This window comes from Ranitomeya variabilis, chromosome 4 (assembly GCF_051348905.1).
Source record: "Ranitomeya variabilis isolate aRanVar5 chromosome 4, aRanVar5.hap1, whole genome shotgun sequence".
NCBI classification, from domain to species: domain Eukaryota; kingdom Metazoa; phylum Chordata; class Amphibia; order Anura; family Dendrobatidae; genus Ranitomeya; species Ranitomeya variabilis.
Genome location: NC_135235.1, coordinates 673,097,082 through 673,169,170, shown reverse-complemented (window position 1 = coordinate 673,169,170; position 72,089 = coordinate 673,097,082). Strand labels below are relative to the sequence as shown.

General features: G+C 47.3%; 1 protein-coding gene across 1 annotated transcript; it reads right to left on the bottom strand.

Annotated features, from left to right (window-relative positions):
• Window positions 1-21,144: 21,144 nt before the first annotated feature.
• LOC143768204 (formyl peptide receptor 2-like) lies at window positions 21,145-22,991 on the bottom strand. The gene has a single exon (XM_077256895.1). It carries the CDS (start codon window positions 22,989-22,991, stop codon window positions 21,948-21,950), a length of 1,044 nt encoding a protein of 347 aa, XP_077113010.1. The 3' UTR covers window positions 21,145-21,947.
• Between the last annotated feature and the right edge of the window lie 49,098 nt (window positions 22,992-72,089).

Here is a 72,089-nt window from a genome sequence, read left to right as displayed (position 1 = left end):
CGGGTTCTAAGAATGTTAAGGCGGATGCCCTTTCTAGGAGTTTTGAGCCTGACTCCCCTGGTAATTCTGAACCTACAGGTATCCTTAAGGATGGAGTGATATTGTCTGCCGTTTCTCCAGACCTGCGGCGGGCCTTGCAGGAGTTTCAGGCGGATAGACCTGATCGTTGCCCACCTGGTAGACTGTTTGTTCCTGATGATTGGACCAGTAAAGTCATTTCTGAGGTTCATTCTTCTGCGTTGGCAGGTCATCCTGGAATCTTTGGTACCAGGGATTTGGTGGCAAGGTCCTTCTGGTGGCCTTCCCTGTCTCGAGATGTGCGAGGCTTCGTGCAGTCTTGTGATGTTTGCGCTCGGGCCAAGCCTTGTTGTTCTCGGGCTAGTGGATTGTTGTTGCCCTTGCCTATCCCGAAGAGGCCCTGGACGCACATCTCGATGGATTTTATTTCGGATCTTCCTGTTTCTCAGAAGATGTCTGTCATCTGGGTGGTGTGTGATCGTTTCTCTAAGATGGTCCATTTGGTTCCCCTGCCTAAGTTGCCTTCTTCTTCCGAGTTGGTTCCTCTGTTTTTTCAAAATGTGGTCCGTTTGCATGGTATTCCGGAGAATATCGTTTCTGACAGAGGTACCCAATTCGTGTCTAGATTTTGGCGAGCATTCTGTGCTAGGATGGGCATAGATTTGTCTTTCTCGTCTGCTTTCCATCCTCAGACTAATGGCCAGACCGAGCGGACGAATCAGACCTTGGAGACATATTTGAGGTGTTTTGTGTCTGCAGATCAGGATGATTGGGTTGCTTTTTTGCCTTTAGCGGAGTTTGCCCTCAATAATCGGGCCAGCTCTGCCACCTTGGTGTCTCCCTTTTTCTGTAATTCGGGGTTTCATCCTCGATTTTCTTCTGGTCAGGTGGAATCTTCGGATTGTCCTGGAGTGGATGCTGTGGTGGAGAGGTTGCATCAGATTTGGGGGCAGGTAGTGGACAATTTGAAGTTGTCCCAGGAGAAGACTCAGCTTTTTGCCAACCGCCGGCGTCGGGTTGGTCCTCGGCTTTGTGTTGGGGACTTGGTGTGGTTGTCTTCTCGTTTTGTCCCTATGAGGGTTTCTTCTCCCAAGTTTAAGCCTCGGTTCATCGGCCCGTACAAGATATTGGAGATTCTTAACCCTGTGTCCTTCCGTTTGGACCTCCCTGCATCTTTTTCTATTCATAATGTTTTTCATCGGTCATTATTGCGCAGGTATGAGGTACCGGTTGTGCCTTCCGTTGAGCCTCCTGCTCCGGTGTTGGTTGAGGGCGAGTTGGAGTACGTTGTGGAAAAAATCTTGGACTCCCGTGTTTCCAGACGGAAACTCCAGTATCTGGTCAAATGGAAGGGATACGGTCAGGAGGATAATTCTTGGGTGACTGCCTCTGATGTTCATGCCTCCGATTTGGTCCGTGCCTTTCATAGGGCTCATCCTGATCGCCCTGGTGGTTCTGGTGAGGGTTCGGTGCCCCCTCCTTGAGGGGGGGTACTGTTGTGAAATTGGATTTTGGGCTCCCCCTGTGGCCACTGGTGGAATTGAACTGGTGTGCATCATCCTCTCTGTTCACCTGTTTCCATCAGGATGTGGGAGTCGCTATTTAGCCTTGCTCCTCTGTCACTTCCATGCCGGTCAACATTGTAATCAGAAGCCTTTCTGTGCATGTTCCTGCTGCTAGACAACTCCCAGCTAAGTTGGACTTTAGTCCTTGTTTGTTTTTGCATTTTGTTCCAGTTCACAGCTGTAGTTTCGTTTCTGTGTCTGGAAAGCTCTTGTGATCTGAAATTGCCACTCTGATGTTATGAGTTAATACTAGAGTCTTAAAGTAATTTCAGGATGGGTTTTGATAGGGTTTTCAGCTGACCATGAAAGTGCCCTTTCTGTCTTCCTGCTATCTAGTAAGCGGACCTCAATTTTGCTAAACCTATTTTCATACTACGTTTGTCATTTCATCTAAAATCACCGCCAATATTTGTGGGGGCCTCTGTCTGCCTTTCGGGGAAATTTCTCTAGAGGTGAGCCAGGACTATATTTTCCTCTGCCAGGATTAGTTAGTCCTCCGGCCGGCGCTGGGCGTCTAGGGATAAAACGCAGGCAACGCTACCCGGCTACTGTTAGTTGTGCGGCAGGTTTAGTTCATGGTCAGTTTAAGTTTCCATCCTTCCAAGAGCTAGTTCTTATGTTTGCTGGGCTATGTTCTCTTGCCATTGAGAACCATAACACATATGATGGGTAGGCCTGGAGTTCTTCCGGGACCCTAGCGTCGCCCCTCTCCCACAATTGCCTCCTATGTCTGCTTAGGTGTTTTAGGTGAGACAGCCAACCTATAATCAACTGTCCTGCCGCTGTTTGAAGTAATGCTTGGAGCCCAATACTTCCTCGGCGTTCCGGCCACCGGCTACGTGCCTCAGTAGGATGTTGCCGATCTCGGGGCACGACTCCTACTGGTTTATCTCCTTATTGCTGCGATCTCATTTCTCACTTCTCCACAATATACTTTGCTTCGTATCCTTTCTTAAGATGCCACCGCATTCGAGTGCAGGCTCGGCTCCGTAACAATCTGTCCTGTTCACTAGGTCACTGTCAGGATCCCACCTGTTGTGAATTTGCTTTTTGCTCCCTCTAGTGGTTACTAGTTTTTTGACTCTGGTTTTTCTGTCATTCCTTTTATCCGCACCTGGGTCGTTAGTTAGGGGTGTTGCTATATAAGCTCCCTGGACCTTCAGTTCAATGCCTGGCAACGTAGTTATCAGAGCTAGTCTGCTGTGCTCTTGTCTACTGATCCTGGTTCCAGTTATATCAGCTAAGTCTGCCTTTTGCTTTTTGCTATTTGTTTTGGTTTTGTATTTTTGTCCAGCTTGTTCCAAATCTACATCCTGACCTTTGCTGGAAGCTCTAGGGGGCTGGTGTTCTCCCCCCGGACCGTTAGACGGTTCGGGGGTTCTTGAATTTCCAGTGTGGATTTTGATAGGGTTTTTGTTGACCATATAAGTTACCTTTCTTTATTCTGCTATCAGTAAGCGGGCCTCTCTGTGCTAAACCTGGTTCATTTCTGTGTTTGTCATTTCCTCTTACCTCACCGTCATTATTTGTGGGGGGCTTCTGTCCAGCTTTGGGGTCCCCTTCTCTGGAGGCAAGAAAGGTCTTTGTTTTCCTCTACTAGGGGTAGCTAGATTCTCCGGTTGGCGCGTGTCATCTAGAATCAACGTAGGAATGATCCCCGGCTACTTCTAGTGTTGGCGTTAGGAGTAGATATATGGTCAACCCAGTTACCACTGCCCTATGAGCTGGATTTTTGTATTCTGCAGACTTCCACGTTCCTCTGAGACCCTCGCCATTGGGGTCATAACAGTTTGCCAGGCCAGTATTAAATGTTTAATGCATTGCAGAAGAGGGATTATAAGAAAGAAGATTCTGAGTTTTTTTTTTTTTTTTTTTTTTCTTTCTTCTTCCCCTTTACCTCAGAGTGGCTATGCTTGCTGCAGACATGAATGTCCAGACCTTGATTACAAGTGTGGACCAGCTGGCTACTCGTGTGCAGGGCATACAAGACTATGTTATCAGAAATCCTATGTCAGAACCTAAAATACCGATTCCTGAACTGTTTTCCGGAGACAGGTTTAAGTTTAGGAATTTCGTGAATAATTGTAAATTGTTTTTGTCCCTGAGACCCTGTTCATCTGGAGATTCTGCTCAGCAAGTAAAAATTGTTATTTCGTTCTTACGGGGCGACCCTCAGGATTGGGCTTTTTCGCTGGCACCAGGAGATCCGGCATTGGCTGATCTTGATGCGTTTTTTCTGGCGCTCGGTTTACTTTATGAGGAACCCAATCTTGAGATTCAGGCAGAAAAGGCCTTGCTGGCTATGTCTCAGGGGCAGGACGAGGCGGAAGTGTATTGCCAAAAATTTCGGAAATGGTCCGTGCTGACACATTGGAACGAGTGTGCACTGGCCGCTAATTTTAGAAATGGCCTTTCTGAAGCCATTAAGAATGTTATGGTGAGTTTTCCCATTCCCACAGGTCTGAATGATACTATGGCACTGGCTATTCAAATTGACCGGCGGTTGCGGGAGCGCAAAACCGCAAATTCCCTCATGGTGTTGTCTGAACAGACACCTGATTTAATGCAATGTGATAGAATCCTGACTAGAAATGAGCGGAAAATTCATAGACGCCGGAATGGCTTGTGCTACTACTGTGGTGATTCTACACATGTTATCTCAGCATGCTCTAAACGTATAGCTAAGGTTGTTAGTCCTGTCACCGTTGGTAATTTGCAACCTAAATTTATTCTGTCTGTAACTTTGATTTGCTCACTGTCATCTTATCCTGTCATGGCGTTTGTAGATTCAGGTGCTGCCCTGAGTCTCATGGATCTCTTATTTGCTAAGCGCTGTGGTTTTACTCTTGAACCATTAGAAAATCCTATTCCTCTTAGGGGTATTGATGCTACACCATTGGCAGCAAATAAACCGCAGTATTGGACACAGGTTACCATGTGCATGACTCCTGAACACCGCGAGGTGATACGTTTCCTGGTTTTACATAAAATGCATGATTTGGTTGTTTTAGGGCTGCCATGGTTACAGACCCATAATCCAGTCCTTGACTGGAAGGCTATGTCAGTGTCTAGTTGGGGCTGTCGTGGTATTCATGAGGATTCCCTGCCTGTGTCTATTGCTTCTTCTACGCCTTCGGAAGTTCCGGAGTATTTGTCTGATTATCAGGATGTCTTCAGTGAGTCTGAGTCCAGTGCACTGCCTCCTCATAGGGACTGTGACTGTGCTATAGATTTGATCCCAGGCAGTAAATTTCCTAAGGGAAGACTGTTTAATCTGTCGGTACCTGAACATACCGCTATGCGTTCATATATCAAGGAGTCTCTGGAGAAAGGACATATTCGTCCGTCTTCTTCCCCTCTTGGTGCGGGATTCTTTTTTGTGGCAAAAAAGGACGGATCTTTGAGACCTTGTATTGATTATCGGCTTTTAAATAAGATCACTGTCAAATTTCAGTATCCTTTACCGCTGTTGTCTGACTTGTTTGCCCGGATTAAGGGTGCCAAGTGGTTCACCAAGATAGACCTTCGTGGTGCGTACAACCTTGTGCGTATTAAGCAAGGTGATGAATGGAAAACCGCATTCAATACGCCCGAAGGTCATTTTGAGTACTTGGTGATGCCTTTTGGGCTCTCCAATGCGCCTTCAGTTTTTCAGTCCTTTATGCATGACATTTTCCGGAAGTATCTGGATAAATTTTTGATTGTTTATCTGGATGATATTTTGGTTTTTTCTGATAATTGGGATTCGCATGTGGAGCAGGTCAGGTTGGTCTTTAAAATTTTGCGTGAAAATTCTTTGTTTGTCAAGGGCTCAAAGTGTCTCTTTGGTGTACAGAAGGTTCCCTTTTTGGGGTTCATTTTTTCCCCTTCTGCTGTGGAGATGGACCCAGTCAAGGTCCGAGCTATTCTTGATTGGACTCAGCCCTCGTCAGTTAAGAGTCTTCAGAAGTTCTTGGGCTTCGCTAACTTCTACCGTCGTTTTATCGCTAATTTTTCTAGCATTGTGAAACCTTTGACGGATATGACCAAGAAGGGCTCCGATGTAGCTAACTGGGCTCCTGCTGCCGTGGAGGCTTTCCAGGAGTTGAAACGCCGGTTTACTTCGGCGCCTGTTTTGTGCCAGCCTGACGTCTCACTTCCCTTTCAGGTTGAGGTGGATGCTTCGGAGATTGGGGCAGGGGCCGTTTTGTCACAGAGAGGCCCTGGTTGCTCTGTTATGAAACCTTGTGCCTTTTTCTCTAGGAAGTTTTCGCCTGCCGAGCGAAATTATGATGTGGGCAATCGGGAGTTGTTGGCCATGAAATGGGCATTTGAGGAGTGGCGTCATTGGCTCGAGGGTGCTAAGCATCGTGTGGTGGTCTTGACTGATCACAAAAATCTGATGTATCTCGAGTCTGCTAAACGCCTCAATCCGAGACAGGCCCGCTGGTCATTGTTTTTCTCCCGCTTTGATTTTGTTGTCTCGTATTTACCAGGTTCAAAGAATGTGAAGGCCGATGCTCTTTCTAGGAGCTTTGTGCCTGATGCTCCTGGAGTCGCTGATCCTGTTGGTATTCTTAAAGATGGAGTTATCTTGTCAGCTATTTCTCCGGATCTGCGACGTGTGTTGCAGAGATTTCAGGCTGATAGGCCTGAGTCTTGTCCACCTGACAGACTGTTTGTCCCGGATAAGTGGACCAGCAGAGTCATTTCCGAGGTTCATTCCTCGGTGTTGGCAGGTCACCCGGGAATTTTTGGCACCAGAGATCTGGTGGCCAGGTCCTTTTGGTGGCCTTCCTTGTCAAGGGATGTGCGGTCATTTGTGCAGTCCTGTGGGACTTGTGCTCGAGCTAAGCCTTGCTGTTCTCGTGCCAGCGGTTTGCTCTTGCCCTTGCCTGTCCCGAAGAGACCTTGGACACATATCTCCATGGATTTCATTTCTGATCTTCCGCTATCTCAGGGCATGTCCGTTATCTGGGTGATATGTGATCGCTTCTCCACGATGGTCCATTTGGTTCCTTTGCCTAAGCTGCCTTCCTCTTCCGATCTGGTTCCTGTGTTTTTCCAGAACATGGTTCGTTTGCACGGCATCCCTGAGAATATTGTGTCAGACAGAGGATCCCAGTTCGTTTCCAGGTTCTGGCGATCCTTTTGTAGTAGGATGGGCATTGATTTGTCGTTTTCGTCTGCTTTCCATCCTCAGACTAATGGACAGACGGAGCGAACCAATCAGACTTTGGAGGCTTATTTGAGGTGTTTTGTCTCTGCTGATCAGGACGATTGGGTGACATTCTTGCCGTTGGCTGAGTTTGCCCTTAATAATCGGGCTAGTTCCGCCACCTTGGTTTCGCCTTTTTTCTGCAACTCTGGTTTCCATCCTCGCTTTTCTTCGGGTCATGTGGAGCCTTCTGACTGTCCTGGGGTGGATTCTGTGGTGGATAGGTTGCAGCAGATCTGGAATCATGTGGTGGACAACTTGAAGTTGTCACAGGAGAAGGCTCAGCGCTTTGCCAACCGCCGCCGCGGTGTGGGTCCCCGACTACGCGTTGGGGATTTGGTATGGCTTTCTTCCCGCTTTGTTCCTATGAAGGTCTCCTCTCCCAAATTTAAACCTCGTTTTATTGGGCCTTACAAGATATTGGAAATCCTTAATCCTGTATCTTTTCGTCTGGATCTTCCTGTGTCGTTTGCTATTCACAATGTATTTCATAGGTCCTTGTTGCGGCGGTACATTGTGCCTGCAGTTCCTTCTGCTGAGCCTCCTGCTCCGGTGTTGGTTGAGGGCGAGTTGGAGTACGTGGTGGAGAAGATCTTGGATTCTCGCCTCTCCAGGCGGAGGCTTCAGTACCTGGTCAAGTGGAAGGGCTATGGTCAGGAGGATAATTCCTGGGTGGTCGCCTCTGATGTTCATGCGGCCGATTTAGTTCGTGCCTTTCATGCCGCTCATCCTGATCGCCCTTGTGGTCGTGGTGAGGGTTCGGTGACCCCTCACTAAGGGGGGGTACTGTTGTGAATTTGCTTTTTGCTCCCTCTAGTGGTTACTAGTTTTTTGACTCTGGTTTTTCTGTCATTCCTTTTATCCGCACCTGGGTCGTTAGTTAGGGGTGTTGCTATATAAGCTCCCTGGACCTTCAGTTCAATGCCTGGCAACATAGTTATCAGAGCTAGTCTGCTGTGCTCTTGTCTACTGATCCTGGTTCCAGTTATATCAGCTAAGTCTGCCTTTTGCTTTTTGCTATTTGTTTTGGTTTTGTATTTTTGTCCAGCTTGTTCCAAATCTACATCCTGACCTTTGCTGGAAGCTCTAGGGGGCTGGTGTTCTCCCCCCGGACCGTTAGACGGTTCGGGGGTTCTTGAATTTCCAGTGTGGATTTTGATAGGGTTTTTGTTGACCATATAAGTTACCTTTCTTTATTCTGCTATCAGTAAGCGGGCCTCTCTGTGCTAAACCTGGTTCATTTCTGTGTTTGTCATTTCCTCTTACCTCACCGTCATTATTTGTGGGGGGCTTCTATCCAGCTTTGGGGTCCCCTTCTCTGGAGGCAAGAAAGGTCTTTGTTTTCCTCTACTAGGGGTAGCTAGATTCTCCGGCTGGCGCGTGTCATCTAGAATCAACGTAGGAATGATCCCCGGCTACTTCTAGTGTTGGCGTTAGGAGTAGATATATGGTCAACCCAGTTACCACTGCCCTATGAGCTGGATTTTTGTATTCTGCAGACTTCCACGTTCCTCTGAGACCCTCGCCATTGGGGTCATAACACCCACCCCTGACAGAGACCCCCCTGAATCTTTCCCCACAACACCTTCTGCCACAGGATGCTGCCTGGATCCAACCCAGTCAGCTTCTAACTAACTTCCTATCCAGCCCCCAGTTTTACCCAAGTGTGAGGAGTGGCCTAATGCATAGAACCCTTTGCTCCCCCTGGTAGCTGGAGTGTGAAATGTAGTGTGTGACTGTGATACCTGGTCAGGTGAACTCTTTCCATGCAATCAGATGTAGCATCACTCCCCTTAGTGGCAGAGCGACATTACTGCAATGACCAGGTCTCTGGGGCGCTGCACATCCCCCAGCCCACCCGTGAGTGTTGTCTAGTGTAGTGGATTAATTATTTCTTGGTGTGGTTTGTTTTTAGGTCATTGGTTATTTTTAAGAGCAATTTAATAAAAATTATTTTTATGGTATTAGTTTTTTTTGGTGAGACGTTGTTTACACTAATCCTGCAATATAGTGAATATACTTTTTTTTGTTTATGCATTCAACAAGAATTCTTAAAGAAATCAAAGTCTCTTTTGGATTCTTCATAACATCTTCAAAACGATTCCTCCCACGGCTGTTAGCAGCACATCAGCTGATCAGATAAGCTGACATGTGCCATAAAAGGTGCAGGCTCATCGCTGGAGCCCGCACCAAACAGGGGGAGGGGTCCAATGACGGATAGATCCGTCATTGGTTGTTAAGGGGTTAAAACGGGAATTATAGAGAGCGTGAACAACTCATCTCCTGTAAACCTGTTTCTCCCTGCAGTGTCCAGGTAATTACCATATATACTTGAGTATAAGCCGAGATTTTCAGCCCATTTTTTTAGGCTGAACGTGCCCCTCTCGGCTTATACTCGAGTCATTGTCCCAGGGGGTCAGCGGGGGAGGGGCGAGTGGTGTCTGTCACATACTCACATGCAGCTCCGATGGTCTTCGGGCACCGGCAGCTTGTTCCTGTGTTCAGAATCAGCAGTCAAGTGGTACTGCTCATTAAAGTATTGAATATGGACACAACTCCACTCCCATAGGAGTGGAGCTCATATTCTTTGCTTTGATGAGCAGTACCAGTGACCGCTGAACATTGGAACAAGCTGCCGATGCCGAGACCATCTGTCAGTGAGAAGCAGGGACAGCGCCGGGAGAAGGTGAGTATAACGGGGGAGGGTGAGCATTGTGATATTCACCTGTCCCCGTTCCACCGCTGGGCGCCACTCCATCTTCCGCATCCTCTGGCTGTGGCGTTCAGGTAAGAGGGCATGATGACGTGATTAGTAATGTAAACAGTCACTGCAGAGACCCAGAAGATGGTGCGGCGCCCGGTGGTGGAACGGGAACAGGTGAATATCGCAAGTGTCGGGGGCCTGGGCGTCGAGAGGTGAGTATGCCATTTTTTTTTAACCGCATCAACAGCATATGGGGCATATTACTCTATGGAGCATCTTATGGGGCCATAATCAACCTTTATGCAGCATTGTATGGGGCAAATGTTTCTATGGAGCGAAGATAAAGAAAGAATGCGGCACTCACCCGACTTCTTCAACTATTAATCATCCTTTATTGAACGTGGCATAACATACCAGACTTGGCAAGATACAGGTTACGGCATGGAGAGGGAGCAGTGGGGGAGTGTACAGAGACAAGATGGACGACGGCCGTTTCACGCAAAGGCGCTTCTACGGGTCCATGTGAGTTGTGCTAATGATGTCATTTCCTTTTATAGGATTCGACACCACACATATAACAAATACAATCAGTTTAAAGTTAAAAGCAACAACATACTTCTGCCTCTACATTCTATACGGATCATATGAAGACTGCCATGTCTAATTTGTCATTAAGCCCCCAAGGTCCTTGTGCGTTAGTTCTCAGGATCCAACGAGCTTCACATTGTAGTAAAAGTTTATTGTGGTCACCGCCTTGCTGGGGGAATTTAACTATCTCCAACCCTCCAAAGGTTAGTGAGTTTGGATCACCGCCATGCACTTCTTGTATGTGCTTGACTAAACGCACTCGTCCCTTCCCTGTGAGAATGGAGTTAAAGTGCTCCCGAAAGCGTACCATTAGGGGTCTAATTGTCTTCCCGATATAAAATCGGTTACAAGGACAGAAAATTACATAAACTAAGAATTTACTTTTACATGTTACAAAATCTCTCACTATGTGATATATCTTACCGATTTTTAAAGGGTTATCAAGCAGAGCACGAAGAGTGATAAATAATCAGACTGCGTTCCACCATGCAGATGGTTGAAATGGAGGATTTGGCTAACGATGGAGAGGCTCCAAGTGGCTTAATGGCAGGCAGAGAGGGAGCAGGGGAGTTCTTTACGGATTGTAATCACAAGGATGAATTAGAACTGATTAGTACTAAAGCATTGGAATCCAAAATCCAGTTTGTTGCAGAAAAAGAAATACGTTTATATTGGACTATAAAATCTCTAAAATCTTACACAGCGTGTAATAGAGTACCGAGAGGATTAAGAGTGTTTAAGGAAATTTCACAGTTTAAAGATGACCCGAGTTTTCAATTGGCATGGAACAGATCCATCTGCAGTGCTCTAAAAATTTGTTGCAACTCGTCATCTCCCAGAATTAAAAGGATTATGGTCTGATTTGTGAACAGCTGGACAAATCAAAAAAGGAATTAAAATCCCGCATTAGTGATGATAATTACAAGGCTTTTGAGAAAAAACTAGAAAAGAAATTGGTGGTAGTACAAATGGACATGAAAGAAAAGAAAAAAGAAAAATTTCTCAGAGACAAACGTGACTTTGAATTGGGTCAAATCTTTACGTGGAATAAAAATAATCCTAACAAGTCTTATTCCAAAAATCGTTCTAAAAAATATGGCAAACATCAAAAAATTCCCCGTGATGGGTGGATTACGGACTCAGACTCAAGTGCAGCCGAGGAAACCACAGAAGACTCAGCTTCCACTTCTAACATAACTCCCTCGACCCCATCTCTTTCAGCAGCCCAAATCCCTTTAGGGGGAAGAAAATTTGGCGGGGGGGGAGAAAAAAGCGCCTGGAGGAAACGCAAACACGTTTCGTGGAGATAACAACCCCACAAAGGGGGGATAACCGGACTGACGATTCCTTACAAATTATTAACTTGTCCAAAAAAATCTTATCTGAAGATCAAATAAAGGTTCTCTCATGGGGTGTTAATTTTTGTTTACCTGAGTCTTTCGACTTGAGTGAATTTAAAATTGACCTGTTCAAGAGTGTTAGAAAGTTACATCTTCATAAATACTTTTGTAAGAGTAAAGAGAACACCGTAGCACCAGTTACTACGGATATACCTGTGAGAGTAGGACCACTGGGCTTTATGGCGCATCCCTCGATGGATCAAAGGGATATTGATATGACTACACTTTTAGCAGGTTTAAGTGAGAATATTGAAGAAATGCCCGAGGAGTGGCATACTGACAATACCTTTATGCCTACCTGTCCTTTTGTTGGTGGCGTTAAGTCCAGCTGGATGCCCCCTATTTCACCCGGCAATAATGTAGATCTTTTCCAGGATATGGTCATCAAAGATATAGAGGCTATCCTGTACAGACAACCATTGCAAAATATGTCTGCACAGGAGAAAAAAGCACTGAGAGAAATCCAACAATGGGAAGATGTCATTATTAGAAGAGCCGACAAAGGCGGCAATTTAGTTATCCTGGAAAAAGTCTATTATATTGAAGAAGCATTATCCCAATTGAATGATTCGAACACGTATTCGGTACTAAATAGTAACCCCACTAATGGCATTAAAATAAAATTGAGATCGTTCTTGCGTAAATACGTAGAGAAAGGGACTATTACACAAAGAAGAGCTGAAAAACTAATACCAGAATGTCCACAGTTTCCAAACTGGTATAGCATCCCTAAGGTGCATAAGAATGCAGAAAGGCCTCCAGGACGTCCAATCGTGTCCGGAAAAAATTCTATCACAGAGCCTCTTTCTCAATTTTTAGATTGGTTATTAAAACCGTTATTGGCAGAAATACCTTCTTTCGTTAAAGATTCAGGGGATTTTTTGTTAGCCCTCAAAGATTTCACATGGCAACCTACCTTTGCTTTGGTTTCAATTGACATTGTTAATTTGTACACCAGAATCCCGCAAAATAAGGGTTTAGAAGCGATTCAACGGATTTTGTCGCATACAGAAAAGGATCAGGATTTCGTATCATTTGTGCTGGAAGGGTTGGATTTTGTATTGTCCAATAATTCCTTTAAGTTTTTGGACAAGTGGTACAACCAGAAGGTTGGTACCGTGATGGGTACTCCGGTGGCGTGCGTTTTCACGAACCTGTTTCTTGCAGCGTTCGAGGAGAAGCACGTCACCGGACCCCTCAACCCTTATCTAAAACACATTCGATTATATCTGCGTTTTGCTGAAGATGTTTTCATAGTGTGGGACGGGGGCGAGCAGATTTTTAATGACTTCGTGAAGTTTCTGAATGAAAACAACGATGAAAACATGAGGTTTACGTCCGTCTACGGTGACAAAGATCTAGAATTCCTTGATGTAAAAATTGAAGTAAGGGAGGGATTATTAATAACGAGTGTCCATAGGAAAATTACCGCAACTAATAATATCCTTCATTTTCAGAGTGCTCACCCAAACCATACGTTAAACAGCATCCCATATAGCCAAATGGTAAGGCTGAGGAAAATCAATAATTGTGAAGAGAGTTACCAAAGCCAAATACAGGAGTTAAAATTGCGTTTTAAAAACAGAGGTTATCCAAACCATATTTTGCAGCAAGCAGAATCGCGGGCGGCTAAATTATCCCAAATGGACCTTTTGAGAAAAGGTAGTGACAACAGGAAAAAAATGAAAAGATTTAACAGGGGGGATTGCCATAATGAAAACGGTATTTTTAACTTTACGTTTAAACATAGTCCGCTTAATATCGAAATTCATGCGGCCATACGTAAAAATTGGCATATAATCACAAATGATTTGGATTTTCGAAATTTGTCAGTATGTAGTCCTCGCTTTGCGTACAAACGCTCAGTTAATATAGGGGATTTGGTGGTAAAAAATCGCCTTACGGGTAGTAATTTTAATTGGATGAAAAAATCCTTACCGCAGGGTAACTTTAAATGTGGTGGATGCATTATGTGTTATTTACACAGAATTGATAACCCTTTAAAAATCGGTACGAGATATCACATAGTGAGAGATTTTGTAACATGTAAAAGTAAATTCTTAGTTTATGTAATTTTCTGTCCTTGTAACCGATTTTATATCGGGAAGACAATTAGACCCCTAATGGTACGCTTTCGGGAGCACTGTAACTTCATTCTCACAGGGAAGGGACGAGTGCGTTTAGTCAAGCACATACAAGAAGTGCATGGCGGTGATCCAAACTCACTAACCTTTGCAGGGTTGGAGATAGTTAAATTCCCCCAGCAAGGCGGTGACCACAATAAACTTTTACTACAATGTGAAGCTCGTTGGATCCTGAGAACTAACGCACAAGGACCTTGGGGGCTTAATGACAAATTAGACATGGCAGTCTTCATATGATCCGTATAGAATGTAGAGGCAGAAGTATGTTGTTGCTTTTAACTTTAAACTGATTGTATTTGTTATATGTGTGGTGTCGAATCCTATAAAAGGAAATGACATCATTAGCACAACTCACATGGACCCGTAGAAGCGCCTTTTCGTGAAACGGCCATCGTCCGTCTTGTCTCTGTATACTCCCCCACTGCTCCCTCTCCATGCCGTAACCTGTATCGTGCCAAGTCTGGTATGTTATGCCACGTTCAATAAAGGATGATTAATAGTTGAAGAAGTCGGGTGAGTGCCGCATTCTTTCTGTATCTTCGTTTATATGTGGACTTTTCACTCTCATTGCGGAGCACCGCCCTAGCTTCAACAGAAGCTGAGTCCGTCCGACCCTTTGAAGAAGGGATTAGCCTTGCAGCTGGATTGTTTTTATGACAGCTCTTTCAGTGCCGGCCATGTGTCGTTTTTCTTTCTTGCGCTTGTGTTTCTATGGAGCATCTTATGGGGCCATAATCAACCTTTACGCAGCACTGTATGGGGCAAATGTTTCTATGGAGCATCTTATGGGGCCATTATTAACCTTTGTGCAGCATTATATGGGGCATATTTTAATATGGAGCATCTTATGGGGCCCATCATAAACTTTATGGAGCATTATATGGGGCGTATTTTGTATAGAGCATTTTATGGGGCCCATCATGAATTGTATGAAGCATATGGGGCTCCTGATTCAATATGGATATTCAAAAACACTTAACCTACTGATGTCTCAATTAATTTTACTTTTATTGTTATCTATTTTTATTTTTGAAGTTGACCATTAGCTGCTGCATTTTCTACCCTAGGCTTATACTCGAGTCATTAAGTTTTCCAAGTTTTTTGTGGCAAAATTAGGGGTCTCGGCTTATACTCGGGTCGGCTTATACTTGAGTATATACGGTAAACAGGAAAAATCTTTTTTCTAGGAACTTGACACCAAAAGGAGATCTGTTTACACAGAATTAATTTTTGTTCTCATCAAAGCATCTTTCATAGACTCTATGTCTTCGGGGTTCAGATAGGAATAGTTATGTTTGTACCGATCCGATATTTAAGGGATATAGATTTTCGGTGTCGTTAAGAAAGTTAACTGAATTAGTGTCAAGGCAGCTAGACATGAAATTGTAAAATCAATTGGAAATAGAATGCAGCAGGACAGATGGACCCTTCACCATGGAAAGCAGACACCCCCAAAAGAACTGCACTCAAAAGACCCCACGAGACACAAAACGAGAATGTTTGGCAAGTGCCAGGCTGTAAAGCCCACATTGGGTAGCCCCACTAGCATCACTCCACTTCCGAGCCCATTATATTAGAGCATTGTGGCTCTTTCCGGGTCATCAGGTGAAGCCAACCAAAGAGAATAGAAGGAACACCAAGGGACCGTGCAGCACATAACACGCCTGTGACAGGAATGATGCCATCAGGACTACCCGATCTATGTGTGAGAGAGCCCGGCACTTAATAACTCTTATTGTTTGGGTCTTGTGGGGTCCTTTCAATTAGATTCTTTTGTCTGTTTTTCTTGGCAAATCCACCATTTTAAGTGGTACAGTACCTTCTGTAAAGAGATGAACAAGAAATATACCGCACTGGTATTTTGACCCACGGACACTATAAGTGGAAAAAGAAAGAGCTATTTCATTGAGTACAAGAAATTAATTACAGTGGACTCCCAGGTCAAAAGTCTCAGCCAACAGATGTACAAGGGAAATGCTAAGAAGCGCACGCGTGGATCAGGTCAGTAACCATTAATTCCTGAGCTGGAAGGCCCGGTCTGTGAATGAGTTGCTGATAGGAGAGCAAAGGCTTTGGTTTGGCTTCGGACATATTTGTATATTTGAGTAAATGTTGATTTTTTTTGTTCAAGAATAAATTTAGACTGTTGTTCATGAAAAAATAAGACATTCCCTGAAAATAAGCCCTAACACATCTTTTGGAGCAAAAAATAGTAAAAGACCCTGTCCTATATATGGGGAAACGCGGTAGTTACTATAGTAACTGACACCTCTATCATCGTGGACACTAAAGAAAGGTTAATAAAATAGCGTCACATAGGGGGATTATGTGTTTTACTTTCCAAAAGGGAAATAGAAAATTATAGAAAGTCCCCATAGGCGGTGGGTAATATGCGGTGTTGGTGGGGTGTAAATACCACCAGTGTCGGGGGATGGGGGGCAGCCAATGCCTCTTCCTTCCCCAGCGTACCGGTAGCCGACCATATTGGAGATAGGAGGTGCCAACGTTTGTAGAGAGGCAAAATCTGAAGGATTCATATGTAAAATATGAGGGACAATCTCAAGGGCCCAACTTTCCATCCGCCGAATATTATGGGAAAATGTGTTTATTTGTAAAGAAACATATGAGACATAGAACAATGGTGATCTTATATAACATAACAATGAGGCTTCAGATGAGCAGCGAGTTTGGGGGGACAGGGGTCTCCCATTTCACGCTACTTCTGTTAGGAATTGTAATGGATAACGGGATAATTATGTTATAAAGATACAACGCAGAAAAATAAAAACTTTACCCCTCTGGTTACAAAGCCGACATTAACACAACGTGATCGCAGATTTATTTTATTTTTGTCTTTTGATTCTTGTGTTATAAGATTTTATTATTGGAGCAGAGTGAAATCCGTCACATATTACTCATGTCACTTTTATATCGCAAATACTTCTCAGGTTACAGACATATAAGATTATTAGTAACTAGATGGTGGCCCGATTCTAACGCATCAGGTATTCTAGAATAAGTATGTATGTATATAGCAGCCACATAGTATATAGCACATGCCACGTAGTATATAGGAGCCATGTAGTATATAGCAGACAAATACTACGTGGCCTGTGCTATATACTATGTGGCTGCTATATACATACATACATACATATTGTAGAATACCCGATGCGTTAGTACAGGCCATGCAATATATAACAGTGGCCACGCAGTATATAAAACAGCCCAAACAGTATATAACACAGCCCACCTACTATATAACAGAGCCCACGCAGTATATAGCAGCCACGCAATATATAATACAAGTGATGTAGTATATAACACAGGCCACGCAGTATATAACAGTGGCCACGTAATATATAGCACAGCCCACGCAGTACAAAACACAGGCCACATAGTATCTAACACTGGCCACGTAGTATATAGCAGCCACGTGGCATCTAACACAGCCCACGTAGTATATAGCAGCCACGCAGTATATAACACAGCCCACGTACTATATAGCAGTGTGGGCACATATCCCTGTTAAAAAAATAATTAAAATAAAAAATAGATAAATACTCATCCGCCAGGATCCAGCAAAGCTCTGGCGATGCGCGCGCGGCTGCCGCCATCTTCCGTTCCCAAGATGCATTGCAAAATTACACACATGACTTAGCGGTCTCGCGAGACCGCTAAGTCTTCTGGGTAATTTCGCAATGCATCTCTGGGAACGGAAGATGGCGACAGCCGCGCGCGCCTGGGCGGACTACGAACGGTGAGAATAGCAGGTTTTTTGTTCTTTTTATTATTTTTAACATTACATCTTTTTACTATTGATGCTGCATAGGCAGCATCAATAGTAAAAAGTTGGGGACACACAGGGTTAATAGCAGCGATAACAGAGTGTGTTACCCGCGGCCCGTTACCACTGGCATTAACCCTGTGTTAGCGATGACTGGAGGGGAGTATGCAGGCGCCAGGCACTGACTGCAGGGGAGTAGGGAGGGACTAATCGGACTGTGCCCGTCGCTGATTGGTCACGGCAGCCATGACAGGCAGCTGGCGAGACCAATCAGCGACACGTGATTTCTGTTACGGAAGTTGCGGACAGAAAGACGGAAGTACCCCTTAGACAATTAAATATATAGATTAGTAATAAGCTGTAATATCAGTGCTATAAAGATACAACAAATCCATGTCCAGTAATATTCTCAGGGCACAGGACACATCCCACCAATTGCACACTTCTCAGTGTTGGAGCTGGGGGGCGCCATCCTGTGATTGACGGATAAATGTCTGACATTTTATTACCTCTGTAAGAAACACAACTTTATTGGGAATGTGAAACACCTATAAAGATGGCGCTTATCAGCCTGCAGATCCCTGCGGGTATGTAGGTGTAAGGGAACCTGCCATGTAATATAAGGCTAATAACGGGCAGATATGGGGTTAATGTATAGGCTAATAGCGCTCTGACACTGTGAGTGAGAGGGTGAGAGATGCTCTCTCTGATGCTCCGGCAGTGCGGGAAATGGTATCAGACACGTTTTTGAGGGATTTTTATTGTGAACCACTAATCACATTTAAAAGAGTATGAATTCACGTGAAATCATGAATTTCAGGAAATTGGACTCAAACTCGATCCTCTGCGGATTGATCCGCTTATCTGTAATATATATGCATATATACTCCTTTCCCACATTAGACGTATAAGTACGTCCAAGGTCGTCTCCTCTACTTGTATGCTTCTGGCTCCGTCGATGAGCCTGCAACCTTTCTGGCACATGTCAGCTTATTTCATTAGCTGACACGTGCCCCTAACAGCCTCGGGTGGAATCATGATCCACCCAGAGCTGTTAACATGTTAAATGCCGCTTTTAATATATCACAGTGGCATTTAACATGATCGCGACGGAAGTGCGTCAGAAACCCCATCCATCGGCTCTCGTGTCACATGACTTTGGGTCGCCGATGGGTTGGTATGACAACCCGGTGTCTGCAGGAGACTCCTGTGGTTGTTATTGTCTGATAGCTATGAGGGGCCGCCCAGCGGTGCTATGTGCAGCACAAGCGATCAGAAGATCGCAGCTTCAAGTCTTATACTCGGCTTATACTCGAGTCACGGTCGGCGGGTGAGGGGGAGAGGGCACTGTCGCATACTTACCTGCTTCGGTGCCGCAGCTCTTCCCCTGTTCAGCGGTCATGTGGGACCGCTCATTAGAGAAATGAATATGGACTCCACTCCACTTCATTTCTCTAATCAGCGGTAATGGTGACCGCTGACAGAGGAAGAGGCTGCGGCCCCGAAGACCAGCTGTCCGGGGGAAGGAGCGGGACGCCGGGAGCAGGTAAGTATTACATATTCACCTGTCCGCGTTCCACACGCCGGGCGTCGCTCCATCTTCCCGGCGCCTCTCTGCACTGACTGTGCAGGTCAGAGGGCGCGATGACGCATATAGTGTGCGCGCCGCCCTCTGCCTGATCAGTCAGTGCGGAGAGATGCCGGGACGGGACGCCGAGGAGCTGCAAGCAAGAGAGGTGAGTATGTATTTTATTATTTTTATTGCAGCAGCAGCAATGGCACAGCTTTCTATGGTACATCTATGGGGCAATAATCAACGGTGCAGAGCATTATATGGCACAGCTATGGGGCAATTATGAACGGTGCAGAGCACTATATGGCACAGCTATGGGGCAATTATGAACGGTGCAGAGCACTATATGGCACAGCTATGGGGCAATTATGAACAGTGCAGAGCACTATATGGCACAGCTATGGGGCAATTATGAACGGTGCAGAGCACTATATGGCACAGCTATGGGGCAATTATGAACGGTGCAGAGCACTATATGGCACAGCTATGGGGCAATTATGAACGGTGCAGAGCACTATATGGCACAGCTATGTTATGAACGGTGCAGAGCACTATATGGCACAGCTATGGGGCAATAATGAACGGTGCAGAGCACTATATGGCACAGCTATGGGGCAATAATGAACGGTGCAGAGCACTATATGGTACAGCTATGGGGCAATAATGAATGGTGCAGAGCACTATATGGCACAGCTATGGGGCAATTATGAACGGTGCAGAGCACTATATGGCACAGCTATGGGGCAATTATGAACAGTGCAGAGCACTATATGGCACAGCTATGGGGCAATTATGAACGGTGCAGAGCACTATATGGCACAGCTATGGGGCAATTATGAACGGTGCAGAGCACTATATGGCACAGCTATGGGGCAATTATGAACGGTGCAGAGCACTATATGGCACAGCTATGTTATGAACGGTGCAGAGCACTATATGGCACAGCTATGGGGCAATAATGAACGGTGCAGAGCACTATATGGCACAGCTATGGGGCAATAATGAACGGTGCAGAGCACTATATGGTACAGCTATGGGGCAATAATGAATGGTGCAGAGCACTATATGGCACAGCTATGGGGCCATAATGAATGGTATGGAGCATCTATTTTTATTTTTGAAATTCACCGGTAGCTGCTTCATTTTCCACCCTAGGCTTATACTCGAGTCAATAAGTTTTCCCAGTTTTTTGTGGCAAAATTAGGGGGGTCGGCTTATACTCGGGTCGGCTTATACTCGAGTATATACGGTACACATTATATATACTTTATAAATATAGAAACATACACTATATATATATATATATATATATATACAGTATACAGACACATACACATATATAAAGTATATGCACACAGAAACATTCAGTTTATATACAGTATGCTCACATATACGGTTTATACATATATATTTACACAATATACGGCACACATGCGCACATGCCGTATACATATATAATAAATACACACACACTGTATACTGTATGTACATGCATATACAGAACTTCAAGCTGTCATTGATGTTAGAGGGGGAACACACGGTAATAAGAAATGGGGTCTGTGAACTTTTGATCAGGGTCATTTGGGTGTTTTGGGTTGTCATTATGATTTATAAAGAGAAAACACAGTAGTTTGACAATAAATGGCTTCACCCAACCACTAACCATGAGTGAAGGAAAAGTTTTGGTGTTATCATTCATATTCTCTGAAAAAAGGCCAAGAAAGAAAAAATTCTGACGGTATGTAAACTTTTGAGCACAACTATATATTTATATATTTACACACCGCAGATATACACAATCATACTATATACTGTATATATGTACACACATACTATATACACACATACACACACTGTATACTGTACATGTACACACAGATACACATATATATGTATACTTACCAGGTCCTGCTGATTCACTTGTGCAGATCCCAGGACAGCGGTTTAGGAGCGGCCATGATGAGTAGGAGGGGACACAGAGAGAGCTGCAGACATCTTCCTGACCCCCGCGCCATCTAAGCTGTGCTGTTAGACGGCCTCTCCCCCTCACTCTCACATTCTAACCCGACATTGCCGGCTATTAAAGTGAAATGAATATTCACTGCTCTCCACGCCCATGAGCTCATTTCTCTTTAGCAGCGGGCACAAGCTTTAGCCAGCAGCCGGCTCCTGCCTCCTGTCACCCGCTGCTCCCCCGCTGCTGGTGCTGGGCAGACCCCCTGACAGGCCCATAGCAGCTGTGTGGTGTGCCGTTATTAGTGACACACCACTGGCTGTGGCCACTGAGGCAGCGGGGGCCCTCAGCAGCTGCCGGCCCTGTATGCCAGCAGATGTCAGTGCCTGGGCCCACTGGAGAATGTTCCGGTGGGCCAGTCCGACCTGGTGTACATGTTTGGTATCTGCATGCTCATACTGACCTGGAGAATCATCATGGCAGGTCAGTTTTAGCATTTGGTGAACATAGTAAAAAAAAAAAAAAAAACAATTGTGGAACTATACTTTTTGTTTTTGCAATTTCAACGCAGTTTGATTTTTTCCCATTTTTCAGTACATTATATGGCAAAACCAATGGTGTCAATCAAAAGTGCAACTCGTCCCGCAAAAAACAAGCCCTCACATGGCCATAGTGATGGAAAATAACAAAGTTATGGGGCAAAAAACAGAAACACCCAAGGTGGTGAAGGGGTTAATTGATGTGATCTACTGGGTCACTTTATTATTATGGTGGAATTACAATTTGTTTTTCACCATTTCACTTCACTTGGGATTATTTTTTCCCCCATTTTTCTGCACATTATGTGGTAACATGAAGGGAGGCTTTCCTTATTACTTTTCAGCCTGCAACAATCAGTCCTTCATGGAAAAATAATGCTTTATGAATTTTGGAAAGGAAAAAGGAAGGAAACTGGAAAATGTCCCAGTCTCCAAGGGGTTAAGAGGTGTGATATAGAGGAGGTCCCAGGAATATCCATTACACAGCAGCAGGGCGAGTGTCTCCTGTGTCTCCTCGCTCTCTGCTCAGGTCATTAGGATGGTCACTGAAGGCTCTTTCTAGCCTGGAGGGGATGGAGCTGAGGAAACCGTGTTGGAAATCCGCTGTCAGGAACACATAAATGATCGGATTCAGGCAGCTGTTCAGACAAGCCAGACTGGTAGTGATAGTGGGTACTATATAGAATGTCCTGTAATACCAATAAAAGTATGCTATGTCATCTCTATAATAGTATCTTATGTAATCTCTATGATACCAGTCTATTAGTGGCCAGATGTAATATGGAAACCAGCAGATGAAGAAACACGATATAACAGCGGTGATGATCCTGGAGGATCTCTGAGATCTCTGGGATCTCTTACTTTTTCTAAGTTTGTAGGAAATGGTGACATAAGAGGCGACGATGATGAGAAACGGGATCACACACATTATAATGAATCTGATCCACTGAATGGCCAGATGTAACTCTGGGTTATAATCATAAATGTAATATCTATATAGACACCATTCAGCTAGATCACCTACATGGTATGTATACACGTAATACACAGCACCGGCCACAGTGACACTCAGCCCCCAGATGATCGCTGCAGTGATTCTCACCAGGTTACGAGATCTATGGACTTTGGCCCAGAATGGCCACATGACGGACACCCAGCGGTCAGTACTCATGGCCGTCAGGAGGAGAACACTGGCGCTCATGTTCACATTAAACAGAACAATGTTCACTATACAAAGTGCAGGATCTGGGGTGTATGAGAAATCTGCAGTCCACTCAGCAATTCTCAGGGGGAGAGATGAGCAGCACAGGAAGTCCGCGATGGCCAGGTGGAGGAACCACACGGCACTGATTGTGTTCTTCATCCTGAATCCGGCAATCCAGATGACTAATCCATTACCGATAATCCCGAGAGCAAAAACAATGCTGTATAATGTAATGGACGTCTTCTGTATAATGTTAAGATAATAATATATCTCGCCGTATCCGCCAGATGACCTGAGGAGACAGAACAGGGCAGACATTAGGGGAATGGAGAGTTTATAGTTCCCTCAGTTTCTCCCTTGTACCTGGAGGACGGGGCTGACATCACAGTGGGGTCACAATGTAGGAAGGTAATAAGGCTAATCTGTAATACATATGGCCGTACATCCAGACACCTCCCAGGTAAAGGGATGGACCATGCACATTCTGGCCACACCCCTGGCCACGCCCATTTCCCATTTCTCCCCCGGCAGGAGGAGTTGTCAGAGGGTCGCTGGTAGTGAGGGACATTCAGCAGACGCCTGAGACTGCCGGGGGTAGACCCAAATCCAGGACTGTCCGCTATATCCGGCACAGGTGGGACTAGAGATGGATCCTGGTGTAACCGGCCAGATTACCCCCGCCCAGAATATACCCGGGGTTACAGTGGTCTAGGCCAGATTATACCCCTCCGCCCAGAATATACCCGGGGTTACAGTGGCCTAGGCCAGATTATACCCCCCGCCCGGAATATACCCGGGGTTACAGTGGCCTAGGCCAGATTATACCCCCCACCCAGAATATACCTGGGGTTACAGTGGCCTAGGCCAGATTATACCCCCCGCCCAGAATACACCCGGGGTTACAGTGGCCTAGGCCAGATTATATCCCCCACCCAGAATATACCAGGGGTTACAGTGGCCTAGGCCAGATTATACCCCCCGCCCAGAATATACCTGGGGTTACAGTGGCCTAGGCCAGATTATACCCCCCGCCCAGAATATACCCGGGGTTACAGTGGCCTAGGCCAGATTATACCACCCGCCCAGAATATGCCCGGGGTTACAGTGGCCTAGGCCAGATTATACCCCTGCCCAGAATATACCCAGAGTTACAGTGGCCTAGGCCAGATTATACCCCCGCCCAGAATATACCCGAGCTTACAGTGCCCTAGGCCATATTATACCCCCTGCCCAGAATATACCTGGGGTCAGGGGCGCACCTATAATGAGGCAATTTGAGCTTGTTGCCTCAGGCGGCACCACCTGCTGGGCGGCAGTGGGAGCGCTCAGTGCAGGAGACTGATGCACAAATTCCTGAGCATTTCTCCTGTGCAGAGCTTGGTGCTGCCTCCAGCACTGGCTCCTTCTCTGTCTTCTCTCCCCCTCACCCTTCGGGGCTGATCAGGACATCGGCAGTGAGGGACAAAGCAGGAGGAGCTCGGAGCCAGAAATCTCCTCAGTGTGTGACAATTACAGTGGCTAGTAGATGGCAGCGTCACAAATTGATGCTGCCCCCTCCTGGCTCCAGATGTAGGGCTGCTCTCACCCCCAGCCCCCACCGCTCCTGAGAAGAACTGCTGACCCTGCCTGCTGGGGCCTCTGTACACTGTCCCCTCCATAACTCCTTCCTAGTTCCTCTGAGATCACAGGAGGCAGTCGGACCAGAGGAGGAGGAGGGGGAGACTGCACAGACTCTTAGAGGAGGCAGCAGCTCCCTGTGTCCTCTGCCCCTGGTGACCTGGGATGGGGCGAGCAGTGACGGCTCTGCTGCAGCACACGGGAGTATATAGAATGGTATTTATAGTGTATGTAATAGTGTGTATAGTGTCTGCTTTCCTGTGTGTGAATGGATGCAGAGGTTTCTTGTGTATGTAATAGTGTGTGTAGTGTACAGTATGTGTGTCTCTGTTTATAAATGAGGGTATTTGGCTATACTGCCTGTGATTCTTGAGTATGATCAGGCCTGAACCCACAATTGTATCTGCTTGGCAGGATCCCACGAAATAAATTCCCCCCAATAACAATCCTTTGCATATATCCAGCACAGTGTAACCTGTGCGCTCTCCTGAGTATCCGGAGTCCTGTCCAGTACTGTGCTGGGGTGCAGGGAGTGCGGTGCTGGTGTATGTGATGTGCGCTCCCCTGAGTATCCGGAGTCCTGTCCAGTAATGTGCTGGGGTGCAGGCAGTGCAGTGCTGGTGTATGTGATGTGCGCTCCCCTGAGTATCCGGAGTCCTGTCCAGTACTGTGCAGGGAGTGCGGGCAGTGTGGTGCTGGTGTATGTGATGTGCGCTCCCCTGAGTATCCAGAGTCCTGTCCAGTAATGTGCTGGGGTGCAGGGAGTGAGGTGCTGGTGTATATGATGTGCGCTCACCTGAGTATCCGGAGTCCTGTCCAGTAATGTGCTGGGGTGCAGCAGTGTGGTGCTGGTGTATATGATGTGCGCTCCCCTTAGTATCCGGATCCTACAAAATAAATTCCCCCCAATAACAAACCTTTGCATATATCCAGCACAGTGTAACCTGTGTGCTCCCCTGAGTATCCAAAGTCCTGTCCAGTTATGTTCTGGGGTGCAGGCAGTGCGGTGCTGGTGTGTGTGATGTGCGCTCCCCTGAGTATCCGGAATCCTGTCCAGTACTGTGCTGGGGTGCAGGGAGTGCGGTGCTGGTGTATATGATGTGCGCTCACCTGAGTATCCGGAGTCCTGTCCAGTAATGTGCTGGGGTGCAGCAGTGTGGTGCTGGTGTATATGATGTGCGCTCACCGAGTATCTGGAGTCCTGTCCAGTAATACGCTGGGGTGCAGCAGTGCGGTGCTTGTGTGTGTGATATGCGCTCCCCTGAGTATCCAGAGTCCTGTCCAGTATTGTGCTGGGGTGCGGGCAGTGCGGTGCTTGTGTATGTGATGTGCGCTCCCCTGAGTATCTAGAGTCCTCTTCAGTAATGTTCTGGGGTTCAGGCAGTGCGGTGCTGGTGTATGTGATGTGTGCTCCCCTGAGTATCTGGAGTCCTGTCCAGTAATGTGCCGGGGTGCAGGCAGTGCGGAGCTGGTGTATGTGATGTGCACTCACCTGAGTATCTGGAGTCCTGTCCAGTAATGGGCTGGGGTGCAGGCAGTGCGGTGCTGGTGTACAGTATGTGATGTGCGCTCCCCTGAGTATGCGGAGTCCTGTCCAGTAATGTGCTGGGGTGCAGGCAGTGCGGTGCTGGTGTATGTGATGTGTGCTCCCCTGAGTATCTGGAGTCCTGACCAGTACTGTGCTGGGGTGCAGGCAGTGCGGTGCTGGTGTATGTTATGTGCGCTCCCCTGAGTATTCAGAATCCTGTCCAGTACTGTGCTGGGGTGCGGGCAGTGCGGTGCTGGTGTACAGTATGTGATGTGCGCTCCCCTGAGCATCCGGAGTCCTGTCCAGTAATGTGCTGGGGTGCAGGCAGTGTGGTGCTGGTGTACGTGATGTGTACTTGCGGCGCGCCCCCACACCGCCGCAGGGCCGAGGGGTACCCGGAGCCGGGCCTCTAGGTCTCAGTCCTGGGGTTGTCACGGTGGCTAGACCCGGTCCGTGGCCCTGTCCGTCAGTGGGGGACGTCCGGTGAAATAAGTGGTGCTAATGGTGGTGTAGCGGTGCAGTTGTGGGGTGCAGGTCGCGGTAAATAACGAGGACACCAGGTTGCAGTCTCTTTACCTCTTTACTGGAGATCTCTGAGTCCTCAGTCCAGAATACGGTTCACCAGGCTGCGCAAGTCCGGCCGGTCCAATGGCACCTCCAGAGTCCTCCTCTCAGGTGGAAATCTGTGCCTTCCTTCTAGCGCTATGTGTTGTAGTCCTTCCCTGCTGTGCTCACGGAAAGTGACCCCACAACGGTTGTGTCTGTTTCTTAAGTTCCCTCACAACTCGATTTGATGTTCCTCTGTAATCCACCCCTCCCTGTATTCAGGTTGGAATGGCACCCGTTTGTCAGGTAGGCCTGGAGTTCTTCCGGGACCCTAGAGACGCCCCTCTCCCGCAATTGCCCCCCAAGACTTCATAGGTGATATGTGGTAGACAGCCCGCCTGAGACCGACTGTCCTGCCGCTGTTTGGAGTATGGCTTGAAGCTGTATTCTAATCCACTCCCTCGGCGTTCCGGCCACCGGTATTGCGCCTCAGCAGGGTGCTGCCTCTTTCAACAAAACCCCTGCTGGTATTCTCCTTCTGCTTGATCTCGTTTCTCACTCAGCACAATCTGCCTCGCTTCTAGTCCTTTCTTGGGCACCGCCGCTAAGCTGAGCAGGCACGGTCCCGTTACGTTCTCTCAATGCCAAGCCTCTGCCAGGGTCCCACCCCTGGCAGAGACCCTACAGTCTCTCCCTTCACAACACCCTCTGCCACAAGGTGTTGCTCCGTTCAATCCCGTCAGCGTTCTCTCTAACTTCCTGCCTGACCCCCAGTTTACCCACTATGGTGGGGAGTGGCCTAATGAATAGCACCCTTAGCTCCCCCCGGAGGCCCTGCTGTGAAACATATTGGTGTCTGTGATACCTGATTGGAGGAACTCCTTCAGTGCCATCGAACGTACCATGGCTCCCCTTAGTGGCAGAGCCACAGTACTGCAACGACCAGGACTCTGGGGCGCTGCACTCCCCCCTGGTTAAACACAGTACTCCGGGACTGGGAAGAAAAACAACAATACAGATTAGTAAACAGACATACAATTTTGTTGAGTGCAAAACAATAAGTATACTTGAACAGGCTTCCCTTTATGGGAGGTGAGGACACTTTTAACGTTACAAACATAGTCAACATTATAAATTACAGGCTATACATAACTCCTGTTACCCAACCGGGTATTCTACTTAGTGCAAATTCTGGAACAATAAATTAACATTGCCTTTAAGAAACATACACTCTTAGTTTACCAAAGGCCTTCCTATAATCACATTACAGGGTAGGGTAACTTCACATCCTCCTACTTTGAACCTGCAGGACCGCCTGTCCCTATGGCACCAGACCTACTGCCTCTCCTTTCTTTTACAGGACCGCCCCGTTCAGCCAGGGCCTACTGCCTTTCGCTACTATACATAGTATAGACATAACATTCCTTTCGTTTAAAGAACTCTGAGCCAGCTCTACTCGGCTCCTTTAAGGACTCACTCTCTAACCCCTACGGGTTCGCTTTCTGTCCTTAGTAACAAAGTAACTTTCTATGGGGACGCAGGGTTTACCTTCTATCCTCACCTTCATCATTACTTCTTTACTTTCAACTATGCAGATCTCTACTTCTACCCCTGCGTGCTCTCTGCATCTTTTCCTTTCACAAAACATTATTTTCAGATTTCACAATTCAAACAATTTAAACACATATAACTTTTCATGTAAAACAGTTACATTCTTTTCAAAGCATCATCATATTACTGTTCTAAAACAGTATCGCTTTCAAGTTCAATTCCACGCATCCCCTTTAAGAGGGGACCAAGCCTTTCTGAGGTAGCTCGTCTTCTCAGCCTACCAGTCCATGCAAAGGCTCCGGATTGGCATCTTCGCAAAGTGTCTTTTAACTAAAACCAGTAGGAAAGGTATCTTCGCAAAGTGTCTTTTAACTAAAACCAGTAGGAGGCACCCTTAAGAAGGTGCAACTATTTACAAGGAAGTTCGAATCATGCACAGTCCATGATTTCACAGTTTATGTAACTTTTGTGCAAAACTTCAAGGAAACAGCAGTAGTGACCCCGGGTCAACAAAGGGGTCACCTTTTAAAGTTTACCCTAGACGGGTTTAGCAGCAACAGGAACAAAGGAACAAACAGTAACTATTTACATTTTCATCAAGCAATAAAATCTCAGAATCCCCCACGAGGCGCCACCTGGCGGGGGAACCCCTGCAATACAGGCAGTTCAGGTTCCAGGTTCACTCCCGCGGCCAGGTACACCCCATGGGTGCGGGTCTGTTGCACAACCAGATCGTGCGCGGTGATGAGGGTCTGCGTTCCCACTTCTCTCTGCGCGGGTACATCAGGAACATCAATCACTCGAAGAGGCACCTCCTTGGCCGCTACGGTGGTCAGGCGGCAGATCGCAGGTTCTGTGATCAGACAGGGTGGGGCGACCGAAGTGGTCACAGATCGGTCACACGGTGGCACTTTGGCTACAGGGGCTGGTTTCTCCTGCTTGTAGACGTTCAGAGCGAACCACCCCTTCTCCCCAAGATGCCTGGTATAGATGACGCTGTCTCCCGGGTAGAGGTCTCGGTCGGGGTGGCCCTCTCTGAGGTGCGACTCGACATCCCGCCGGTTAACAAAGACCTCCGCGTATAGCCCCGGTTATTTAATAAAGCCCCAGCCTCCTCGGAGCTTAAAAATGGTGACGATGCCCTGCCTGCGCGGGGCCTGGTGAGTGGTGGGGTCCTTGCGGGCCCGGTCCTTGACCGCCAGATCTTTCTGATGATGGGCCTCCCGCCCAGCCTGATGTATTTTCTCCTCCTCTCGCCACCGGTGCTCTAGCTGGATTTGGTATTCTTCCCAGCTTAGGGCCTGTACCATCTCCCCCTTCTGGGTCTCCACCCCGGGGAACCCCATAAGATTGGATCCGGGGTTCACCCAGCGGCACACCGTGCGCTCCGCGTGGACCTCACCCAACAAGGGAGTAGGGGTGATCGGGGCTCGCATGCGGTGTTCCATGCCCGTGGCTTCCTCCCAGGGTAGCAGGCGCTGGAGTCTATGGGTTCCCGGGAGAGGTGGTGCCGCTACGGGGCCCACTAACACACCCTCGGCTGGCGGGGCAGGATCGGCGGACTCACCAACTGATGCAAGTTCACTTTCCGCAGCAGGTCCCACTGATTCTTCCGGTGAGGACTCTGATGTCCGGGAACCCTCTACCGGCTCCACCGGGTGCGGAGCCTGGACTCTCACATTCAGTTGGAGGAGCTGGTTATATAAGTCCTCCATCTCGGCTCTCAGGAATCTGGTGTTATCCACGAAGGACGGGCTGCTGGGCTCATCCGGGTAGTCGGGGGAGACTTCTACTTCAACCCCGCTGTCGGGTTCGGAGCTGCTGGCCATAGCGTCCTCCACGTGGGTCACTTCCTGGTCCTTTTCCCGCTCTCTCCTTCGGGAGCGGTTTCGTTTTCTCTGCCTCCGCCCCCCATTAAGGATTAGGAGGCGGATCTCTGCTGCTGACGGACACGTCCTCACCGTGCAGAAATATTTAGACTGGGCGGCCATTACTGTTCGCGCTCTCCAGCTTGCCTACGCCCACTTCACGCCCCTCTTCTCTTCCTGCACTCTCCTTAGCGCTGCAATGGCGGCGGATTTTGGCGGCAAATGGCACAACACACAGTCCTCTCAATAAAGTACAATTCAAGCACAGTAAATCACAGTCTCTAGGCACACATGACCTGATTCTTCAGGCTTAAGTAGATCCTGTTCGTGACGCCAAGATTTGCGGCGCGCCCCCACACCGCCGCAGGGCCGAGGGGTACCCGGAGCCGGGCCTCTAGGTCTCAGTCCTGGGGTTGTCACGGTGGCTAGACCCGGTCCGTGGCCCTGTCAGTGGGGGACGTCCGGTGAAATAAGTGGTGCTAATGGTGGTGTAGCGGTGCAGTTGTGGGGTGCAGGTCGCGGTAAATAACGAGGACACCAGGTTGCAGTCTCTTTACCTCTTTACTGGAGATCTCTGAGTCCTCAGTCCAGAATACGGTTCACCAGGCTGCGCAAGTCCGGCCGGTCCAATGGCACCTCCAGAGTCCTCCTCTCAGGTGGAAATCTGTGCCTTCCTTCTAGCGCTATGTGTTGTAGTCCTTCCCTGCTGTGCTCACGGAAAGTGACCCCACAACGGTTGTGTCTGTTTCTTAAGTTCCCTCACAACTCGATTTGATGTTCCTCTGTAATCCACCCCTCCCTGTATTCAGGTTGGAATGGCACCCGTTTGTCAGGTAGGCCTGGAGTTCTTCCGGGACCCTAGAGACGCCCCTCTCCCGCAATTGCCCCCCAAGACTTCATAGGTGATATATGGTAGACAGCCCGCCTGAGACCGACTGTCCTGCCGCTGTTTGGAGTATGGCTTGAAGCTGTATTCTAATCCACTCCCTCGGCGTTCCGGCCACCGGTATTGCGCCTCAGCAGGGTGCTGCCTCTTTCAACAAAACCCCTGCTGGTATTCTCCTTCTGCTTGATCTCGTTTCTCACTCAGCACAATCTGCCTCGTTTCTAGTCCTTTCTTGGGCACCGCCGCTAAGCTGAGCAGGCACGGTCCCGTTACGTTCTCTCAATGCCAAGCCTCTGCCAGGGTCCCACCCCTGGCAGAGACCCTACAGTCTCTCCCTTCACAACACCCTCTGCCACAAGGTGTTGCTCCGTTCAATCCCGTCAGCGTTCTCTCTAACTTCCTGCCTGACCCCCAGTTTACCCACTATGGTGGGGAGTGGCCTAATGAATAGCACCCTTAGCTCCCCCCGGAGGCCCTGCTGTGAAACATATTGGTGTCTGTGATACCTGATTGGAGGAACTCCTTCAGTGCCATCGAACGTACCATGGCTCCCCTTAGTGGCAGAGCCACAGTACTGCAACGACCAGGACTCTGGGGCGCTGCACACTCCCCTGAGTATCTGGAGTCCTGTCCAGTAATGTTCTGGGGTGCAGGTAGCGCGGTGCTGGTGTATGTGATGTGCGCTCCCCTGAGTATCCGGTGTCCTGTCCAGTAATGTGCTGGGGTGCAGCAGTGCGATGCTGGTGTATGTGATGTGCGCTCTCCTCAGTATCCACAGTCCTGTCCAGTACTGTGCTGCGGTGCGGGCAGTGCGGTGCTGGTGTATGTGATGTGCGCTCTCCTGAGTATCCAGAGTCCTGTCCAGTACTGTGCTGGGGTGCGGGCAGTGTGGTGCTTGTGTATGTGATGTGCGCTCTACTGAGTATCCAGAGTCCTGTCCAGTACTGTGCTGGGGTGCGGGCGGTGCTGGTGTATGTGATGTGCGCTCCCCTGAGTATGCAGAGTCCTCTTCAGTACTGTGCTGGGGTGCAGGCAGTGTGGTGCTGGTGTATGTGATGTGCGCTCCCCTGAGTATCCAGAGTCCTGTCCACTACTGTGCTAGGGTGCAGGCAGTGCGGTGCTGGTGTATGTGATGTGCGCTCCCCTGAGTATCCGGAGTCCTGTCCAGTACTGTGCTGGGGTGCGGGCAGTGCGGTGCTGGTGTGTGTGATATGCGCTCCCCTGAGTATCTGGAGTCCTGTCCAGTACTGTGCTGGGGTGCAGACAGTGCGGTGCTGGTGTATGTGATGTGCGCTCCCCTGAGTATCCAGAGTCCTCTTCAGTAATGTTCTGGGGTGCAGGCAGTGCGGTGCTCGTGTGTGATATGCGCTCCCCTGATTATCCGGAGTCCTGTCCAGTACTGTGCTGGGGTGCGGGCAGTGCGGTGCTGGTGTTTGTGATGTGCGCTCCCCTGAGTATCCAGAGTCCTCTTCAGTAATGTTCTGGGGTGCAGGCAGTGCGGCGCTGGTGTATGTGATGTGCGCTCCCCTGAGTATCCAGAGTCCTATCCAGTACTGTGCTGGGGTGTGGGTAGTGCGGTGCTGGTGTATGTCCTCTTCAGTAGGGTTGAGCGACTTTAATTTTTTTAAGATCGAGTCGGGTTTTGCGAAACCCGACTTTGTCCTAAGTCGAGTCGAGTGAAGTCGGCCGATTATCGCGAAAAGTCGGGGATCGACCGAAACATGAAACCCAATGCAAGTCAATGGGGAAGCATAGTCGGCAGTGAGTGGAGGCCAGGAAAACACCTACAGTGCCCATTTTAATGCCAAAAACATCCATTCTTGTTTCTGAAGCTTGTCAATCTTAATTAACTTTATAATAATAGTTGGGCATTAGAAATTGGTGGTCATTTGGCAAAAGTTGTGGGGGGTAGGGCTGGTTCAAGGTTTTAGTGGGCCCATGAAATGTGGACTACGTCACGGCGGTGGAGCAGGGAGAGGTAAGTATTTCAACGTTGCAAGTGCTGTGATCCTGAGCAAGCAGGGGGGGCCCACTCGTTCGCATTGGCACTGGCACAGGGCCCCTCAAAGTACAGCGGTGTGTTTGCACGGCGGGGGCGCCTCCCACCGGCAGTGACACTTTTGCGTACTCTGAGAGGCCCTGTGCCTGTGACGTCGCCAACGAGTATGCCCCCTACCTGTTAAAGAAACCTGCACTTTCATCTGCACCTTCCTCTTTGTCCCTGTGTAAGGTGGTATAGTATGCGGGAAGGGGAACCTGACTTTCAGCAGGGTCAGATTGTGGCTGTGTAGCGTGCAAGGGGAATGTAGTGGTCTGGGTCAAAGTACCACAAGACTCATGTAGCACCGGCTGGGCAATGGGCAGGATGAGGAGGAAACACTGATATAGGGCCAAATAATAAAGTGGGCTAAATGCAATTCAAAATTGGTAACAGGACTAACCAGGCAGCATTGCTTAGTTCAGTGGAGGACAACTGTAATGAGAGGCAGACACAGTTAGTAGGCCCAAATAATAAAGTGGGCAAAATAAAGTTCAAAATTGGTAACAGGAGTAAACAGGCGGCACTGCTTTGTTCAGTGGAGGAGAACATCTTTGAGCGGCAGACACCGTTAGTAGGCCAACCCAACTAGTAGGCCCTATGCAGTTTAATATTACAAATGAAGGCCGAAAGCCTGAAGATTAAAGGTCAGGAAAATAACACAGGACAACACCAAGGTGCGGCACACACCGTTAGTACGCCCCAACCACCAATTTTTAAAAACAACTACTTAATGAGAGCCAGAAGGTTGAAGCTCAGACAAGGAAACCTGGAGGAGAACACCCAGGAGGAGGAGAACACCCAGGAGGAGGAGAACACCCGGGAGCGTCAGACACCGTTAGTAGGCCCCAACCACCAATTTTTTTTTAAAAAGCACTTAATGAGAGCCAGAAGGTTGAAGCTCAGATTTATACAGTGGAGGACAACACCAGGGAGCGACAGACACCGTTAGTAGGCCCCAACCACCAATTTTTTTTTTAAAAAGCACTTAATGAGAGCCAGAAGGTTGAAGCTCAGATTTATACAGTGGAGGACAACACCAGGGAGCGGCAGACACCGTTAGTAGGCCCTAACCACCAATTTTTTTTTTTTAAAAAGCACTTAATGAGAGCCAGAAGGTTGAAGCTCAGATTTATACAGTGGAGGACAACACCAGGGAGCGGCGGACACCGTTAGTAGGCCCCAACCACCAATTTTTTTTTTTAAATGCACTTAATGAGAGCCAGAAGGTTGAAGCTCAGATTTATATAGTGGAGGACAACACCAGGGAGCGGCAAACACCGTTAGTAGGCCCCAACCACCAAATTTTTAAAAAACAGCACTTAATGAGAGCCAGAAGGTTGAAGCTCAGATTTATACAGTGGAGGACAACACCAGGGAGCGGCAGACACCGTTAGTAGGCCCCAACCACCAAATTTTTAAAAAACAGCACTTGAGGGGGCGTGGCCAAGACGCTGAGGAGAGAGGTCGCACGCTGCTGAGCTCCTGCCAATAACGGCACAAATACCGGCGTTTTCTCCCACCGAACTGACCGTTGGAGGCTGGAGTGGTGTGAGAAGCACCCCCCGGAGAAGCGTTGACCGCATCTGGTCCAGGCTACAAAGCAACTGCAGAGCTGTGGCAGCGGCAGGCTCAGCGTGCTGGAAGCCGACAGACATCAGATCTGCACAACCGATGACTCACCTGCAGTTCGGCTACTCGGTGAGTTGAAGACAGCGGTGGGGCTGAGGGGAGCGTCTGGAGGCTGAACGCTAGGTCCGGATCCCCTGAGGCGGTGGAGGGTCTGTGGCGGGAAATAAGCAGAGGGACAGCGGCCATCTTGGGAGCCCTCAACACGTGGAGTAGGTGGGGAGACTAAGTGTGCCGGAGCCCTGGATCTGGACTTCTGCAGCGGCCGGAGAGCTGGGTGTGCCCGGCTAGAACAGGAGTTAGCTGCTGTTCTCTGTAGAGGGTAAATATTCTCTCCTTCCCCCTGCTGTTGTTTGCTGATGCGATCTGATATTCCCGGCCAGCTGTACAGATTCAGTGAACTTGCAGATCGCAGCTCTCTGCTGCCACCTTGTGCCCTTTTCATGTATTGTGCTAAATCCATATACACCTGAACCATCTGTGAGAGATTTGGGCCTCGGACACAGACGAAGTTGCTTCCCCCCCCCCCCCCGGCGGAGGGGCTGGCGCCGCAGTGGTCTCCCGTCTCCCATAAGTAGCCTTCGGCTCCGCCAGTCCTGCAGGCTCCAGCTGGTATTCATCCGGGTCCCGGAGGCCCCCCGCACAACAGGGTCATACTGAGCGGAGGAGGGGGGACTAGTGAGCGATCCCCTAACCGCCTGGGCTATCTGTGAGAGGGTCTCGACAGTGACATTAAGGCCCGCTGCCTTCCCTGACTGGGCGCTGCAGAGCTGTCTGAAACCTGAGTCGGGACGGTGGACCGACCCCTGCTGAGGCTCCCCTGACTTAGGCTGGCTATTTACCATCATACCAACCCTCCCATTGAAGTTGATATTTATCTCTGACAATCCTCCGCCACGCCTCCACCCCAAATAGGCCCAGCTTATAATACACCTTAAGACTCTTGTAATGCTTTAAAGTGCCCCCCCCTATATCCGCTAGGGGTCGCTCTGCAATATGCCCTCCTTCTGACCCTCTTTCCTTAAAAAGGAAAAGCACCACGGAGCCCCTTTCCTACTCAACTCGCCCTCATGCCTAAAGCACGCAGAGCTAGCTCAAAACAACCCAGCAACAGATTTGCCGCTTTAACAGATCTGGACGGCGATATGTCCTCGGGCCCCTTCTACCAGTCAGAATCCTCTAATTCTTCTATACCTGAGGGTGCGGACTCTGAAATGATTCCAGCTTTAACAACCAAGACCCCTAATACTTCAACCTCAGATCAATCTGCCTTACTATCACAGTTTCAATCAATCTTACAGTCCGAATTACTCAAAATGTCAGAAAAATTGACCAAGGATTTAACTAAGGAGATCAGAGAACTTGGTTCCCGTACCTCTGACCTGGAGGACAAAATGGGCGCTACCCATTCAACCCTTGCTACTCACGAGAAAGACATCGAGATGCTACACGACGAAATTCACACCCTTAACAACAGACTGGAGGATTTCGAAAATCGAGCCCGCAGGTGCAACATCAGAATCAGGGGCATACCCGAAACAATCACCGATCTCCAGTCCACGGCGACGGCTCTCTTTCAGGAACTATCACCAGGAATCCCTATAGAACGCCTAGAAATGGACCGAATTCATAGAGCCCTGAGCAAACGCAAACCGGAAGGTCCACCAAGGGATATCATCCTTAAATTACATCATTACAAAACCAAGGAACAGCTCTTACAAGCAGCTAGAAATTCATCACCGCTGGTATTTCAAGGCCACTCATACGAGCTGTTCTCCGACTTGGCCCCCTCTACCATCGCCAAAAGACGTGCTATGAAACCATACCTGGAGGTCCTACGCTCCAATAATATCAAGTACCGCTGGGGCTTCCCATTTAAACTGATCTTCTCTCATCTCGATATGGTCCATACAGTTCTCTCCCCTGAAGGAACGAGCCGCTGCTTGTCTAAACTACAACTCATGGACCTCCCATCATCCCCCCCACCTTCTTCCTCGAGGCCCCAACCTGCGACCCTCCGTCCCAGACCACGTGATCCTCCGGCTCCCCCATGACGTGCTGGATATCCACTAATTTTAGCTCGTGCCTATACTACTCCACAGGCTTCTCTTCAGGACAATCTCATAGAGTAGTCCCGGATACAACACGCTATACCTTATAATGTTCAATGGAACAAACAGTTCATATGTGTTTTTTTTCAGTTTATTGTTACAGGTGTTCTTGGAGCGTTCAGCTCCACTACCTACCCTACAGAAGCCGTTGCAGCTTCCGCTTCAACCGAACTTCCAGACTGTCAACGCCATTTGACTTGCTCTTCACTTCAGACAAGTGACTATGTTTATTACACGAGCTTTCACAGTGTTCTTCTTTGGTTTTTTTTCTCTTTTCTCCACTTTATAACGTGTTAAGTTGTAAAATTTTATCAGGCCTTTTAAATGGGCAGCCAGGTTTCAATTATCTCACTAGACCATATTAAGCCGTTAATTAACTATGTTTAATATAATGGTTATTTTCAGGTCTCGCATTACGCCCCCTATCCCTAATTCCCACGGCGCTATGAAAAGCCCACTCCTAGCCTGCGAAATTGAATTTCCAGTTTAACTTAACCCACTACCTAGCTTTCACTCCCGTTCTTCACGACATTTAAATATGTTTCATTGCGCCCCCTAGCGGACCCTCATGACCCCACAGTGTCCTTGTACACTGATGCTTCGCACTATGTGCTTAGCCAACAACAGTCCCACCCCCCCTCCCCAAAGAGTTCTTCCTACCCAGTCCTAATCATAGTTATTGTTCAACCTACCCTTCCATCCATACTACTCGCCCGAGTACACTCTACCAATTTGGTCCACCTAACAATAATTTCTCTAACTCTGCCAACGACCCAAAACTTACTGCCAACATAAGCAAATTCAACAACCATTTATCATGCCATTAAAGATCCTATCACACAATGTGAGGGGCCTAAATTCCCCTCACAAACGCACTAAGGCCTTTCGTTATTATAGATCCCAACAGGTAGACGTGGTTTGCCTCCAGGAGACGCACTTCTCAACCAGCTCCTACCCCAAATTTATGTCCACTTCTTATCCACTTTTCTACATGGCAAACGCCCCAAATAAAACCAAAGGAGTCGCGGTCTGTTTTAAAAAATCTGTCCCCTTCGTTTTTAAGTCGTCAGTAGCTGATAAGGAAGGATGCTATATCATGGTGACAGGTTCGATATCAGATGAACTGGTCACTTTTGTCTCATATTATGCTCCCAAATCCCACCAAGCTGCCTTCTTTTCCCAGTTATTGGAATTAGTCTCCGAACATGCCCAAGGCACCACAATACTATGTGGAGACTCCAATTGCATACTGAAAGCTAGCCTCGATAAATCCTCAAACCCCCATTCCTCTAATCCCCCGCAGCCTTACTCTTCTGCGGATTCAACCGCTCTTAATAAGCTTCTCGCCCAACACCACTGGGTGGACTTATGGAGGGAGATCCACCCCTCCAATAGAGACTGCACGTACTTCTCCGCACGCCACTTAGTGTACACTAGAATAGACCACATATTCGCTAACCCATCCTTTCTCCCAAACATCTCTAATATATCCATTCTTTCTACACCCTGGTCGGATCACTCCCCAAATCTCCTCACATGCTCGACGCTCCACCCACGGCCCCGTTCATTCAACTGGACTCTGAATGACTCACTGCTCTCCTATCCCGATATTTCTCAAAGGCTGAAAAATCACATTGACGATTATTTCTCCTTGAATCAACATTCAGCTTCATCGCCAATCTCCCTTTGGGAAGCACATAAAGCTGTGCTAAGAGGTCTCTGCATTCAAGAGGCCTCTCGCAAGAAAAAAGACAGGAACGCGAAGATAGCTGAACTGGAGGGCAGGGTGTTAGCCTTAAGGCCCCGTCTCACATAGCGAGATCGCTAGCGAGATCGCTGCTGAGTCACTAGTTTTGTGATGCAACAGCGACCTCAGTAGCGATCTCGCTATGTGTGACACGTACCAGCGATCAGGCCCCTGCTGCGAGATCGCTGGTCGTGTCGGAATGGCCTGGACCTTTTTTTGGTTGTTGAGGCCCCGCTGACATCGCTGAATCGGTGTGTGTGACACCGATCCAGCGATGTCTTCACTGGTAACCAGGGTAAACATCGGGTTACTAAGCGCAGGGCCGCGCTTAGTAACCCGATGTTTACCCTGGTTACCAAAAAAAACAAACACTACATACTCGCCTTTCGGTGTCCGTCAGGTCCCTTGCCGTCTGCTTCCTGCTCTGACTGAGATCCGGCCGTACAGTGAGAGCAGAGCACAGCAGTGACGTCACCGCTGCGCTCTGCTCTCACTGTACGGCGGCACTGTCAGAGCGGGAAGCAGACGGCAAGGGACCTGACGGACACCGAAAGGCGAGTATGTAGTGTTTGTTTTTTTTGGTAACCAGGGTAAACATCAGGTTACTAAGCGCGGCCCTGCGCTTAGTAACCCGATGTTTACCCTGGTTACCCGGGTGCTGCAGGGGGACTTCGGCATCGTTGAAGACAGTTTCAACGATGCCGAAGTCGTTCCCCTGATCGTTGGTCGCTGGAGAGAGCTGTCTGTGTGACAGCTCCCCAGCGACCACACAACGACTTACCAACAATCACGGCCAGGTCGTATCGCTGGTCGTGATCGTTGGTAAATCGCTATGTGAGACGGGGCCTTTAGAGTCTCAGATGAAAAATAACCCTTCACCAACTACGTATCGCGACCTTCTCCATGCTCGCACTGAATTAGATCTCAGTCTTTCTGAGATAGCAGACCGGGCCATACGATGGTCACAGCAACGCTTCTATGCTCTCAATAATAAAAATAACTCTAATTTAGCCCGACGCTTAAAATGCCTACCCTTACCCAGGCCCCCTATTCGAATACGTACATCTACAGGTATCACATCTAACCCACAACAAATTTCCCACTTCTTCCAACAAAAACTCAAACAGCTGTACAGGGCCCCAACTACCTCGAACTCAGAATCGATAGAGAAATTTTTAGATTCTATTCCCCTGCCGGCTCTCGGCTCTGATTTGATTGAACTCCTCAACCAACCCGTAACGTCAAGTGAAATTGAACTAGCCATTCAACAACTGAAAACCAACAAAAAACCTGGCCCCGATGGTTTTACGGCCCTCTATTACAAGAAATATGCTCCAATTCTGATCCCCCACCTCACTAAATATTTCAACTCCCTGAGAGAAGGTAATAAGCCAGGTGCAGCTTCTCTAATTGCAGCAATATCTATGATACCTAAACCCAATACAGACCACCTACTCTGGTCTAACTATAGACCAATATCCCTTATCAACATAGATCTCAAACTTTTAGCCAAAATACTATCCCAAAGACTGAACTCTGGCCTAGGTACCCTAATCTACAAAGATCAAGTGGGTTTTGTCCCTCGGAGACAAGCTTCAGACAACGTACGGAGGGTCTCCCATCTGTTGCACCTCTGCAAACATCGTGACATACCAAGTATGCTACTGTCATTAGACTTCAAGAAAGCCTTTGACTCTATCTCATGGCCATATTTGTTTGCTGTGCTGCGGAGATGGAAGTTTCCCGACCACTTTCTTTCTTGGATTCACGCCCTTTATAGCTCCCCTTCGGCCTACGTACGTTACAATGGCTTTTCCTCTACATACTTCCCTATTGGTGGGGGGACCAGGCAGGGATGTCCCCTTTCACCCCTGTTGTTTCTTTTGGCGCTTGAACCTTTAGCTATTCATATGCGCCTTAATTCTGAGATTCAGGGAGTGGATGTGGCGTCAGTTTCTCACAAACTTCTGTTATTTGCTGACGACATGCTATTACTTTTGTCGTCCCCTAAGACATCCTTGCCGGCCCTCTTACTTACTCTAGAAAGCTTCGAATCTATATCAGGCCTCCACTTAAACACCAGCAAATCCTACGCTATGAACATATCCCTTTCGCGACCTACTGTATCATTTCTTCAACACAACTTTCCGTTCCAATGGGCCACTGACCACCTGGACTATTTGGGGATTAAACTAACAGCTAACCTAGACTCCCTTTATGCGGCTAATTATCCTCCTATGCTTCGGAAACTTCGCCTCCTGCTCCAATCATGGGAGAAATTGCATCTCAATTGGTTGGGCCGTGTACGTGCGCTAAAAATGACAATCCTCCCCAAACTGCTCTATTTATTTCGCATTCTGCCTATACCTATCCCCTCACACTTTCTCAAAATGGCCCAAAGATCTATAGACACCTTCGTATGGAGGGGAGGCATCCCGAGGGTTAACAAGGCTACTTTATACCGTCACCGCCTGAAAGGGGGTTTGGGAGTCCCCAACCTTTTGAAATATTACCGCGCAGCACAATTAGGCCAACTGACTTTATACCATGCTTATAACGAACCCCCATTATGGCTATCCCTGGAAGCATTCGAAATGCAACCTAGTACGCTTGACACAGTACTATGGATCCTCCCAATTCAACGCAAACACATCTCGAACCCCATTATAAAGCATTCTCTTACAATCTGGGACACTCTAAAATATTCCTCACAACTGATCTCACCCTTTTTACCCCTAACTCCCATTTGGGGTAATACCCTATTCCCCCCAGGCGTGGGATCTATCAAAAGTTTTTATAGATGGATCGAAGCCGGCATAACTAAGGTTTACCAACTGTTCAATATCGACGGGATAATCCCATTCCCGGCCTTACAGGAAAAATACCACTTCCCCCCAGGGGAAATCTTTCGTTACTTACAATTAAAGAATTTTGTCAACTCCTTATTAAAAAATTCTACCCCTCCTTACTCCATGACCCCATTTGAACAAAAGTGTCACCAAAACCCACATGCCTCGGGGATTATTTCTCTCCTCTACTCATACATTAATGCCCCTTCCCATAGGCACAGTTTGAAATATACCGTTCGTTGGGAGTCGGATATCGGATCTACCCTGACTGATTCGGAATGGTCTCAAATTTGGTCCTCTTCTACTGGAGGAATGTTAAATACACTCATGCTGGAAACCAACTACAAAGTGCTAACCCAATGGTATCTGACCCCTGCTAGAATAGCTAAAGCTGTGGCTAACCACTCCCCAAGTTGCTTCAGGGGATGCAATTCTACAGGAGACATGTTCCACATATGGTGGCTTTGCCCGATTGTCAGAAGGTTCTGGATTAGGATATACCATTTGGTTTTTTCCATAGCGAACATCAACCTTAAAAAAAACCCATGGGAGGCGCTACTCAACAAACGCATCCCCAATATCCCTAATCATACCCGATCCCTTATCTCATTTATATTTTTGGCAGAAAAACAAATCATTGCTTTGGCATGGAAAAAACCAAACTTAGACTTTTCCGCGGTCAAAACATGCCTCACCTGGTACATGATCAACGAGAAATTGTCGGCTATTTTAATGGACAAAGTTGGCAAATTCGAGAAAATATGGCTCCCCTGGGCGGAATACACCAACCATACCCCTTTTGCCACACCGGTACTATACCTAACTAACTACACCCAGTCGGATTCAGAATAACCTACCATACCCCTCAGACGCTATACACTCCTTCACTCGGGCTCCCCTCCCCTACTCCCCCTTCCCCTTACTTTGGTTAGGTTGTATGATTGCATGTCAGTTAACCACATGCATTATTGTTCAGATTGTATGTAAAGACTTATTCTGATTTTTTTTTTTGATTACCTTAATTATATCTTATATGCAAACCGAAAACTTTCAATAAAAATGTATTGTTTAAAAAAAAAAACAGCACTTAATGAGAGCCAGAAGGTTGAAGCTCAGATTTATACAGTGGAGGACAACACCAGGGAGCGTCAGACACCGTTAGAAGGCCCCAACCACCAATTTTTTTTTAAAAAAGCACTTAATGAGAGCCAGAAGGATGAAGCTCAGATTTATACAGTGGAGGACAACACCAGGGAGCGTCAGACACCGTTAGTAGGCCCCAACCACCAATTCTTTTTTTAAAAAGCACTTAATGAGAGCCAGAAGGTTGAAGCTCAGATTTATACAGTGGAGGACAACACCAGGGAGCGGCAGACACCGTTAGTAGGCCCTAACCACCAATTTTTTTTTTTAAAAAGCACTTAATGAGAGCCAGAAGGTTGAAGCTCAGATTTATACAGTGGAGGACAACACCAGGGAGCGTCAGACACCGTTAGAAGGCCCCAACCACCAATTTTTTTTTAAAAAAGCACATAATGAGAGCCAGAAGGATGAAGCTCAGATTTATACAGTGGAGGACAACACCAGGGAGCGGCGGACACCGTTAGTAGGCCCCAACCACCATTTTTTTTTTAAATGCACTTAATGAGAGCCAGAAGGTTGAAGCTCAGATTTATACAGTGGAAGACAACACCAGGGAGCGTCAGACACCGTTAGTAAGCCCCAACCACCAATTCTTTTTTTAAAAAGCACTTAATGAGAGCCAGAAGGTTGAAGCTCAGATTTATACAGTGGAGGACAACACCAGGGAGCGGCAGACACCGTTAGTAGGCCCTAACCACCAATTTGTTTTTTAAAAAGCACTTAATGAGAGCCAGAAGGTTGAAGCTCAGATTTATACAGTGGAGGACAACACCAGGGAGCGGCGGACACCGTTAGTAGGCCCCAACCACCAATTTTTTTTTTAAATGCACTTAATGAGAGCCAGAAGGTTGAAGCTCAGATTTATATAGTGGAGGACAACACCAGGGAGCGGCAGACACCGTTAGTAGGCCCCAACCACCAAATTTTTAAAAAGCACTTAATGAGAGCCAGAAGGTTGAAGCTCAGATTTATACAGTGGAGGACAACACCAGGGAGCGTCAGACACCGTTAGTAGGCCCCAACCACCAATTTTTTTAAAAAAAAGCACGTAATGAGAGCCAGAAGGTTGAAGCTCAGATTTATACAGTGAAGGACAACACCAGGGAGCGGCAGACACCGTTAGTAGGCCCTAACTACCAATTTTTTTTAAAAAAGCACTTAATGAGAGCCAGAAGGTTGAAGCTCAGATTTATACAGTGGAGGACAACACCAGGGAGCGGCGGACACCGTTAGTAGGCCCCAACCACCATTTTTTTTTTTTAAATGCACTTAATGAGAGCCAGAAGGTTGAAGCTCAGATTTATACAGTGGAGGACAACAACAGGGAGCGGCGTACACCGTTAGTAGGCCCCAACCACCATTTTTTTTTTTTAAATGCACTTAATGAGAGCCAGAAGGTTGAAGCTCAGATTTATACAGTGGAGGACAACACCAGGGAGCGGCAGACACCGTAAGTAGGCCCCAACCACCAAATTTTTAAAAAACAGCACTTAATGAGAGCCAGAAGGTTGAAGCTCAGATTTATACAGTGGAAGACAACACCAGGGAGCGTCAGACACCGTTAGTAGGCCCCAACCACCAATTCTTTTTTAAAAAGCACTTAATGAGAGCCAAAAGGTTGAAGCTCAGATTTATACAGTGGAGGACAACACCAGGGAGCGTCAGACACCGGTAGTAGGCCCCAACCACCAATTTTTTTTTTAAAAAGCACTTAATGAGAGCCAGAAGGTTGAAGCTCAGATTTATACAGTGGAGGACAACACCAGGGAGCGGCAGACACCGTTAGTAGGCCCTAACCACCAATTTTTTTTAAAAAAGCACTTAATGAGAGCCAGAAGGTTGAAGCTCAGATTTATACAGTGGAGGACAACACCAGGGAGCGGCGGACACCGTTAGTAGGCCCCAACCACCATTTTTTTTTTTAAAATGCACTTAATGAGAGCCAGAAGGTTGAAGCTCAGATTTATACAGTGGAGGACAACAACAGGGAGCGGCGTACACCGTTAGTAGGCCCCAACCACCAATTTTTTATTTAAAATGCACTTAATGAGAGCCAGAAGGTTGAAGCTCAGATTTATACAGTGGAGGACAACACCAGGGAGCAGCAGACACCGTAAGTAGGCCCCAACCACCAAATTTTTAAAAAACAGCACTTAATGAGAGCCAGAAGGTTGAAGCTCAGATTTATACAGTGGAAGACAAAACCAGGGAGCGTCAGACACCGTTAGTAGGCCCCAACCACCAATTCTTTTTTTAAAAAGCACTTAATGAGAGCCAGAAGGTTGAAGCTCAGATTTATACAGTGGAGGACAACACCAGGGAGCGGCAGACACCGTTAGTAGGCCCTAACCACCAATTTTTTTTTTTTAAAAGCACTTAATGAGAGCCAGAAGGTTGAAGCTCAGATTTATACAGTGGAGGACAACACCAGGGAGCGGCGGACACCGTTAGTAGGCCCCAACCACCAATTTTTTTCTTTAAATGCACTTAATGAGAGCCAGAAGGTTGAAGCTCAGATTTATATAGTGGAGGACAACACCAGGGAGCGGCAGACACCGTTAGTAGGCCCCAACCACCAAATTTTTAAAAAGCACTTAATGAGAGCCAGAAGGTTGAAGCTCAGATTTATACAGTGGAGGACAACACCAGGGAGCGTCAGACACCGGTAGTAGGCCCCAACCACCAATTTTTTTTTTAAAAAGCACTTAATGAGAGCCAGAAGGTTGAAGCTCAGATTTATACAGTGGAGGACAACACCAGGGAGCGGCAGACACCGTTAGTAGGCCCTAACTACCAATTTTTTTTAAAAAAGCACTTAATGAGAGCCAGAAGGTTGAAGCTCAGATTTATACAGTGGAGGACAACACCAGGGAGCGGCGGACACCGTTAGTAGGCCCCAACCACCATTCTTTTTTTAAAAAATGCACTTAATGAGAGCCAGAAGGTTGAAGCTCAGATTTATACAGTGGAGGACAACAATAGGGAGCGGCGTACACCGTTAGTAGGCCCCAACCACCAATTTTTTTTTTAAAATGCACTTAATGAGAGCTAGAAGGTTGAAGCTCAGATTTATACAGTGGAGGACAACACCAGGGAGCGGCTGACACCGTAAGTAGGCCCCAACCACCAAATTTTTAAAAAACAGCACTTAATGAGAGCCAGAAGGTTGAAGCTCAGATTTATACAGTGGAAGACAACACCAGGGAGCGTCAGACACCGTTAGTAGGCCCCAACCACCAATTCTTTTTTTAAAAAGCACTTAATGAGAGCCAGAAGGTTGAAGCTCAGATTTATACAGTGGAGGACAACACCAGGGAGCGGCAGACACCGTTAGTAGGCCCTAACCACCAATTTTTTTAAAAAAAGCACTTAATGAGAGCCAGAAGGTTGAAGCTCAGATTTATACAGTGGAGGACAACACCAGGGAGCGGCGGACACCGTTAGTAGGCCCCAACCACCAATTTTTTTTTAAAATGCACTTAATGAGAGCCAGAAGGTTGAAGCTCAGATTTATATAGTGGAGGACAACACCAGGGAGCGGCAGACACCGTTAGTAGGCCCCAACCACCAAATTTTTAAAAAGCACTTAATGAGAGCCAGAAGGTTGAAGCTCAGATTTATACAGTGGAGGACAACACCAGGGAGCGGCAGACACCGTTAGTAGGCCCTAACCACCAATTTTTTTTTAAAAAGCACTTAATGAGAGCCAGAAGGTTGAAGCTCAGATTTATACAGTGGAGGACAACACCAGGGAGCGGCGGACACCGTTAGTAGGCCCCAACCACCAAATTTTTAAAAAGCACTTAATGAGAGCCAGAAGGTTGAAGCTCAGATTTATACAGTGGAGGACAACACCAGGGAGCGGCAGACACCGTTAGTAGGCCCTAACCACCAATTTTTTTTAAAAAAGCACTTAATGAGAGCCAGAAGGTTGAAGCTCAGATTTATACAGTGGAGGACAACACCAGGGAGCGGCGGACACCGTTAGTAGGCCCCAACCACCATTTTTTTTTTTTTAAATGCACTTAATGAGAGCCAGAAGGTTGAAGCTCAGATTTATACAGTGGAGGACAACAACAGGGAGCGGCGTACACCGTTAGTAGGCCCCAACCACCAATTTTTTATTTAAAATGCACTTAATGAGAGCCAGAAGGTTGAATCTCAGATTTATACAGTGGAGGACAACACCAGGGAGCAGCAGACACCGTAAGTAGGCCCCAACCACCAAATTTTTAAAAAACAGCACTTAATGAGAGCCAGAAGGTTGAAGCTCAGATTTATACAGTGGAAGACAACACCAGGGAGCGTCAGACACCGTTAGTAGGCCCCAACCACCAATTCTTTTTTTAAAAAGCACTTAATGAGAGCCAGAAGGTTGAAGCTCAGATTTATACAGTGGAGGACAACACCAGGGAGCGGTGGACACCGTTAGTAGGCCCCAACCACCAATTTTTTATTTAAAATGCACTTAATGAGAGCCAGAAGGTTGAATCTCAGATTTATACAGTGGAGGACAACACCAGGGAGCAGCAGACACCGTAAGTAGGCCCCAACCACCAAATTTTTAAAAAACAGCACTTAATGAGAGCCAGAAGGTTGAAGCTCAGATTTATACAGTGGAAGACAACACCAGGGAGCGTCAGACACCGTTAGTAGGCCCCAACCACCAATTCTTTTTTTAAAAAGCACTTAATGAGAGCCAGAAGGTTGAAGCTCAGATTTATACAGTGGAGGACAACACCAGGGAGCGGCAGACACCGTTAGTAGGCCCTAACCACCAATTTTTTTTTAATAAAGCACTTAATGAGAGCCAGAAGGTTGAAGCTCAGATTTATACAGTGGAGGACAACACCAGGGAGCGGCGGACACCGTTAGTAGGCCCCAACCACCAATTTATTTTTTTAAATGCACTTAATGAGAGCCAGAAGGTTGAAGCTCAGATTTATATAGTGGAGGACAACACCAGGGAGCGGCAGACACCGTTAGTAGGCCCCAACCACCAAATTTTTAAAACACAGCACTTAATGAGAGCCAGAAGGTTGAAGCTCAGATTTATACAGTGGAGGACAACACCAGGGAGCGGCGGACACAGTTAGTAGGCCCTAACCACCAATTTTTTAAAAAACAGCACTTAATGAGAGCCAGAAGGTTGAAGCTCAGATTTATACAGTGGAGGACAACACCAGGGAGCGGCAGACACCGTTAGTAGGCCCTAACCACCAATTTTTTTTTAATAAAGCACTTAATGAGAGCCAGAAGGTTGAAGCTCAGATTTATACAGTGGAGGACAACACCAGGGAGCGGTGGACACCGTTAGTAGGCCCCAACCACCAATTTTTTATTTAAAATGCACTTAATGAGAGCCAGAAGGTTGAATCTCAGATTTATACAGTGGAGGACAACACCAGGGAGCAGCAGACACCGTAAGTAGGCCCCAACCACCAAATTTTTAAAAAACAGCACTTAATGAGAGCCAGAAGGTTGAAGCTCAGATTTATACAGTGGAAGACAACACCAGGGAGCGTCAGACACCGTTAGTAGGCCCCAACCACCAATTCTTTTTTTAAAAAGCACTTAATGAGAGCCAGAAGGTTGAAGCTCAGATTTATACAGTGGAGGACAACACCAGGGAGCGGCAGACACCGTTAGTAGGCCCTAACCACCAATTTTTTTTTAATAAAGCACTTAATGAGAGCCAGAAGGTTGAAGCTCAGATTTATACAGTGGAGGACAACACCAGGGAGCGGCGGACACCGTTAGTAGGCCCCAACCACCAATTTGTTTTTTTAAATGCACTTAATGAGAGCCAGAAGGTTGAAGCTCAGATTTATATAGTGGAGGACAACACCAGGGAGCGGCAGACACCGTTAGTAGGCCCCAACCACCAAATTTTTAAAAAGCACTTAATGAGAGCCAGAAGGTTGAAGCTCAGATTTATACAGTGGAGGACAACACCAGGGAGCGGCGGACACAGTTAGTAGGCCCTAACCACCAATTTTTTAAAAAACAGCACTTAATGAGAGCCAGAAGGTTGAAGCTCAGATTTATACAGTGGAGGACAACACCAGGGAGCGTCAGACACCGTTAGTAGGCCCTAACCACCAATTTTTTTTTTAAAAAGCACTTAATGAGAGCCAGAAGGTTGAAGCTCAGATTTATACAGTGGAGGACAACACCAGGGAGCGTCAGACACCGTTAGTAGGCCCCAACCACCAATTTTTTTTTTAAAAAAGCACTTAATGAGAGCCAGAAGGTTGAAGCTCAGATTTATACAGTGGAGGACAACACCAGGGAGCGGCGGACACCGTTAGTAGGCCCCAACCACCAATTTTTTTTTAAAATGCACTTAATGAGAGCCAGAAGGTTGAAGCTCAGATTTATATAGTGGAGGACAACACCAGGGAGCGGCAGACACCGGTAGTAGGCCCCAACCACCAAATTTTTAAAAAGCACTTAATGAGAGCCAGAAGGTTGAAGTTCAGATTTATACAGTGGAGGACAACACCAGGGAGCGGCGGACACCGTTAGTAGGCCCCAACCACCAAATTTTTAAAACACAGCACTTAATGAGAGCCAGAAGGTTGAAGCTCAGATTTATACAGTGGAGGACAACACCAGGGAGCGTCAGACACCGTTAGTAGGCCCCAACCACCAAATTTTTATTTAAAAAGCACTTAATGAGAGCCAGAAGGTTGAAGCTCCGATTTATACAGTGGAGGACAACACCAGGGAGCATCAGACACCGTTAGTAGGCCCTAACCACCAAATTTTAAAAAAACAGCACTTAATGAGAGCCAGAAGGTTGAAGCTCAGATTTATACAGTGGAGGACAACACCAGGGAGCGTCAGACACCGTTAGTAGGCCCCAACCACCAATTTGTTTTTTAAAAAGCACTTAATGAGGGCCAGAAGGTTGAAACTCAGATTTATACAGTTGAGGACAACACCAGGGAGCGGCAGACACCGTTAGTAGGCCCTAACCACCAATTTTTTTAAAAAAAGCACTTAATGAGAGCCAGAAGGTTGAAGCTCAGATTTATACAGTGGAGGACAACACCAGGGAGCGGCGGACACCGTTAGTAGGCCCAAACCACCATTTTTTTTTTTAAAATGCACTTAATGAGAGCCAGAAGGTTGAAGCTCAGATTTATACAGTGGAGGACAACACCAGGGAGTGGCAGACACCGTTAGTAGGCCCCAACCACCAAATTTTTAAAAAACAGCACTTAATGAGAGCCAGAAGGTTGAAGCTCAGATTTATACAGTGGAGGACAACACCAGGGAGCGTCAGACACCGTTAGTAGGCCCCAACCACCATTTTTTTTTTAAAAAAGCACTTAATGAGAGCCAGAAGGTTGAAGCTCAGATTTATACAGTGGAGGACAACACCAGGGAGCGGCAGACACCTTTAGTAGGCCCTAACCACCAATTTTTTTTTAAAAAGCACTTAATGAGAGCCAGAAGGTTGAAGCTCAGATTTATACAGTGGAGGACAACACCAGGGAGCGGCGGACACCGTTAGTAGGCCCCAACCACCAATTTTTTTTTAAAATGCACTTAATGAGAGCCAGAAGGTTGAAGCTCAGATTTATACAGTGGAGGACAACACCAGGGAGCGGCGTACACCGTTAGTAGGCCCCAACCACCAATTGTTTTTTTTTAAATGCACTTAATGAGAGCCAGAAGGTTGAAGCTCAGATTTATACAGTGGAGGACAACACCAGGGAGCGGCAGACACCGTTAGTAGGCCCCAACCACCAAATTTTTAAAAAACAGCACTTAATGAGAGCCAGAAGGTTAAAGCTCAGATTTATACAGTGGAAGACAACACCAGGGAGCGTCAGACACCGTTAGTAGGCCCCAACCACCAATTCTTTTTTTAAAAAGCACTTAATGAGAGCCAGAAGGTTGAAGCTCAGATTTATACAGTGGAGGACAACACCAGGGAGCGGCAGACACCGTTAGTAGGCCCCAACCACCAAATTTTTAAAAAACAGCACTTAATGAGAGCCAGAAGGTTGACGCTCAGATTTTTACAGTGGAGGACAACACCAGGGAGCGTATGACACTGTTAGTAGGCCCCAACCACCAATTTTGTTTTGAAAAAAACACTTAATGAGAGCCAGAAGGTTGAAGCTCAGATTTATACAGTGGAGGACAACACCAGGGAGCGGCAGACACCGCTAGTAGGCCCTAACCACCAATTTTTTTTAAAAAAAAGCACTTAATGAGAGCCAGAAGGTTGAAGCTCAGATTTATACAGTGGAGGACAACACCAGGGAGCGGCGGACACCGTTAGTAGGCCCCAACCACCAATTTTTTTTATTTTAAATGCACTTAATGAGAGCCAGAAGGTTGAAGCTCAGATTTATATAGTGGAGGACAACACCAGGGAGCGGCAGACACCGTTAGTAGGCCCCAACCACCAAATTTTTAAAAAACAGCACTTAATGAGAGCCAGAAGGTTGACGCTCAGATTTTTACAGTGGAGGACAACACCAGGGAGCGTATGACACTGTTAGTAGGCCCCAACCACGAATTTTGTTTTGAAAAAAGCACTTAATGAGAGCCAGAAGGTTGAAGCTCAGATTTATACAGTGGAGGACAACACCAGGGAGCGGCGTACACCGTTAGTAGGCTCCAACCACCAATTTTTATTTTTTTTTAAATGCACTTAATGAGAGCCAGAAGGTTGAAGCTCAGATTTATACAGTGGAGGACAACACCAGGGAGCGGCAGACACCGTTAGTAGGCCCTAACCACCAATTATTTTTAAAAAGCACTTAATGAGAGCCAGAAGGTTGAAGCTCAGATTTATACAGTGGAGGACAACACCAGGGAGCGGCGTACACCGTTAGTAGGCCCCAACCACCAATTTTTTTTTTAAAATGTACTTAATGAGAGCCAGAAGGTTGAAGCTCAGATTTATACAGTGGAAGACAACACCAGGGAGCGTCAGACACCGTTAGCAGGCCCCAACCACCAATTCTTTTTTTAAAAAGCACTTAATGAGAGCCAGAAGGTTGAAGCTCAGATTTATACAGTGGAGGACAACACCAGGGAGCGGCAGACACCGTTAGTAGGCCCTAACCACCAATTTTTTTTTTAAAAAAGCACTTAATGAGAGCCAGAAGGTTGAAGCTCAGATTTATACAGTGGAGAACAACACCAGGGAGCGGCGGACAACGTTAGTAGGCCCCAACCACCAATTTTTTTTTTAAAATGCACTTAATGAGAGCCAGAAGGTTGAAGCTTAGATTTATATAGTGGAGGACAACACCAGGGAGCGGCAGACACCGTTAGTAGGCCCCAACCACCAAATTTTTAAAAAACAGCACTTAATGAGAGCCAGAAGGTTGAAGCTCAGATTTATACAGTGGAGGACAATTTGAATTAGGGACTGCAGACAGACTTAGTAGGCTGTCCCCTGTGGACCATTCATCCACCACATTAACCCATTGCGCCGTAATGGACTCGTATCCGTCCGTGGCCATGCCTACAGGTCCTTGCGTCTGTTGTCAGGTGCACCTTTGTACTCACAGATTGCCAGAGTGCATGGACAATGCAGTTTTTTACATGCTGGTGGAGGGCTGGGATGGCTTTTCTCGCAAAAGAAGTGTCGACTGGGTAGCTCGTAGCGTGGGACAGCGTAGTCCATTATGGCTTTATTAATATTACATAAAATAAAGAAATAGGCTCTATGTACTTTAAAATAGGTTCCAGGGGTACACGGGCAGCATTGGTGTGGTCAGCGGAGGAGGATTGCAAGGAGGGACTGCAGACAGGCTTAGTACGCCTACAATGTCAAAATGTGGATCTATGCACTTTTAAATAGGTTCCAGGGGTACACGGGCAGCATTGGTGTGGTCAGCGGAGGAGGATTGCAAGGAGGGACCGCAGACAGGCTTAGTACGCCTACAATGTCAAAATGTGGCTCTATGCACTTTTAAATAGGTTCCAGGGGTACATGGGCAGCATTGGTGTGGTCAGCGGAGGAGGATTGCAAGGAGGGACCGCAGACAGGCTTAGTACGCCTACAATGTCAAAATGTGGCTCTATGCACTTTAAAATAGGTTCCAGGGGTACACGGGCAGCATTGGTGTGGTCAGCGGAGGAGGATTGCAAGGAGGGACCACAGACAGGCTTAGTACGCCTACAATTTAAAAATGTGGCTCTATGCACTTTAAAATAGGTTCCAGGGGTACACGGGCAGCATTGGTGTGGTCAGATGAAAACGATTGCAAGGAGTGTCTGACACAGTTAGTACTCCCAAAAAATAAATAGATGTTAATGTCTCGCAAAACAACAAAAAAAAAAACAAAAGTGTGGCATACTTAGGTACAGGGGTGGGCTCCTCTGCTGAGTTTCAGACATAGTAATTTGGCACTACGTATTTACTGGTGTCAATATAGGACACTGACCCACACTATTTTGACTAGCATCATACATGTCAACAAATTGGTATTGTCAGTGCCAGGCATTGAAGGATGTCAGTGCAGCGACCCAGAGTCCTGGTCGTTGCAGTACTGTGGCTCCGCCACTAAGGGGAGCTATGGTACGTCTGATGGCACTGAAGGAGTTCATCTGACCAGGTATCACAGACACCAATACATTTCACCGCCGGGCCTCCAGGGGGAGCTAAGGGTTCTATTCATTAGGCCACTCCCTACACACTGGTAAAACTGGGGGTCAGGCTGGAAGTTAGACAGAAAGCTGACTGGGTTGGAGCCAGGCAACACCTTGTGGCAGAGGGTGTTGTGGGGGGAAGATTCAGTAGGGTCCCTGTCAGGGGTGGGATCCTGACAGAGGCTTGGCAACTTGAGCGAACGTAACGGGACCGTGCCTGCTCAGTATAGCGGCGGTGCCCAAGGAGGGATTGGAAGCGAGATAGATTGTGCTGAGTGAGAAACGAGATCAAGGCAACAAGGAGAATACCAGTAGGAGTAGTGCTGTAAGACCGAGGCAACATCCTACTGAGGCGCACAACCGGCGGCCGGAACGCCGAGGGAGTATTACAATATTCAGCTTCAAGCAATACTCTAAACCAACGGCAGGACAGTCAGTCAAAGGCGGGCTGTCTCATCTAAATCACCTATGCAGTCTTGAGGGGCAACTTGTGGAGAGGGGCGACTCTAGGGTCCCGGAAGAGCTCCGAGCCTACCCGTCATACGGGTGCCGTCCTAACCGTAACATCAGGGAGGGACAGAGGATTAGCAGAACATCATCTAATCGAGTTGTGAGGGAACTTAAGAAACGGACACAACAGTTGTGGGGACTTTCCGTAAGCACAGCAGGGAAGGACCGCAACACATAGCGCTAGCAGGAAGGCACAGATTTCCACCTGTTAAGAGAACTCTGGAGGTGCCATTGGACCGGCCGGACTTGCGCAGCCTGGTTATCCGGATTCCGGACTGAGGACCCAGAGATCTTCAGTAAAGAGGTAAAGAGACTGCAACCTGGTGTCCTCGTTATTTACTGCACCGCACCACTACAGCCTTACTACCACCATCATCCATCATACCTATTACTGTACGCCCCTCAGCAGGGTCACGGACCGGGCCTAGCCACCGTGACTACCCCAGAGCAGAGACTCAGAGGCCCGGTACCGGGTACCCCTCGGCCCTGCGGCAGTGGGGGCGCTACAACTGTGCATAGACTAAACATTGTTGGAGCTGTGAGAGATAATTTTGCACGTGGTAGAGCACAGTTTGAGCTGTGGTGGGGGAACTCTCTTGTGGCCGGCGGTACAGGCCCAGGGCCCCTCATGTTACAACGGTGTGTCTGACATTGGTTGCGCGCCACCACCGCCAGAGACACTTTATTGTACTATGAGAGACCCAGTGGCAGTGCCGTCGACCAAAAGCGGGCACACCCACCTCTTCAGACAAACGGCACTTTAACGGGTGCTTGCGCCAAGTGTAGAGCCCACGGCCCCGTGGGGGGATTTTTCCCATTTAGGGAGGTGTACACATGTCGTATGCTGGACAAAAAGCTGCTGCAAATTAAGAGATTGGAACACTCAGTAAGACCAATCCACAAGCAAGACCTTTTTATAGGAAAGCTAGGTGTCAGCCGGGAAAGGTGGGGCAAAATAATTTGAAATCCAGGAGTGGTTCATTTTAATGAAGGTTAGATCATCAACATTTTGGGTAGCCAGACGAGTCCTTTTTTCGGTTAATATTGAACCAGCAGCACTGAATACTCTTTCTGATAGCACACTAGCTGCATGGCAAGCAAGGTCCTGCAATGCATATTCAGCCAATTCAGGCCAGGTGTCTAATTTGGATGCCCAGTAATCAAATGGGAATGACAGTTGAGGGAGAACATCGATAAGGGATGAAAAATAGTTAGTAACCATACTGGACAAATGTCTCCTGTCACTTTGAATAGATGCTGCAGTACCTGTCCTGTCTGCGGTCATTGCGAAATCACTCCACAACCTGGTCAGAAAACCCCTCTGTCCAACGCCACTTCTGATTTGTGCACCTCTAACACCTCTGCCCTGTAGCCCCCTGCAGCTTGTGTGAGACCCATCACCGGCGCTGTGTGCTGGGAATGCCTGAATCAAACGTTCTACAAGAGTTGCTTGTTTGGTTGCTAATATTTGTTCGAGGTTCTCATGTGGCATAATATTTAGCAATTTGCCTTTATAGCGAGGATCAAGGAGGCAGGTCAACCAGTAATCATCATCGCTCATCATTTTAAGAATGCGTGGGTCCCTTTTGAGGATACGTAAGGCATAATCCGCCATGTGGGCCAAAGTTCCAGTAGTCAAATCTGCGGTTGTGCTGGTTTGAGGGGCTGTTACAGGCAAATCGACGTCACTTGTCTGCCTCAAAAAACCTGAACCCGGCCTTGCCACACCTGCAATTTCCATTGGACCCGGAGAAGCTTCCTCATTTAAAAAATACTCATCCCCATCATCCTCCTCGTCCTCCCCCTCTTCGCCCGCTACCTCATCCTGTAGACTGCCCTGACCAGACAATGGCTGACTGTCATCAAGGCTTTCCTCTTCCTCGGCTGCAGACGCCTGCTCCTTTATGTGCGTCAAACTTTGCATCAGCAGACGCATTAGGGGGATGCTCATGCTTCTTATGGCGTTGTCTGCACTAACCAGCCGTGTGCATTCCTCAAAACACTGAAGGACTTGACAGAGGTCTTGGAGCTTCGACCACTGCACAGCAGACAACTCCATGTCTGCCATCCAACTGCCTGCCAGTGTATGTGTATCCTCCCACAAATACATAACAGCACGCCTCTGTTCGCACAGTCTCTGAAGCATGTGCAGTGTTGAGTTCCACCTTGTTGCAACATCGATGATTAAGCGATGCTGGGGAAGGTTCAAAGACCGCTGATAGTTCTGCATACGGCTGGAGTGTATGGGCGAACGGCGGATATGAGAGCAAAGTCTGCGCACTTTGAGGAGCAGGTCGGGTAACCCCGGATAACTTTTCAGGAAGCACTGCACCACCAGGTTTAAGGTGTGAGCCAGGCAAGGAATGTGTTTCAGTTGGGAAAGGGCTATGGCAGCCATGAAATTCCTTCTTTTATCACTCACTACCTTGCCTGCCTCAAGATGTACAGTGCCCAGCCATGACTGGGTTTCTTTCTGCAAGAACTCGGACAGAACTTCCGTGGTGTGTCTGTTGTCGCCCAAACACTTCATTGCCAATACAGCCTGCTGACGCTTGCCACTAGCTGTCCCATAATGGCACACCTGGTGTGCAACAGTGGCAGTTGCAGATGGAGTGGATGTGCGACTGCGGTCTGTGGACGAGCTCTCGCTTCTGCAGGAGGAGGCGGGGGGCCAACACCTACAGCCAACTGTTTCCTAGACCGTGGGCTAGGCAGAACTGTCCCAATATTGCTGTCCCCTGTGGACCCTGCATCCACCACATTCACCAAGTGTGCCGTGATGGACACGTAACGTCCCTGGCCATGCCTACTGGTCCATGCATCTGTTGTCAGGTGCACCTTTGTAGTCACAGATTGCCTGAGTGCATGGACGATGCGCTCTTTAACATGGTGGTAGAGGGCTGGGATGGCTTTTCTAGAAAAGAAGTGTCGACTGGGTAGCTCGTAGCGTGGGACAGCGTAGTCCATCAGCGCTTTGAAAGCTTCGCTTTCAACTAACCAGTAGGGCATTCATCTCTAATGAGATTAGTCTAGCAATGTGGGCGTTCAAACCCTGTGTACGCGGATGCGAGGATGAGTACTTCCTTTTCCTAACGAGAGTCTCATGAAGGGTGAGCTGGACTGGTGAGCTGCATACGGTGGAACTAGCGGCGGTGCCGGTGGACATGGGTGACTGAGAGAGGGTTGGAGATAGTATTCTTGCTGGTGCCCTACATGCAGTGTTTCCTACTACGAACCTGGTGATTCCCTGACTGCTTTGGCCTGGCGACGAAAGCTGCACAGATACTGCAGGTGGTGCGGGAAATGGTGGGCTTACAGGGAGGGAAGGGATGTAGCGTTGCTGACTAGCTTCATTGGCCGAGGGTGCTGCAACCTTTAGGGACGTTTGGTAGTTAGTCCAGGCTTGCAAATGCATGGTGGTTAAATGTCTATGCATGCAACTTGTATTTAGACTTTTAAGATTCTGACCTCTGCTTAAGGTAGTTGAACATTTTTGACAGATTACTTTGCGCTGATCATTTGGATGTTGTTTAAAAAAAATGCCAGACTGCACTCTTTCTACTATTGGATACCTTTTCAGGCATTGCAGACTGAGCTTCTTTAACCGGATGGCCACGCTGTCCTCCAACTGCTTTTGGTTTTGCCAAGCTTTTTTGGCCAGATACGGGCCCGGCAGATGGAACCTGTTGTGATGTTGATGCTTGCTGCGGCTCCTCCTCCTCCGCTTCAGAACTACTGCCGCCTGCACCCTGTTCCCCCAATGGCTGCCAATCGTGGTCAACAACTAGGTCATCTATGACCTCCTCTTCTATGTCGTGTGCAACTTCATCTGTGTCACCGTGTAAGCCGGTGGTATAGCGTTCGTGACGGGGCACCATAGTCTCCGCTGGGTTTGATTCTGGCTCAGTACACTGCGAGGGCAATGTTCTGGTCTGAGTCAAAGGAACAGCATAGTAATCTGGCTGTGGCTGTGCATCTGTGCACTCCATGTCCGATTCAACTTCTAATGGGCATGGCCTGTTAACTGTTTCACTGTCTAACCCAGGAACGGTATGTGTAAAGAGCTCCATGGAGTAACCCGTTGTGTCGCCTGACGCATCCTTCTCTCTTGTTCTGGGTGAAGAAGACAAGGAAGCGACTTGTCCCTGACCGTGAACATCCACTAAGGACGCGCTGCTTTTACATTTAGCACTTTCAGAAGAGGAGGCAAAAGAGCTAGAGGCTGAGTCAGCAAGGAAAGCCAAAACTTGTTCTTGCTGCTCCGGCTTTAAAAGCGGTTTTCCTACTCCCAGAAATGGGAGCGTTCGAGGCCTTGTGTAGCCAGACGACGAACCTGGCTCAACATCTCGAGACTTAGGTGCTGTACTGCTTTTACCACGACCACCTGATGCTCCACCACCACTACCATCATTACCAGCTGACAATGACCGCCCACGGCCTCTTCCACTAGACTTCCTCATTGTTTGCAAAACGTAACCAAAGTAACAGTATTTATTACTGTAAAACAACTTATAAGGTGAACTCAAACTTATGTAGGATTTATATATACCTTTACAGGTGCCGGACACTGAAAGGAAAATCAGGCCCAATGTTGCACACTTGGTTTTCTGTGCCCCAATAATTTGAGACAGATGGCACACACAGGACCGGCACTCAAGCAGAAATGCCAATCTTAATCTCCCACAATTTTTTTTATTAAGGGAGAATTTAAAAAAAAAAAATATATATATATATATATATATATATATATATTACACACTGGTTTTCGGTGGCACACAATGAGAGACAGATGCCACACACAGGACTGGCACAGAGGCAGACTTGCCAATCTTTATCTCCCACTATTAATTTTTTTTTAAACAGGGAGAATTTACCCCCCCAAAAAAAATGGCCCAGTATTACACACTGGTTTTCGGTGGCACACAATGAGAGACAGATGCCACACACAGGACTGGCACAGAGGCAGACTTGCCAATATTTATCTCCCACTATTAATTTTTTTTTAAACAGGGAGAATTTACCCCCCCCCCAAAAAAATGGCCCAGTATTACACACTGGTTTTCGGTGGCACACAATGAGAGACAGATGCCACACACAGGACTGGCACAGAGGCAGACTTGCCAATATTTATCTCCCACTAATTTTTTTTTTTTGAAAAGGGAGAATTTAGAAAAAAAAAAAAATGGCCAAGTATTACACAGTGGTTTTCGGTGGCACACAATGAGAGACAGATGCCACACACAGCAATGGCACAGAGGCAGACTTGCCAATATTTATCTCCCGGCAGTAATCTCAGGAAAGTATGGCAGGCAGCTATAAAAAGGACTGCTGCACACAAAAGTGTGGACAAACACACAAGATAGCTGTGCAGAAAGGAAGGAAAAACAGGATTTGTGCTTTGAAAAAAGCAGTTGGTTTGCACAGCGGCGTACACACAAAGCAATGCAGCTATCAGGGAGCCTTCTAGGGCAGCCCAATGAGCTACAGCACTGAGGAAAAAAAAATGTAGCTTCCACTGTCCCTGCAAACAAAAGGTGGTGTTGGACAGTGGAAATCGCTACAGCACAAGCGGTTTGTGGCTTTATGTACCCTGCCTATCACTATCCCTGCTTCTGAAGAAGCGGCAGCAACCTCTCCCTACGCTCAGATCAACAGCAGTAAGATGGCGGTCGGCGGGAACGCCCCTTTATAGCCCATGACGCCGCAGAAAGCAAGCCAATCACTGCAATGCCCTTCCCTAAGATGGTGGGGACTGAGATCTATGTCATCACGCTGCCCACACTCTGCGTCCACCTTCATTGGCTGAGAAATGGCGCTTTTAGCGTCATTGAAACGTGACTTTGGCGCGAAAGTCGTGTACCGCATGGCAGACCCCACACAGTCGGTTTCATGAGACGCCGACTTTGCCAAAAGTCGGCGACTTATGAAAATGAACGATCCGTTTCGCTCAACCCTAGTAATCGTCATCGGTCATCATTTTGATAATGCGGGGGTCCCTTTTTAGGATACGCAAGGCATAATCCGCCATATGGGCCAATGTTCCAGGTGTCAATTCACTGCTTGTGCTGGGTTGAGGAGCACTTTCTGGCAAATCAACATCACTTGTCTCCCTCAAAAACCCTGTACCTGACCTTGCTAAGCCACCAGTTTGTATTGGCCCCTGAGAAGCTTCCTCCTCCCATAGATATTCATCCCCATCATCCTCCTCGTCCTCCTCCTCTTCGTCCACCACCTCGTCCAGTAGACTTCCCTGAGCAGACAGTGGCTGACTGTCATCAAGGCTTCCCTCGTCCTCGGCTGCAGACGCCTGCTCCTTTATGTGCATCAAACTTTGCATCAGCAGACGCATTAGGGGGATGCTCATGCTTATGATGGCATCGTCTGCACTAACCAGGCGTGTGCATTCCTCAAAACACTGAAGGACTTGACACAGGTCTTGTAGCTTCGACCACTGCACACCTGACAACTCCATGTCTGCCATCCAACTGCCTGCCTGTGTATGTGTATCCTCCCACAAATACATTACAGCACACCTCTGTTCGCACAGCTTCTGAAGCATGTGCAGTGTGAAGTTCCACCTTGTTGCAACGTCGATTATTAGGCGGTGCTGGGGAAGCTTCAAAGATCGCTGATGGTTCTGCATACGGCTGGAGTGTACGGGTGAATGGCAGATGTGCGAGCAAAGTCTGCGAACCTTCGGGAGCAGGTCGAGTAACCCCGGATAACTTTTCAGGAAGCACTGCACCACCAGGTTCAAGGTGTGAGCCAGGCAAGGAATGTGTTTCAGTTGTGAAAGGGCTATGGCAGCCATAAAATTCCTTCCGTTATCACTGACTACCTTGCCTGCCTCAAGATGTACACTGCCCAGCCATGACTGAGTTTCTTGCTGCAAGAACGCGGACAGAACTTCCGCGGTGTGTCTGTTGTCGCCCAAACACTTCATTTCCAACACAGCCTGCTGACGCTTGCCACTAGCTGTTCCATAATGGGACACCTCAGGTGCAACAGTGGCAGCTGCGGATGGAGAGGTCGTGCGAATGCGGTCTGTGGACGAGCTCTCGCTTCTGCTGGAGGACGAGGAGGAGGGGTGGCGAACGCCTACAGCCAACTGTTTCCTACACCGTGGGCTAGGCAGAACTGTCCCAATCTGGCTGTCCCCTGTAGACCATGCATCCAGCACATTAACCCAGTGTGCCGTGATGGACACGTAATGTCCCTAGCCATGCCTACTGGTCCATACATCTGTTGTGAGGTGCACCTTTCTACTGACAGATTGCTGGAGTGCATGGACAATGCGGTCTTTGACATGCTGGTGGAGGGCTGGGATGGCTTGTCTCGCAAAGAAGTGTCGACTCGGTAGGTCGTAGTGTGGTACAGCGTAGGCCATCAGGGCTTTGAAAGCTTCGCTTTCAACCAACCGGTAGGGCATCATCTCTAATGAGATTAGTCTAGCAATGTGGGCGTTCAAACCCTGTGTACACGGATGAGAGGCTGAGTACTTCCTTTTCCTAACGAGAGTCTCTTGTAGGGTGAGCTGGACTGGAGAGCTGCATATGGTGGAACTAGCAGGGGTGGTGGTGGACATGGAAGACAGAGAGGGTTGGTGATGGTATTCTTGCTGTTGGCCTACATACAGTGTTTCCTCCCAAGAACCTGGTGATTCCCTGACTGCTTTGGCCTTGTGATGATACCTCCACATTTGCTGCAGGTGGTGTCATAAATGGTGGGCTTACAGTGAGGGAAGGAATGTAGCGTTGCTGACTAACTTCATTGTGAGCGGGTGCAACAATGTTACGGGACGTTTGGTAGTTAGTCCAGGCTTGCAAGTGCATGGCGGTTAAATGTCTAGGCATGCAACTTGTATTTAAATTTTTGACATTCTGACCTATGCTAAAGGTCCTTGAGCATTTCTTACAGATCACTTTGCGCTGATCATTCGGATCTTGTTTAAAAAATTGCCAGACTGCACTCTTCCTACTATCGGATACCTTTTCAGGCATTGCACACTGTGCTACTTTAACCGGATGGCCACGCTGTCCTACAACTGTTTTTTGTTTTGACAAAAGTTTTTGGCCAGATACGGGCCTGCCAGATGAAAGCTGTTGCGATGTTGATGCCTGCTGTGGCTCCTCCTCCGCTTCAGAGCTACTGCCAGCGGCACTGGCTGCCAATCGGAGTCAACAACTGGGTCATCTATCACCTCCTCTTCTATTTCCTGTGCACCTTCCTCTGTGTCACCGTGTAAGCCGGTGCTATAGCGTTCGGGACAGGGCACCATAGTCTCATCAGTGTCAGATTCTGGCTCGGTACACTGCGAGGGCAATGTTGTGATCTGAGTCAATGGAACAGCATAATAATCTAGCTGTGGCTGTGCATCTGTGCACTCCATGTCCGAATCATCTTGTAATGGGCATGGCCTGTTAACAATTTCCGTTTCTAACCCAGGCACGGTATGTGTAAAGAGCTCCATGGAGTAACCTGTTGTGTCGCCTGAAGCATCCTTCACTGTTGTTTTGGGGGAAGGACACAAAGAATCAACTTGTTCCTGACCGTGAGCATCCACCGACGACTGGCTACTTTTCAATTTTGAACTATCCGAAGAGGAGGCGAAAGAGCTAGAGGCAGAGTCAGCAAGGAAAGCCAAAACTTTTTCCTGCTGCTCCGGCTTTAACAGCGGTTTTCCTACCCCAAGAAAAGGGAGCGTTCGAGGCCTTGTGTAGCCAGAAGATGACGCTGGCTCAACAACTCGAGACTTAGGGGCTATATTGCTTTTCCCACAACCACCTGATGCTCCACGACCACCACCACTACCATCATTACCAGCTGGCAATGACCGCCCACGGCCACGACCTCTTCCACCAGACTTCCTCATTCTTGGAAAAATGTAACCAAACTAACAACCGTTATATGGTCCTGTCAAACCAGGTAGAAGGTGTACGTAAACTTGTTGTGAATTTAAATCTCCCTTTTTATGTGTGGGAGAATGCAGGAAACAATCAGGCCCACTGTATTACACTACACAGTTTTAATGGCAGAAAGAGGCTGTCAGATATGCCACTAACAGGACTGACGCAGATGCACACACTGGCAATATAAATCTCCCTCTTTATGTGTGGGAGACAGCAGAAAAATCAGGCCCACTGTATTACACTACACAGTTTGATTGGCAGAAAGAGGCTGGCAGATATGCCACTAACAGGACTGACGCAGATGCACACACTGGCAATATAAATCTCCCTCTTTATGTGTGGGAGACAGCAGAAAAATCAGGCCCACTGTATTACACTACACAGTTTGATTGGCAGAAAGAGGCTGGCAGATATGCCACTAACAGGACTGACGCAGATGCACACACTGGCAATATAAATCTCCCTCTTTTTTTTATATGGCAGACTAGTCAATAAATCAGGCTCACTGTATTACAGTATAGTTTCTGTGGCTACAAATGACTGACAGATACCACAGACAGGACTGGCGCAGATGCACAGATTAGGCAATATTAATCTCCCTCTTTTTTTTATATGGGAGACTAGTCAATAAATCAGGCCCACTGTATTACAGTATAGTTTCTGTGGCTGAAAATGACTGACAGATACCACAGACAGGACTGGCGCAGATGCACAGATTAGGCAATATTAATCTCCCTCTTTTTTTTTTATATGGGAGACTAGTCAATAAATCAGGCCCACTGTATTACAGTATAGTTTCTGTGGCTGAAAATGACTGACAGAAATACCACAGACAGGACTGGCGCAGATGCACTGATTGGCAATATTAATCTCCCTTTTTAGGTGTGGGACAGTGCAGAAAAATACAGGCTCACTATTTTACACTACACAGTTTCAGGGGCTGAAAGTGGCTTGAAAATATATTTAAAAAAAAAGGGGACTGTACTACAATTACTATCTCCCTACAATAATCTCAGAAAAGTATGGCAGGCAGCAATAAAAAGGACTGCTGCACACAAAAGTGTGGACAAACAAACAAGATAGCTGTGCAGAAAGGAAGGAGCAGCAGGATTTGTGCTTTGAAAAAAGCAGTTGGTTTGCACAGCGGCATACAAACAGCAATGCAGCTATCAGGGAGCCTTCTAGGGCAGCTGTTGTGGATTCTGTTTGTGGGCTCCCTCTGGTGGTTACTGCTGGTACTGGGTGACTTTGGTGGGTTGCGGCCTTTGGTTTCCACCTGTCCATCAGTGGCTGGGTGTTTCCTATTTTACCTGGCCTTTCTGTCATTTCCCTTGCCGGCTATCAATGTATTCAGATGTGCTCTGTTTGGTTCCTGCCTACCTGCTCCCAGATCTTTCAGGATAAGCTAAGTGCTGATTTTCAGTTGTTTGGTTTTTTTGTCCAGCTTGCTTATTATGTCTCTATGCTAGCTGGTAGCTCTAGTGGACTGAGGTTCTCCCCATGTGCCATGAGTTGGCACATGAGTTCTTGTAATCTCAGGATGGTTTTTTTGATTAGGGTTTTTTGCTGACCGCTCAGTCCCCTTTTGTATCGTTCTGCTTTCTAGTTTACAGCGGGCCTCAATTTGCTAAAACTATATATATCATCTCTATGTGTGTGCCTTCCTCTCATTTCACCGTCAATACATGTGGGGGGCAACTATATCTTTTGGGGTTCATTCCGCTGGAGGCAAGTGAGGTCTTTATTTTCTCTGCAGTGCTAGTTAGCTCTTAGGCTGGTGCGTGGCGTCTAGAACCAACGTAGGCACGCTCCCTGGCTATCTCTAGTTGCGTTTGTCAGGCGTAGGGCAGCGGTCAGCCCAGGTTCCATCACCCTAGAGCTCGTCCGTAATATATTTGTACTTTGCTTGTCCTGTGCTATCCCTAGCCATTGGGATTCATGACAGTATAGCCGGCCCACAAAGTGTTAATTGTTTGGGCTGAAGCAGGAGAAAGAGAAGTGTTTAAGGGAAATTTTTTTTTTTTTTCCCTTCAGAGTTTTGCTGCCTAGCCCTTAATTGCTGTCTAGCTGCTTCTTACCTCCTCTTAACCCTTGAATGGCTCTGATCTTAGCTGTTTAACATGGATGTCCAGAGTTTGGCTTCCAGCCTGAGTAATCTCGCGGCAAAAGTTCAAAACATACAGGATTTTGTTGTTCACACTCCCATGTCTGAACCTAGAATTCCTATTCCAGAGTTCTTTTCTGGAGATAGATCTACCTTCCTGAATTTCAGGAACAATTGTAAATTGTTTCTTTCTTTAAAATCTCGCTCCTCTGGAGACCCTGCTCAACAGGTCAAGATTGTAATATCTTTCCTGCGGGGCGACCCTCAGAATTGGGCATTTGCATTGGCACCAGGGGATCCTGCATTGCTCAGTGTGGATGCGTTTTTTCTGGCATTGGGATTGCTCTATGAGGAACCTAACCTGGAGATTCAGGCTGAAAAGGCTTTATTAGCCCTCTCTCAGGGGCATGATGAAGCGGAGATATATTGTCAGAAGTTTCGGAAATGGTCGGTGCTTACTCAGTGGAATGAGTGCGCCCTGGCTGCAAACTTCAGAAATGGTCTTTCTGAGGCCATTAAGGATATTATGGTGGGGTTCCCTACGCCTACAGGTCTGAATGAGTCTATGGCTATGGCCATTCAGATTGATCGGCGTTTACGGGAGCGCAAACCCGTGCACCAGTTGGCGGTGTCTTCTGAACAGGCACCTGAGACTATGCAATGTGATAGAATTCAGTCCAGAAGTGAACGGCAAAATTATAGGCGGAAAAATGGATTGTGTTTCTATTGTGGTGATTCAGCTCATGTTATATCAGCATGCTCTAAACGCACAAAAAGGGTTGATAAATCTTTTGCCATTGGTACTCTGCAGCCTAAGTTCATTTTGTCTGTGACTCTGATTTTTTCACTGTCTTCCATTTCCGTCGATGCCTATGTGGATTCGGGCGCTGCCCTGAGTCTTATGGATTGGTCATTTGCTAAACGCTGCGGTTTTAGTCTGGAACCTCTGGAAGTTCCTATTCCTCTGAAGGGAATTGACTCTACACCATTGGCTATGAATAAACCGCAGTATTGGACACAAGTGACCATGCGCATGACTCCCGTTCATCAGGAGGTGATTCGCTTCCTTGTACTTTAAAATTTACATGATGTACTAGTGCTTGGTCTGCCATGGTTACAAACTCATAATCCTGTCCTGGACTGGAAAACAATGTCTGTGTTAAGCTGGGGATGTCAGGGGGTTCATGATGATGCACCTCCGATTTCTATCGCTTCATCTACTCCTTCTGAGATCCCTGCGTTTTTGTCTGACTATAGGGATGTTTTTGAGGAGCCTAAGCTCAATTCGCTCCCTCCGCATAGAGATTGTGACTGTGCTATAGAATTGATTCCTGGCAGTAAGTTCCCTAAGGGTCGTTTATTTAATCTGTCACTGCCAGAGCATACTGCTATGCGGAATTATATTAAGGAGTCCTTGGAAAAGGGACATATTCGTCCATCTTCGTCCCCTCTGGGAGCAGGTTTTTTTTTTGTGGCAAAAAAAGATGGTTCCCTGAGGCCTTGTATAGATTATCGCCTTCTGAATAAGATTTCAGTCAAGTATCAGTATCCATTGCCATTATTGACTGATTTGTTTGCTCGCATTAAGGGGGCTAGGTGGTTCACTAAGATAGATCTTCGCGGTGCGTATAATCTGGTGCGGATAAAACAGGGTGATGAGTGGAAAACCGCATTTAATACGCCTGAGGGCCATTTTGAGTATTTGGTAATGCCATGTGCATTCTTCTCTAGAAAATTCTCGCCCGCCGAGCGCAATTATGATGTGGGTAATCGGGAGCTTTTGGCCATGAAGTGGGCATTTGAGGAGTGGCGTCATTGGCTTGAGGGTGCTAAACATCATGTGGTGGTCTTGACTGATCACAAGAATCTCATTTACCTTGAGTCTGCCAGGCGTTTGAATCCTAGACAGGCTCGTTGGTCGTTGTTTTTTTCTCGTTTCAATTTCGTGGTTTCATACCTGCCAGGTTCAAAGAATGTGAAGGCAGATGCTCTTTCCAGGAGTTTTGTGCCTGACTCTCCTGGAGACTCTGGGCCTACTGGTATCCTTAGGGATAGGGTAATATTGTCCGCCGTATCCCCAGACTTGCGACGTGCATTGCAGGAGTTTCAGGTGGATAAACCGGATCGTTGTCCACCAGAAAGACTGTTTGTTCCAGATGATTGGACCAGTAGAGTCCATTCTTCTGGGTTGGCTGGTCATCCTGGAATATTTGGTACTAGAGACTTGGTGGCCAGGTCTTTTTGGTGGCCTTCCTTGTCTAGGGATGTGCGTACCTTTGTGCAGTCTTGTGAAGTGTGTGCTCGAGCTAAGCCTTGCTGTTCTCGGGCCAGTGGGTTGTTGTTATCCTTGCCCATCCCGAAGAGGCCTTGGATGCACATTTCCATGGATTTTATTTCTGATCTCCCGGTTTCACAGAAAATGTCCGTTATCTGGGTTGTGTGTGACCGCTTTTCTAAGATGGTTCATTTGGTGCCCTTGCCTAAGTTGCCTTCCTCCTCTGAGTTGGTCCCTTTATTTTTTCAGAACGTGGTTCGTTTGCATGGGATTCCGGAGAATATCGTTTCTGACAGGGGATCCCAGTTTGTGTCTAGATTTTGGCGGACGTTTTGTGCCAAGATGGGCATTGATTTGTCTCTCTCGTCTGCATTCCATCCTCAGACGAATGGCCAGACGGAGCGAACTAATCAGACCTTGGAAACTTATTTGAGGTGTTTTGTTTCTGCTGATCAAGATGACTGGGTTGCTTTTTTGCCACTGGCCGAATTTGCTCTTAATAATCGGGCTAGTTCGGCCACGTTGGTCTCTCCTTTTTTTTGTAATTCGGGGTTTCATCCTCGTTTTTCCTCTGGTCAGGTGGAGCCTTCGGATTGTCCTGGAGTGGACGTGGTGGTGGACAGGCTACATCAGATTTGGAATCAGGTGGTGGACAATTTGAAGTTATCTCAGGAGAAGACTCAGCAGTTTGCTAATCGCCGTCGCCGCGTGGGTCCCCGACTTCTTGTTGGGGATTTGGTGTGGTTGTCTTCTCGTTTTGTCCCTATGAAGGTCTCTTCTCCTAAGGATACCAGTAGGCCCAGAGTCTCCAGGAGAGTCAGGCACAAAACTCCTGGAAAGAGCATCTGCCTTCACATTCTTTGAACCTGGCAGGTATGAAACCACGAAATTGAAACGAGAAAAAAACAACGACCAACGAGCCTGTCTAGGATTCAAACGCCTGGCAGACTCAAGGTAAATTAGATTCTTGTGATCAGTTAAGACCACCACACGATGTTTAGCACCCTCAAGCCAATGACGCCACTCCTCAAATGCCCACTTCATGGCCAAAAGCTCCCGATTACCCACATCATAATTGCGCTCGGCGGGCGAGAATTTTCTAGAGAAGAATGCACATGGCTTCATCACCGAGCCATTAGAACTTCTCTGTGACAAAACCGCCCCCGCTCCAATCTCAGAAGCATCAACCTCAACCTGAAAAGAAAGTGAAACATCTGGTTGACACAACACAGGAGCAGAAGAAAACCGGCGCTTAAGTTCCTGAAAGGCCTCCACGGCCGCAGGAGACCAATCAGCAACATCAGCACCCTTTTTAGTCAAATCAGTCAAAGGTTTAACAATACTGGAAAAATTAGCAATGAACCGACGATAAAAATTAGCAAACCCCAAGAACTTCTGAAGGCTCTTAACAGATGTAGGTTGTGTCCAGTCTCAAATCGCCTGAACCTTGACGGGATCCATCTCAATAGTAGAAGGAGAAAAAATGTACCCCAAAAAAGAAATCTTCTGGACTCCGAAGAGACACTTTGAGCCCTTCACAAACAGAGAATTGGCCCGCAGAACCTGAAACACCTTCCTGACCTGTAGAACATGAGACTCCCAGTCATCAGAAAACACCAAAATATCATCCAAATACACAATCATAAACTTATCCAGATATTCACGGAAAATATTGTGCATAAAGGACTTAAAGACTGACGGAGCATTGGAGAGTCCAAAAGGCATTACCAAATACTCAAAATGGCCCTCAGGCGTATTAAATGCGGTTTTCCACTCATCACCCTGTTTTATCCGCACCAGATTATACGCACCGCGAAGATCTATCTTAGTGAACCACCTAGCCCCCTTAATGCGAGCAAACAAATCAGTCAATAATGGCAATGGATACTGATACTTGACTGTAATCTTATTCAGAAGGCGATAATCTATACAAGGCCTCAGGGAACCATCTTTTTTTGCCACAAAAAAAAAACCTGCTCCCAGAGGGGACGAAGATGGACGAATATGTCCCTTTTCCAAGGACTCCTTAATATAATTCCGCATAGCAGTATGCTCTGGCAGTGACAGATTAAATAAACGACCCTTAGGGAACTTACTGCCAGGAATCAATTCTATAGCACAGTCACAATCTCTATGCGGAGGGAGCGAATTGAGCTTAGGCTCCTCAAAAACATCCCTATAGTCAGACAAAAACGCAGGGATCTCAGAAGGAGTAGATGAAGCGATAGAAATCGGAGGTGCATCATCATGAACCCCCTGACATCCCCAGCTTAACACAGACATTGTTTTCCAGTCCAGGACAGGATTATGAGTTTGTAACCATGGCAGACCAAGCACTAGTACATCATGTAAATTATAAAGTACAAGGAAGCGAATCACCTCCTGATGAACGGGAGTCATGCGCATGGTCACTTGTGTCCAATACTGCGGTTTATTCATAGCCAATGGTGTAGAGTCAATTCCCTTCAGAGGAATAGGAACTTCCAGAGGTTCCAGACTAAAACCGCAGCGTTTAGCAAATGACCAATCCATAAGACTCAGGGCAGCGCCCGAATCCACATAGGCATCGACGGAAATGGAAGACAGTGAAAAAATCAGAGTCACAGACAAAATGAACTTAGGCTGCAGAGTACCAATGGCAAAAGATTTATCAACCCTTTTTGTGCGTTTAGAGCATGCTGATATAACATGAGCTGAATCACCACAATAGAAACACAATCCATTTTTCCGCCTATAATTTTGCCGTTCACTTCTGGACTGAATTCTATCACATTGCATAGTCTCAGGTGCCTGTTCAGAAGACACCGCCAACTGGTGCACGGGTTTGCGCTCCCGTAAACGCCGATCAATCTGAATGGCCATAGCCATAGACTCATTCAGACCTGTAGGCGTAGGGAACCCCACCATAATATCCTTAATGGCCTCAGAAAGACCATTTCTGAAGTTTGCAGCCAGGGCGCACTCATTCCACTGAGTAAGCACCGACCATTTCCGAAACTTCTGACAATATATCTCCGCTTCATCATGCCCCTGAGAGAGGGCTAATAAAGCCTTTTCAGCCTGAATCTCCAGGTTAGGTTCCTCATAGAGCAATCCCAATGCCAGAAAAAACGCATCCACACTGAGCAATGCAGGATCCCCTGGTGCCAATGCAAATGCCCAATTCTGAGGGTCGCCCCGCAGGAAAGATATTACAATCTTGACCTGTTGAGCAGGGTCTCCAGAGGAGCGAGATTTTAAAGAAAGAAACAATTTACAATTGTTCCTGAAATTCAGGAAGGTAGATCTATCTCCAGAAAAGAACTCTGGAATAGGAATTCTAGGTTCAGACATGGGAGTGTGAACAACAAAATCCTGTATGTTTTGAACTTTTGCCGCGAGATTACTCAGGCTGGAAGCCAAACTCTGGACATCCATGTTAAACAGCTAAGATCAGAGCCATTCAAGGGTTAAGAGGAGGTAAGAAGCAGCTAGACAGCAATTAAGGGCTAGGCAGCAAAACTCTGAAGGGAAAAAAAAAAAAATTTCCCTTAAACACTTCTCTTTCTCCTGCTTCAGCCCAAACAATTAACACTTTGTGGGCCGGCTATACTGTCATGAATCCCAATGGCTAGGGATAGCACAGGACAAGCAAAGTACAAATATATTACGGACGAGCTCTAGGGTGATAGAACCTGGGCTGACCGCTGCCCTACGCCTGACAAACGCAACTAGAGATAGCCAGGGAGCGTGCCTACGTTGGTTCTAGATGCCACGCACCAGCCTAAGAGCTAACTAGCACTGCAGAGAAAATAAAGACCTCACTTGCCTCCAGCGGAATGAACCCCAAAAGATATAGTTGCCCCCCACATGTATTGACGGTGAAATGAGAGGAAGGCACACACATAGAGATGATATATATAGTTTTAGCAAATTGAGGCCCGCTGTAAACTAGAAAGCAGAACGATACAAAAGGGGACTGAGCGGTCAGCAAAAAACCCTAATCAAAAAAACCATCCTGAGATTACAAGAACCCATGTGCCAACTCATGGCACATGGGGAGAACCTCAGTCCACTAGAGCTACCAGCTAGCATAGAGACATAATAAGCAAGCTGGACTAAAAACCAAACAACTGAAAATCAGCACTTAGCTTATCCTGAAAGATCTGGGAGCAGATAGGCAGGAACCAAACAGAGCACATCTGAATACATTGATAGCCGGCAAGGGAAATGACAGAAAGGCCAGGTAAAATAGGAAACACCCAGCCACTGATGGACAGGTGGAAACCAAAGGCCGCAACCCACCAAAGTCACCCAGTACCAGCAGTAACCACCAGAGGGAGCCCACAAACAGAATCCACAACAAGACTCCCAATCATCGGAAAAAAACAAAATATCATCCAAATACACAATCATGAATTTATCCAGATAATTCCGGAAGATATCATGCATAAAGGACTGAAATACCGATGGAGCATTAGAGAGCCCGAATGGCATCACAAGATATTCAAAATGGCCTTCGGGCGTATTAAATGCTGTTTTCCATTCATCACCTTGTTTAATACGCACGAGATTATACGCCCCTCGAAGGTCGATTTTACTAAACCAACTGGCACCCTTAATCCGAGCAAACAAATCAGAAAGTAAAGGCAAAGGGTACTGGAATTTGACCGTGATCTTATTGAGAAGGCGATAATCTATACAGGGTCTCAAGGAGCCATCCTTCTTGGCAACAAAAAAGAATCCCGCTCCCAATGGTGACGAAGACGGGCGAATATGCCCCTTCTCCAAGGACTCCTTTACATAACTCTGCATAGCGGCATGCTCTGGCACAGACAGATTGAAAAGTCGGCCCTTAGGGAACTTACAGCCAGGAATCAAATTAATGGCACAATCACAGTCCCTATGAGGAGGCAGGGAACTGGACTTGGGCTCATCAAATATATCCTGGAAAACCGACAAAAACTCAGGAACTTCCGAAGAAGGGGACGCGGAAATGGACATCAAAGGAATATCACTATGTATCCCCTGACAACCCCAACCAGTTACAGACATAGATCTCCAATCCAGCACTGGATTATGTACCTGTAACCATGGAAAACCCAGCACAACAACATCATGCAAATTATGCAACACCAAAAAGCGAATATTTTCCTGATGTGCTGGAGCCATGTACATGGTTAACTGTGTCCAGTACTGAGGTTTATTCTTGGCCAATGGCGTAGCATCAATCCCCCTTAAGGGAATAGGGCTCTGCAAAGGCTCCAAGGAAAAACCACAGCGCTTGGCAAATTCTAAGTCCATTAAGTTCAGGGCAGCGTCAGAATCCACAAATGCCATAACAGAAAAGGACGACAATGAGCAAATCAGGGTAACAGACGAGAGAAATTTAGGCTGTACAGTACTAATGGTAACAGACCGAGGGACCCTCTTAGTACGCTTAGGGCAATCAGAAATAGCATGAGCAGAATCACCACAGTAAAAACACAGGCCATTCTGA

Coding starts and splice junctions, on each gene's coding strand:
- LOC143768204 (XM_077256895.1), bottom strand. CDS start 22,991: ATGTCTGCCCTGTTCTGTCTCCTCAGGTCATCTGGCGGATACGGCGAG.